The 71026-nt window shown below is 39.9% G+C and overlaps 11 protein-coding genes across 11 annotated transcripts; 2 read left to right on the forward strand and 9 right to left on the reverse strand.

Moving 5' to 3' along the window:
• Positions 1-4502: 4502 nt before the first annotated feature.
• LOC128368342 (GTPase IMAP family member 8-like) lies at positions 4503-10039 on the forward strand. Its single transcript, XM_053329132.1, has 4 exons — positions 4503-5250; positions 7258-8493; positions 8591-8655; positions 9522-10039. The coding sequence occupies exons 1-4, from the start codon at positions 4503-4505 to the stop codon at positions 9780-9782; spliced, it is 2310 nt and encodes a 769-aa protein (XP_053185107.1). The 3' UTR covers positions 9783-10039.
• Positions 10040-10737: 698 nt separating this feature from the next.
• LOC128368343 (olfactory receptor 11H6-like) lies at positions 10738-11952 on the reverse strand. Its single transcript, XM_053329134.1, has one exon. The coding sequence runs from the start codon at positions 11659-11661 to the stop codon at positions 10738-10740; it is 924 nt and encodes a 307-aa protein (XP_053185109.1). The 5' UTR covers positions 11662-11952.
• Positions 11953-12668: 716 nt separating this feature from the next.
• On the reverse strand, positions 12669-13613 carry LOC128368344 (olfactory receptor 14I1-like). The gene has a single exon (XM_053329135.1). It carries the CDS (start codon positions 13611-13613, stop codon positions 12669-12671), a length of 945 nt encoding a protein of 314 aa, XP_053185110.1.
• A 3538-nt stretch (positions 13614-17151) lies between these two features.
• Positions 17152-18087, reverse strand: LOC128368345 (olfactory receptor 51E1-like). Its single transcript, XM_053329136.1, has one exon. It carries the CDS (start codon positions 18085-18087, stop codon positions 17152-17154), a length of 936 nt encoding a protein of 311 aa, XP_053185111.1.
• Positions 18088-19909: 1822 nt separating this feature from the next.
• LOC128368346 (olfactory receptor 51E1-like) lies at positions 19910-20845 on the reverse strand. Its single transcript, XM_053329137.1, has one exon. The coding sequence runs from the start codon at positions 20843-20845 to the stop codon at positions 19910-19912; it is 936 nt and encodes a 311-aa protein (XP_053185112.1).
• Positions 20846-22663: 1818 nt separating this feature from the next.
• Positions 22664-27487, reverse strand: LOC128368347 (olfactory receptor 51E1-like). The gene is made up of 2 exons (XM_053329138.1): positions 27455-27487; positions 22664-23572 (listed from the first exon to the last, which is right to left on the reverse strand). The coding sequence occupies exons 1-2, from the start codon at positions 27485-27487 to the stop codon at positions 22664-22666; spliced, it is 942 nt and encodes a 313-aa protein (XP_053185113.1).
• A 5781-nt stretch (positions 27488-33268) lies between these two features.
• Positions 33269-34216, reverse strand: LOC128368348 (olfactory receptor 6N2-like). Its single transcript, XM_053329139.1, has one exon. The coding sequence runs from the start codon at positions 34214-34216 to the stop codon at positions 33269-33271; it is 948 nt and encodes a 315-aa protein (XP_053185114.1).
• Positions 34217-37176: 2960 nt separating this feature from the next.
• On the reverse strand, positions 37177-38124 carry LOC128368349 (olfactory receptor 6N2-like). Its single transcript, XM_053329140.1, has one exon. It carries the CDS (start codon positions 38122-38124, stop codon positions 37177-37179), a length of 948 nt encoding a protein of 315 aa, XP_053185115.1.
• A 2322-nt stretch (positions 38125-40446) lies between these two features.
• On the reverse strand, positions 40447-41394 carry LOC128368350 (olfactory receptor 6N2-like). Its single transcript, XM_053329142.1, is given in 1 exon segment — positions 40447-41394. A coding segment is annotated over 1 exon segment (948 nt).
• Positions 41395-43027: 1633 nt separating this feature from the next.
• Positions 43028-43981, reverse strand: LOC128368351 (olfactory receptor 6N1-like). The gene has a single exon (XM_053329143.1). It carries the CDS (start codon positions 43973-43975, stop codon positions 43028-43030), a length of 948 nt encoding a protein of 315 aa, XP_053185118.1. The 5' UTR covers positions 43976-43981.
• A 15742-nt stretch (positions 43982-59723) lies between these two features.
• LOC128368352 (olfactory receptor 1-like) lies at positions 59724-60650 on the forward strand. The gene has a single exon (XM_053329144.1). It carries the CDS (start codon positions 59724-59726, stop codon positions 60648-60650), a length of 927 nt encoding a protein of 308 aa, XP_053185119.1.
• Positions 60651-71026: the final 10376 nt, after the last annotated feature.

The raw sequence follows: 71026 nt of genomic DNA on the forward strand, positions 1-71026 counted from the left end.
TGTGTTACGATTCATTTTTAAGACATAAACGGACCATCTCTCACCCCCAAAAATCAACCAGCAATCCCAGTCCAAACACTGAAACAGTTCAACCCACCCATCATCCCTTTTGAACACCAGTCGTGACAGTTGAAGTGCAGCGCAGCCCATTCTGGTTGATGTGACTGTTCTGCTGCTGCCATTAAACGGTAGCGGACCCAGATTCCCAAAAAAGGTCGCCAACTGTCTTCATGTAGCCTCACACCTGTTAGCTTATTAGTTTGCTGTACAGATATAGACTGTAGTAGTGACGTTTTAACCTTTGCCTTAAATCAAGCTTGCTCAGGCAAGGGATTGCTTATTCGCCACCCCTTTAAAACGGCACCCGCCTGTTACCTCTGTTATGTTAAACTATTCATCCTCTTCTTCAAGTTAAAGCAGTGCATGGTGGAGTCACATGTGTTCATTTGGTTTGATCACCAAAGTGAATCATGACAACCTTTTTTTTTTTCTTTTTTTTTTTTAAATCTGTGAAATGGTAAATAGGAAGCGATTGGTTTAACTGTGAACAGCAACTCACCACTGTAGGTGAACTCGCAGTTTTGTACATCTCACTGTTTTAGAATTGGGTCAATCCAGAGTTGGTTGTTGTTTTTAACTCAAATTAAACGTTGGCTGCTGCAGTACATGAGTGGGTTTCTTCTAACATGACGAGCCACATTTCCTGGTCTAAATTGCAAATAATGGTAGCAAAGACATGGAGGGGATATACTTTGTGTCCTGCCCCCCACACCCCCTCCTGCCCCCCCCCTCCCCCACCTCCCGTGCCAGTTGTAGTACTAATCATGGATTTTGTTTTGTTGGTTCAGTTTTTTTGGATCATCACTCCTCAACAGTGACAATATTGTGTACTTCCTCCTTCTGTAGCGTTATCTAAACCCAGACAAATTTCATGCAAGCCTTAATAGACAGTGCTGCTTAATTTTTGTGTGAAAATGTAGATGCTAACTGAGCCCCTGTGGTAGTGAAGATTTGAAAATTGAAAAAAAAAAAAAAGTCCTCCGGATTAGTCGTCCAGGTGGCTTGTTCTACAATTTTACATTAAGAATTAAAGAGAAATGAAAGTGAATACATTCTGCTCTTGTGAGTTGAAAGAGCTCTTGTTTGTAACCAATTTTTTACAAGAAGACACTTTGAGTTGTGTTACCTCAAATATTTGTGAAAAGCTTTAGGATCTTGCTCTGTTTTTTCTCTCTCCTTTAATCCCAACATACTGCATCAGATAATACAGTCCAGCTCATCCTGTCATTCAGTAAAAAAAAAAAAAAAAAAAAAAAATCAAAAGCAGAAAGGATGGTGAGACATTAGAAAAAACGTTTTACACTGGATGTTTTTATTCAGTAAAGAAATATAACATGTGGTTGTTTTTTTTCTGAGATCTTGAATGGAATCAAATAAGAAAATCGACACAAATATTACTTTTTTAAATCTTGAAGATAAATCAATTAGTTGCACCTCTTACGCCAGCTTTTGTTTTCTAGGGCTATTTTTATGTTTTCTTCAATTACAACACTTAAGAATATTAAAGAATTTAATCACAAAGCAACTTTTACTCTTTTGACTTATTTGGATTTGTGTGACTTTCTCTGTTCAGACAGCAGTCCAGATAAAAAGGAATGTAGCACAGCAGGATACCAGGGGCACAAAAAGTGTTTTTGGCCATTTCCTTCTCCCATTTTTTCTCCTCCCGTCAGCTCAGCCATTTTCACAGAGGCACACTGACATCCATCCTTCATTCATCATTACACATCCACCAATCCTCCATTGAGATAGAGCATATTGTCACCTATGTGTGACAGTATGGAGAGACTGTGTTAAATGAAAATATGTACATAAAGTAAATGAAAAGAATGTCACTTACTTTTAGAAATTGTAGAGATGTACTTAGCCGTTCTTTTGCAATAGACCCTTTGAATGACCCAAAACCATTTTTTCCATCAGATGTCCCTGTGACATTTTGCATATATAGTCACAGTAAGTGTGGCTAAGATGTTGAGACTGTATAAACATGTACATAATGTAAATTATGAGTATGAAAGTTACTTTTAGAAATGGCAAAGACGCTCCTCTGTTCTTTTGCAATAGCTCTTTTGAATGACAGGCAATGCATTCAGGCTACAACCAAATGTACCACTGACACCAACAAGCGATGGAAAAGCTACAGCAGAAGATTTAAACTTTTCTGGCCTCCTCTGTGCAGATGACATAGTTATCTACAAAAGTTATTCTCAACAATGTCTCACCTTTCAGGATTGGAGCTGTAAATACCTTTGGTGATGCCTACATTGTAATTAAAGTCACAAACAGAAGGCTGTAGTCACAGATGATGCTTACAAAGCATTTTTCAAACTTTGTAATTAATCATGGTTTCTTACTGTAGTCGGTTACTTTTTGCATGATGTGCATTATTGCACAGTCACTGAATCGAGTTAATTCTGACTCAGGGACTCTTTTACAGGCAATGCGACAGCTGTGGCATTAACTCTGAATTTGAATCTGAATAAAAAGGCTTTCTGAGGAAGTTTAAAAGGTGTGATTCTTGCTTTTGTCAACGCTACACTTAATGTTCAGTTATTCTTGACTTATACTCTTCAAAGCCACTGAAAACTTGGTTTCAAATCTTATAGTTCAATACAACAAATATAGTATATAAAGATAACACAATAAGCAATCCAATTTTAGGATTAAAAAGAACATTTTGTATTATTTATTAAAAATTCCCATCAGACATGTTTTAAAAGGTATAAAGATAGTCTGACTTAAATAATAATTTGTGCCTGATAAGGGGTTTGCACAGTTGTTAAAGTGTTTAATCTATGTCCTCCACATTGAAAAATCCTGAATCTGCAAATATTTCAACGGCCGGATGCAAGAAGTATCTTACTTAAAACTACAGTATGCAAGTAAGTTGAATTTTTCCCTCCATACATGTTTGAAGACATAACAATATGATTTCAATAATATTTTGCTTTATATGTTTTTTCCACAAAGAAAGTTCAATTATCTCTTTCTTCTTCTTTAAATAGCATCTACTTCTTCTCCCTCATTAAATATCCAGAATCTATGTAAATATTTTTCATATCAAATGTTTAACTGTTGGATGCAGATGTTTCCTACTTTACTGTTAAATCTATTGCCAGTGTTTGTGCACTTGAGGCTTCGGGTTTCCACATCACACATGTAAGTTGAATATTGGATCAGGATTTGACTCCAAATCAGTAGGCCCACCCCTTAAAATCTGATTTTCAATGAGTACGGCAAAACTTTCCACTTTCAGTTGATGAATATATAATGAATATATAAAATAGCTTTCTCATGTCAAACTCTGTACATACATCATTCTGCACAGTGAAGCTGAAACATACAACTGAAAAACCTTAATTGAAAAGTCTATTCTAAAAGTCTATACTGGACCATGACTGACCTCCAAACTAGCGGTTATGTCACAAATCCAAAGTCTGATTAAAGGTGAACACAGTAACTTTCCACAATTAGCAGATACATGTGAATTCTTCCAACATGCACACAGTCATATTTCCATCACGTCAGAGGAAATTATATTGACGTCACGTCAATTATGAAGTAAGAAGCTGATTGAAAGCAATAACTTTACTAAGTTTAATTAATTAATTATTATTATCATCTAATTACATTACATTTTTATTATTTAAATTCTTTACTCTGTGACAGTTATAAATGATACCTAACCAAACAGCAAAGAGTTTTATGAGTGCTGTGGTTGGCTGGACTTTGACCTGTGTGGGAGAAAGTCGTGTCAAATGTTAAAGCAGGAATCAACACTGACAACCGAGAATTGAAAATGAAGAAGAATTCAGTGACCCACAGAGCGCAGAAACATAAAGGTATGTTGATGAATTACATTTGCACTCACACTTCAATCCAATATACAAACACTTTGAGTATAAACAGTGGCATTTATTTATGAATTCTAACATTTATATAACAGAATTAAAGCCTCCAGTTGTTTAGTTTTTGGTTGTCAAAGGAGGTTGATACTTAATACAATCTTACAATAAAGGTCTAAACTTCAACTTTTCTGATTGATTTATGGACTTATTGTCCATGTTTGTTTAAAAGTTTAGATTGAAAGTTGATTCTTAACCTTAAAAACAGCTTTTGACAAAATAATCACGTCGATTTAATAGCTCTTCTGGAACTTTTTATCACCATCTGTCTCTGTCAATTGTTTCAATGTCAAGAAAGAGTTTTTAAAGTTAAAGTGCCAACAATCCACTGGTTTCAGTTCCTCAAATGTGATGAATTTGTGCTTTTCTTTGTCATACATAGTAGTAAATTGAATATTGTTGTACTTTTGATTGTTGGTCAAATAAAACAAGACTTTTAAAGATGTCACCTTTGACTTGATGATTCAGTAAAATAGATTACAGCACAATTAACATTTACAACAACTGTGTTAGAGTTACACTATTATGCAATGACATATGATCAGTGTTGCTGATAAGTCTCATCTCCCAGCAGGGGGTAAACATTGTCCTCAGGAGTTTAGGATTATCCTCCTGGGTCATGACTGGCTGGAGAAGAATTTAACAGGTAATACCATCCTCGGTCGACAGATGTTTGATATCAGCAGAGATGTGAAGATGTGCGTCCGGAGACAGGGTGTTCTTGGCAATGGGTGTCAAGTCATTGTGGTCAGCACCCCTCAAAGGTGGATTCACTACTTTGTCCAAGACCCTGACCTAGTGAATGAAAACATGGCAACCTGCATGTCCATGTGCCCACCAGGACCTCATGCCTTTCTCACAGTCATACCCATGAGCTCTCACCAAGGCAAGCAGTGGACAGTTGAGGGACCTCTGGAACTGCTTAATGACACATTGTGGAGAAACACAATAGTAATATTCACCAGATCTGTGAGACAGAAAGGAGAGTCTGTGGAGGGATTCATTGCAAAACATGGGTTTATCAAGGCAGGTTTGGAAAAGTGTGGAAATAGGTACCTTGTTCTAGACACTTGGGAAAAAGGTGATGGCACCCAGGTTGCAGAGCTTTTGGAGAAGATCGATGCACTCGTGGCAGAAAACGCAAGGGCAGGAGGAGCTGGTTATGTGACTACAAATGAGGAAGTCTCAAGAGTAACTGAGAAGGAAAGGAAAGAGGCAGAAAAGAGGGTGACGTTGAGGCGAAACAATGTGCAGACAGCCAGAAAAACACTCAGATCTCTAATGGGTAAGCATCACTTAAAGCACCTTAGTGTGCTGTTTTCTTGTTTTGACTTCAACTTAAAGTCTGTGTAAAGTAATAATAAATATGTGTTCTGAGTTTGACATACCACAGAAAAGTGTGTTAACCACCCTGCCAAATTTGAATGATTAAGAAAAAAGAAAAAAAACGCAAATATATGAAATTAGGCTTCAAAGTTGTGTAAAAATCAGCCTCTTTCTCTGCTACCAAATGCTGTGGGAGTGCCCGGTCCGCCGAGTTCGCTGAAACCCTGCCTCCTACCAAATGTCACCTGTCAATCAAAGTCACCACCTCTACCCGAAACATGGACGCTCATAGACTGTATAAAAGAAATGGGCGTAACATCCGTGATGTCACCCATTGGTTTGTGGACTGCCACGCCCTAATGCATACCCTGCTTTATTGTCAAATATAAAATCAGGGAGGCCAAAATTTCACAAATGAACATCATACTGCATTGAAGAAGTCTTTAAACTAGTGATTGAGACCATAAAAACATTTTGAAAATGTTTACTGAGGTTAGAAATCAAGTGAGAAGTTGGTGAATTCTCGATTGACTTGTATTGAGACGGAAGTCCTTTTGACACCAAAACGGTCGCCCCCTGGTGGCCTTTTGCTAGAATGCAGTTCTAAGTTACTTCTGCGTTGGCCTAATTTCAGAGGACCGGAACTCCCCGCCTGTGGACGCTACGTCTGCTGCTAACTCAGCTGCTAGCTCGGCTCAGCTAACTGTAGACTGTAGTTGTAGTGTGCGGAATGTATTTATAGAGCTACAGCAGCAGGGGCGGGTTTATGCCAATCACCACCGCATTACCTAACGTAGCAGTGATTTTCAGACCCACCACTAAATCCTGAACACAGAAATCTTGAAAGTTTGTGAAGCCTAGCTCCAAATCTAAAATGGTTGAAATACTTTTTACACCTTTTTTAGAAATACATTTTTGACATATTTAATGTGTAGAAGAAGAAAAGTCTGAATTCCCTTTACACGGTTTTTAATTATGTTTTTGTTCAATCTCACAGCTGCACAGGCATCGATTTTCAGGAAGAAAAAAAAAATTAATGTCACTCAATATGAGGTCCTAATTACTAGCATTAAAAATTCTCCACTGATAGGAAGGGAGCCGGCCAATAAATAAACAGTTGGATAAAACTCTTCAGCTATTAAAAGCACCAAGACCCCTGGGATCCAAGCTCAATCAGAGGCCCAATACAAGAAAAAGTCCGAATAAGTCACCGTTCATACGCGGGCAGCAGCTCAGGAGCTGCTGCTCGGTCTTCTTCCCACTCCCTGCTGATCTGCGTCTCTTATTTCTTTTTCCGCCGTCTCGTCCCCGCACCTGTCTTAACTCAAGTGTCAATCATAGTAGCAGAGAAAGGGTTCGGCAAGTCAAATCACACATCCAGCAAATCAATGTCCAAATTAAGCAAAACAGCAAACAAAAAAACCCCAGCAATACATATCTAAATCAAAACACAGCATAACATGTACATTTGCACTATAGGTACTGGTACTTGTAATTATGACCGTAAAAAAAAGTGTTTTACATTTTGACATGTAGGCTACAACCTGCCCAGCACCAAACAGCAAACAGACAAAATTGATGAGTTGGTTCAGACCAAAAATAAAGTTAGGAGAGTGAATATTGGACTTTTAATTGCCAGATGGACAGAAACACTCCATAACTGCTAATAACCTCATCATATCAAATGAAAATATATGACAAACGTTATTTTCACAGCTCGTTTCCACTGCCCCCAAGTGGCCAACCAGTCATTGCAGGTTTAAATGGACATATTACACTATATTAACTGTTGTAGTTAAATAAAAATACCCTTAAATTACATACATTTTATGGTTCAAAACCAATTTAGGAAACAACCAATGTTTCTTAAAGCTTTCCCCCTCCTCTTTTTCTGCACCCAAACAAGATATTCTTCTCAGGCAAAAGTATATTCTTGTTTTAATGAAGACTTTTTTTTTTAATTCAGTGGAGTACCCTCCAATTTCTATGCTTCGCCTTCTGATTGTGGGACCAAAGCAGGTTGGGAAGAGCTCAGCTGGAAACATCATTCTTGACGATGAAGTCTTTCAAGCCGGACATCCAACGTCCCAGTGCATCGAGAGACAGGGTGACATTCACCAAAAGCGAGTCAGTGTGGTTGACACTCCTGGCTGGAATGGGAGATACTGCTCTGAAGACACTCCTCAGGAGGTGCAACAGCAGATTACCCACAGCACATCTATGCATGCTCCTCATGCTGTCCTGGTGGTTGTACGCAGCGACGAGACCTACACTGAAACAGACCGGCTGAAAGTGGATGAACACTTGAGCTTGCTGGGAGCATGGGTGTGGACTCGAGTCATTGTGCTGTTCACGTGGGGAGACAAACTGGGCAGCACTCCCATTGAGGAGCACATTGAGAGATGGCCTGCCCTGCAGAGGTTGGTTGACAAATGTGGGAACAGATACCATGTTTTTAATAATGTTGGAGATACTCAGGTGAGTGACCTCTTGGCGAAGGTTGAGGAAACAAAAGTGAGCAATGATACTGAATACTTACTGAGTATTTTCATGAAGGCAAAAGGAGAAAATGATCTCCTAAAGCAAACAGTTGAGGAGAAGGAGAGGATAATAGAGGAAATTATTAAGACAGATACAGAGAAAGATACACAGATTGAAGCTCTGAAGGTGACAGTAGAGATGGAGAGGCAGGCAGAAGCGAGGCAAAAGAAAGACCATGAAGAGGAGATTCGTATAAAATTATTGGAGGCTGGGAGGGAGAACAACCAGCTCAGAGAAGTCACCATAGAGAAAGATAAAATGATCACAAGCCTGAGTGAAAGATGTGCTGAGAAAGATGATGTGATAAAAGCAATGAAGCAAAGCAGTGAGGTGAAAGAAGCAGTGCCAAAGGAACCAGAGCAAGAGATCGCAGCCTCTAAGACACAACAAATGATGGCAGATCACAAAAGTGAAGCAAAAATGCTCAAAAAGACAATTGAAGAGGTGAAGAGACACAATGAAGATACAAAAAAGGTGTTGATAGAAACTATTGAAGGGATGCAGAGACTCGTACAGAAAAAAGAAACTGACACTGTGCACTTTGACAAAAGTGACAGCCCCACATTAATGACAAACCTCAAGACACTGGAGGACATCAGGAAAGAGCAGGAATGGGCGTTCACAGTACATTCGAGTCACCATGAAGACACCACCAAACCCAGTAAGTACTGATCCTGACAGACATGATCCAAAATCTGGTGTTGTTAAGTAAATGAAGGGTCTAATGCTGAATGACTGATGCCACTAACCTCTTTCAGTTACAGAGCCAGAACAGACAAAGCAGAAAGTGCAGGACACTGACGTCATGCTGCCACATGACAAGGTGAGGGAAAATTGACATTTCCATAATTTTTGGAAGATATTTGATAAGAAAATTTGATTAGGTGAGAAGTTCAAGACAAGTGACCTCTTTGCTCATTTCAGCTAGAGAAGTTAGTTTTGCTGCACCAGTTTGACCTGAAGTACATGATAACTAAACCATATTAATAAGACTCAGTTCTCTGTGGACTTTTTTCCTCTGTGATCACACACAGGAAAGTGGAGAATACTACAAATACACTCAGCCAATATCATGATAGACTTTTTAGGTATTTTAACATTCAATTGGAAATTGTAGCCTAGCAACCAAAATATGCCAAAAAAATGTTTTTAACTTTAGACCAAAACATCAAACAGCATTACCGTACATGCCTTGAGTCAGGCCACTTACATGGCTAACACTTTTTTTTTTAAAGTAAAGCATACAAATCTATGGATAAAAATGTAAGAACCGAGGGTGTTAACAACTCTTTGAGTCCAAGTTATATTTATTCTATTCCTGTCTACATAGGGTTGGTCTATCGTCATGTGTGTGCAAATATGTCTTTTGTCTTTAAAGGCGCAAGGAGAGTATCAGCTTTGAAGTGCAAAGAAATACATCTATTGGTGTTCTTTCTATATTTGGGTCTGCTCGGGTCAACAGCATTTTGAATCTGAAGTACAACTGTCTTAAATAGATAGAAAACCTTTGGGACTGTGTCTCTTTTTTGATTCATTTATTTTTTCTGGTAGTCTATGCATCCATCTTATATTGGGTCCAAAGTGTTGGGGAAACATCCTCCATGCAAACCCTTTGTCCAATTTTTTTTCTGAATGGTGGGACAGTAAACAGATATACCAATAAAGCAATTATGATCCTGATTTCCACAGAGAGAGACCACAAACAAAATGTGGCAACCTGAGGCCGACTGGACGTCATTCCTGAGGGCTGGAGGTACTGCACTTGGGGCTGCACTTGGGGCTGCATTTGGGGCGGTTGCTGGCTACTACAGAGTCAGTAGTAGTCAGTTGAGCACCCGGTCAGCTATCGGGGCTACAGGAGGGGCTCTGCTGGGGAACTTACTCACCCAGGGAGCCTGGCCCCAGCAGAGGAAAAAGGGGTCAGACACCTGCAGCGAGTCTCTACCATGAGGCATCTGAGACATGAAGCACATAAAATTCTTGATTACGACCACAATAAATGAACAGGGGAAATAGCATCTATACATGAATCTACCGAAATGATTGCTTATTCAGATTTTTATACAGCCTTTTACAAGTTTTAAGATACACATCTTCTTTGTAACTTTATTATCATAAGTCTTTCATCACCGTCCTTGTACTCACTGCAAGCAAGTACCCCCGCCCCTTTCTACTGTTTGTATTATTTTCTGTGCAGTGACATGAACAATTCTGTCTGAACAATCAATCAGGATCACATCGTAGACAAGAGATCTGATGAGTCAAATTAGATGAAAACGTCTGTCCTGGATTACTGTGGATGTAATAAGACTAAGGATTCTGTGATTTTGAAGTGTAAAGTTTCTTTGAGTGTAAATGTACTTCAATTAACTGTCAAACATTAAAAACAGTTTAAACCTCATGCAGAGTACTGGTCAGTAGGTCTAAAGCAGCTATGTCAAATGTAACAGCTGTACTAATGATATGCTATGATGTGAAAACTCAAACATGAGGCAAAAAGAAGAGCTCTAATGTGTAAAATAATTTAATTAATTTAATAAAAAAAGGATATTCATCCTATGTGTATACACTGCATGTGTGCACATGCCAGTGTGTAAAACAAGTGTGTGTGACTAATTGCACTTAATCCAAGAGCAGAATATAAACATCTCCATATATTCATACAAGTTGCAAAGACAAATCAGACATCAAATTAATGCAATTTAAAGGTTTACACACTCTATTAGTAAGCATATCTGGAGGCCTGCCTTCCTCATACATGTGGAACAGACTTGGACATATTGTGCAGACATCTTTAGGAAAACAGAGACATCGTAATATATCTTAAGGCAAATACATTGAACTGCAAATTGGCTTCAGTTAAACACCTTATATACATTACATCTGTAGCATTCTACATAGGTAATTATTTTTTAATGCCAACTAAACCGAGAATCCTATCTCGGATTTTGGTCAGTTTAAATCCATATATCAGAGGATTCATAACTGGTGGAATAAGGAGAAATTCTATAGTGATTAAGTTTTGGAGGCTTTGAGGTAAATCTTTGGAGCCAAATCTCATATACATCAAATCAAAAACAATTGCAACAAGGAATGTGATTAAAGAAGTTAAATGTGGCACACAGGTCTGCATAAACTTTACCCTGTCTTCTTTGGACCTCGCACATTTTTTAATAAGATGCATATAAGTCCAAATGATGAAGAGCCCATGAGACACATAAATAAAAATAGTTATATATGCAATCACACTGTTTGAAAAGGTGTCATTATCTGGACAGGCAAGTTTAACAATTACCCAGTTCACACAAAACAGCCTCTGAATCTTTGAACCACATAACTTGAGTCTTGAAGTCAGGAGTACGTTGATGGAAAAAACACAAAATGGTGTAAACCAGGAGAAACAGACCAGCTGAGAGAGCCTGCTCTTCGTCATGAAAGAGTGGTAGTGTAGAGGTCGACATATAGCCAGATATCTGTCATAGGCCATGACTGCTAGAATTGACAAATCACTGCAAGCATATGAGTACATGACAAAAGCCTGAAAAAGACATCCACCGTATGAGATTTCTTGATTAGACGACAGGAGATCCAAGAGGAATTTGGGATAGAAACCCATTGTCCCATAAAGCCCATTAATGCAAAAATTGCACAATAAGATGTACATAGGCTCATGTAGATTTTCATTTAAGATAATGATCATGACAAGAGAGATATTGGCAAACAAAATAACACAGTAATATAGAAGAGTGAATGTGAATAGAGTGACTCTGTAATTAATTGTCCCATTTATCCCAGATAGAGTAAAAACTACAACAGTAACATTTACCATTATCAGAGCACAAATCACACGTTCCTAATGTCACAGCTGAAGTGGTCACAGAGTAAGAGGTAGCCCTGCACTGTAGCTACATCCCTACCACTCTGTTGTCTCTCCACATCCACACGGTCTATTAATACCAGCAACACAACAATAACAACACAGCTGGGGGTTCAAACTCAGGGCCCAGATAAAAATGTTTACAATCTGACATCAGCCAAACAAACATCTTTCTCTAATCTTAAATACTTGTTTTAATCCATTCTTAAAAACAGTAACTGTAGATCAACAAATGACTGACATATAAATAATTTTTTAGCATAATAGTATCAACAAAACCTTGGAATCAAATTTAAAAAACACAAGAATTAATCAATCAGTCAGACTTTATTTGTATTGCATTTTTCAAACAAACAAAATGTAACACAAAGTGCTTCACACAATAAAGCAACTCACACTGTACACTGTGTGTGTTTCAGTCAAAGTAATTATACATCAGTGATTCAGCAATATTTTACAGGTAAACTGAACCAGTTAACTGCTGCAGTTGGTTAAAAAAGTTTTCGTGCTGAGGTTGAAGCTTTAAACAGATTCACAATGACAACTGCTCACTATGGATATTACAGAAAATACTACAGGACACTTATCAGAAGACAATATCACAGAAGACAATATTGTCTTAATGCAAATAAATAATTTTAGTGAAAGCAAAAGGTGTGTGCTGTACGTTCCATAATTAAAGAAAATAGATTTAAAATAAATAGCCTACTAGATCATGAAATGTGTTCAGGACTTTATCAGCAATGTGTTTTCAACAATATAAAGCTACACAATTAACTGAAGCTGTAGCACAATGATATGTGATAAGACAGTGATTTACTGATACTGACATGCAGTAGCCTACATATATGTGTTAAATACGATGTGACATATGATGTGATTGCATAAATAGACATCACTATGAAAAACACACACACAATATAAAATGATGCATAAAACGTATAAATGTCAACTTCTTTCTAATGATTCAATATTGTTGTTTTTTTCTTTACACACATGCATTGTATGATTCTGTTTCTTATTTGTGTCAATTTTAAACCATATATAAGAGGATTGAGGATTGGAGGAATGAGGAGAAATTCAATTGCCATAAAGTTCTGGACACTCTGTGATAACTGCTTAGAGCCAAATCGCATGTACAATAAATCAAAAAGCAAACACACAACAAAAATAATTAAACAGAACAGATGTGGCAGGCATGTCTGCATAAACTTGCTCCAGTTCTCTTTGGATGTTAGACATGTTCTGATCAGATATACATACGACCAAATAATTAAAACAAAATGACCAAAATAAAAAGTATAGTTAAATGCTGGTATAACAATGCTTGCTATTGATAGAGAACAAGCTACTTTACTAATTAACCAATTAACACAGTAAATCTTTGGTATGTGTGAGCCACATAACCTCGATCTAGAAGTTGTTATTGTGCCCACAAACACCAAAAAAAAGGGTATAAACCAAGCAAAAAACACAAACGCATACATTCTTTGTTTAGTCATCACAGAGTGGTACACCAGAGGGCGACATATAGCCACATATCTGTCATAGGCAATTAAAGCAAGAAAAGACAAATCAGCACAAGCATATGAATGTAGAACAAAACCCTGCACAAGACATCCGCTGTAAGAAATGACACGAGCAGCAGACAGGAGACCAATGAGAAAATGTGGGTAAAAGCCTGCTGTGCCATAAAGTCCATTGATGAAGAGATTACAGAGGAGGATATACATGGGTTCATGAAGGCTTTTATCCATAAGAATTGTCAAAATAATGGTCACATTTAGCAGCCAAATCACACAGTAACACAGCAAAGTGAGAGCAAAGAGAGTGACTCTGTAGTTTGCTGTGCCACCTAACCCTGACAGAGTGAACACAGTAATCACTGACATATTATCCATCATATAATTCTACTGGCAGTACATCAGATGTCATTTAAATGCTGCACAGATAGGAAACTGTCTGATTCGTGGCAGGAGAAGAGAAGGGTCCTGTTCTGTCTCTATTCACCCATCATCTAATGTTACCATTTGATTATATCCTCTCATGGCAGTAATATTCAATGACGTGGTTAACATGAGACTTCAAGCTGTCCAATCACTAAAGTTGCTGTTGTTGTGAAGAATTTGTCAGTCACTTGTCAGCAGGGGCGGCCTGCCTGGTTCATCAACCAAAATGTCAGATAAAGCGACACTGAGTGAATCATTAGCCTAGTTGTAGTAATAATGGCAAGCAGACAACATAAGGAGAGAAAGGTACGACGGCGTATTTGGACCATATATATGACACTGGAAAATCTAAAGCATCCATTGGTATCACTCTTGTCATGCTATCAAGTGGTGGAAGGAGCTAAATAAAGCTCCACATTTAACTCAAAGGTTTGAGGAAAATCTCTCAGTCTTCCATCTGAGTGTTGTTTGTTTCTCTGTCATTTGCGTGATGGGCTATGAGAAGACACTTATCCTCACATAGACTACAATCCTGGGGTTTGTTTGTATACAGCTTCATTATTATAAGGAATAAATTGAGCAGAGTTGTGCAATTAATTAGTTAATTGGTTTTGCGATGTGTCTTTGCTACAAATACCTTGTTTGGTATAATATTGGTATAATATTTGGTATAATATTATGAGGAGATATAAGGACAACCCTGATAGTGACTGTGTGTCCATGGCTGGGTCGTGGGCCTATTAGGGAGAAAGACCAGGGCTGTTTTTTATTCCCAGTCCGTCCCTGCTTGTCAGTGGAGAAAGTGCCCAGGAGCCCAGGAGGTCTTACTCTGAAAATGTTTATTGAAGCTTGGCCAAGGAGTATCAAAGTATTATCAATACACCCCTCTGATGCATGATTCCACCACGATTCTGTCACTGTCCTCTGTGGATCGTATTTAAGACTTCACAGACAGTGCCACAAATATTCTATGCCGTCATACTCAATGCATCAACAGTATGGGATTTGCCTTTTGGTTCATTATTCAACATACAAGAAGACAGTTACCCATCTGTGGGTTTAGGAAGTCAGACATTCATATCCTCTGACCTTGGTTGCCACAGCAATGCTGTGCCTACGTTATCAAAGTGACTCCCACTGACAGTTGCCTTCACTGTCTCAAGAAGAGAGACTGTCTCTCTGCCAAGATGATAGTGCTGCCTTTTCTGTGACCTCAGAGCCCATGCTTGACCCTAAATTGGGAAAATTCCCTAACAGCTGTCACAGCAGATGGTGCTGTAAGGTCTAGTAAAGGGCTCCTGCTATGCTTACAGAAAAAAACAATATTGTGACTTTTGTTCTCTCTCACACAGGCTCTGCCCTCCACTGGACTCTATGGGTACAGTAGACAGAGTCCAATGAATGTTTGCTGTGCCACGACATGCCGTCAGACTGCTTCACTGAGCCCGACTGGCTAAAGGTTTACCGCCGTGGCCCTTCTACTACTCTATAGTCCCTTTTGCTTAAAGAGGAGGTTGCAGGTTAGAGCCCCCATTGAATCAATGTTTAGAAAAATAATGTAGGAACTAGTTTTTCTTTAAAATATAATTATAAATACACTAATGAGGCTTTTGGAGTCATTTTTGTGAGAAAATGTAACTTCTGCATCTGAAAAAGCTGAACTGAAAGTGACGTAACAACAGGGAGAATGTATTGAACTGCAGTAAAACAATGGATCCTAGTACAAGCGCTGACGCAGAGGAGACTTTAAAGACCATGTAAAGTGAATTCAGACATTTTCTTCTAAACATTCATTCATTACATGTAAACACAATTTTCTTTCCATTAAAGTACATAGAGCAAAAACTGAGATTAAATTATGAATGTAGAACATTGAAACCACCCATCCTATCCCTTTTATTCACATTTTTATTTGATATTGGTGTTAAACATCCCTGGTTCAAGTCTGACTGATGACCTTTGTTTCCCCTCTCTCACTAATTTCCTGCCATCTTTTTTACTGGTGTTGTCTAATAAAGGAATGAAATGCCCCATTAGATAACAGAAGAAACAGTGCTACTGATTTGTTGAATGACAATCTTGATTTGGTATAATTCAGTTTAGTTTGAATATTCTGTGTATAGATTTTGTTGTACATGTAAACACCTTTGTAAACTATGTTTTGACAGTTGCTGGGAGGGGTAAGGCTTTACCAAACAATCATTTTATATAACAAAAACTAAATTATTTTGAGTCAGAGTCACTTCCCGATAGCTACAGTGTGTTCCACTTTGTAAAAACATCTACTGTACATAAGTCACTAAGCTGGCTAAGTGTCAACAAAACAGGAGGGAAATGGAGGCATATCAGTAACGCTGACGTAAAATTTATATAATTTTAAGAAAGCAACCTAACTCAATAAAAGCAGCTAATTGAGACAGTTTTTTATGGTGTGACTGCAAAGCTAGCCATAAGAATAACCCTTTGCTATAATTATCTGTACATTATTGACAAATAATAATACCACCCACATTACTCAGTGACATTAATATCACTCAGTAACTCAAACCAAAGAGGAAATAAAAGCTAATTAAATCAGGTGTAGTCCCTTTATATTCTAGAATAGCAATATTGATAACCACCTGGTTGTTTGATAAGATCTGGATCTCATAATAAGGAGACACTTTTCTCTTAATTATGATATTCTTGTAATTATGAACTAGTCTAATTATGGAATATGGAAGTCATAAAGACAAGATACATGTTGAATCTCAATTAGTTTATTTCAATGGTGAATGCATGTGTTTCCATAGTAGGCAGGTGAATAATTGGTCGGTTCTATACCAGTTGACAATTTTGGTGTCATCTCAGTAAGACTTCAGTAAAGGTCAATCAGCCTTAAAATCCTGCTGTAAAACACTATGACTTGTAAAAATTATACATGGTAACTTGCATTGTTTAACTGTTGTTTTGATTCACCACAGCCAGAGAAATGCAGGTCAGTTCTAACTTTATTTTCAGACAAGCAAGAAAATAGTTAACAGGCAGCATAACATGAATATGTTAAAGGTTAGGTTCACCATTTTTCAAGTCCTCATGTTCATACTTTAATTTTGAGCAAAATATTTAAAAGTTTATCTTAAGATAAAATGAGACTTAAGCTGTCTGATTTAGTCGATTCAATGGATATCTTCCACAGCTACAGTTTTAATAAACATGTCTCTCTTCGTGTCTTGACAGACTGTTTTCTTGTTTAGTTGCAGTGGAAGGATCGTAACAACAAGAGGAAATTTGACACTAAAAAGACTGGGAGCTGTGGGTTTTGTCCATGACTTACATTGAAAGTGCATTATGAAGGGATTACTTAAAGTCTAGTAAGAAACGTATGAATGACTGCAACACGAAAAACATCAATCAATGTGTATTTGGGCACGTGACTTTTATTTTGGGACAGACTGAAAAAATGCGAACCTATCCTTTAAATACAGTATTTAGTGACATTTTAAGAGGTTGTTTAAGACATAGTTTTTAACCATGAAAACATCCTGAAAATGTGCTTTCTAATTTCTGGTAACTTCAGGCCATACACAAGAGGGTTCAGAAGTGGAGGGATCATGACATACTCCAATGATAAAATTATAGCTAAAAAGGGGTTTAGCTTTTCATCATCAAGACGACTCAGGGCAACGTCACAAAACACAGTGAAAGAATAAGTGACAAATGAAATAGTGTGTGGCAAGCAGGTCTGAAACACCTTGTTCTTAAATTCAGATGAACTTTTCCTGCACACAAGCAAAATTCGAAAGTAAGTATATAAAACATAGGTCAGAGGTAGAAAGATTGTAGTTACAGCTACAAACATTCCCACAGTGTGATTTATATAGGTGGAAATACACGACAGTTTAACCACATTCCACGATGCACAGTAGACTTTTAAGATCTTGTTGCCACACAAAGGAAGCCTGATGGCTAAATAGAGACATGTTGTAATAGAGACAGCTGGACAGATCCAAGCTAAGGCTGACAAGCTGTACACTGTTCTAGCAGTCATCTTGTTGTGATAGTGTAAAGGATGACACACAGCAACATACCTATCATATGCCATAATGCCGAGGATTGTCATCTCATTGGAAGCATACGTATAAATAACAAAAATCTGAGTGAAACAAGAAGGACGTGAGATCAAATGAGTGTCAGACAGAAGGTCTGCAAGGAATCTGGGGAAGAAACCAGCTGAACCATACAGAGAGTTTACAGGCAAACAGGCAATAAACATATACATGGGCTCATGTAGCGTTCTCTCAAATGATATTATCAGTATTATAATAACATTAGCAGCAGCAATAAAGTAAAACAGCAGAAAGCACAGTACAAAGGCTGGATAGCGGTAGTAGCCCATGTTCACATACATGGCAAGGTCAAAGTGAAACATGATAGAGTCATTTTCCATTTCACAAACTCAGGTTGAATCACTTTAAACCCTTAAGATGGTGTCATAATGAAACCTGTCGGTGCAGCTTGTCTTTAAAGATATTTGATACCTGCCAACCTTCAGGAAAGTCTTCCACGCCTTTTGCTGGAGAATCCCTCACTCACTCAGTCCCCTCAAGACAAGTTTTATGGTGACATTGGTGATAGGAGATTGGCTGACTTCATTGCCACTGAGACGGACAAAGGCCAAATAATACTTTACATTTGCCAGGCAAAAGTTTACATATTCAAATGACTTTTTTTCAGCCACATTGTTTCACCAAACTTTGTCCACTTCTTTGTGTTGCATTCATATATAATGATGAGAAATGGTATTATTATATGGCATATAGCTAAAAGTCAACTGACTTAGTCCATGTCAGTGTGGATGTATTGAAAAAAAAGTCAAGTTATTTTGGCCTTTTGCAAGATACCCACAGCAGCTTGAATTACACCTGTTTCACCTGTGTTAACTGCTCAGTTTAAATCACCTAAAAAATAATCTGTTTATTATAGACTGACAGTGGGGGTTGGTTCAGTGGAAACCTTCAGGCTCTCTAAGCTGTATTGAATCTTTGTCTCTCAGCCAAAGTAAGGACATTCAAATTTACTTTGAGAATGAATTACACTACTTTGAGAAGTATTAATGGGGATAGCGCACTGGTTACTATTTTTTTCAGTGTAAGTGAGTAAAGTAAACTTGGACCTTCATCCTTAGCAGAATAACAACTGAAAATTAGGCCAGTTTGAACAAAAGCACATGCATTTGGTGAACAAATATACTTTCATAGTCGGCAGCTAAATAATTGGTCTCTTCTGTAAATACCAGTTATCAATTCTTGTGTCATCTCAGTAAAACTTCAGTAAAGGTCATTCAGCCTTGCAATCCTGTTGTAAAACAACATGACTTATAAAGCAATTAATATATTAGATGTAGTATATCAAAGTTTACTTATTAAAAGCATTTGCTAGTGTCTGAAGTATTTCAGTTTAGACTATAATATACATTGAACATGTACACTCACATTGATTCACTGTTGATTTGATTCACCACATCCAGAGAAATGCAGTTCAGTTCTAATTTTATTTTTGTTAAACCATAGTCAAACATTACAAAGAAAGTAGTTCACAGGCAGCATAATAAGAATATGTTAAAGGATGGGTTCACCATTTTTCAACTCTGTCTTAAAACAATAGTTAAGTGCTCAAATTACATTAAAACCGTTTTTTTTTTTTTTGCTGTGATTATTCCTCCTGTTCATACTGACTGTTTACAATGTGTTTACAATGAAAATGATGGGGGACCAAAACCACAGTCTCCATTTTGAGCAAAAATACTTAAAAGTTTATCTTAAGACCTGATTAAGTCAAATCAATGTATATCTTCCACAGGTACAGTTTTAATAAACATTTTTCTCTTTGTGTCTTGACAGACAGTGTTTTCCTTTTCAGCTGAAGTAGAAGGATCACAACAACAAGAGGACATTTTAGCACTAAAAAGACAGTCATTTTGAAAGATATTGAATATAGGTTATTAATTCACTGATCCAATTTGACTGATTAGCTTAAAATCAACTTTTAAATACATTTTTGCAGAGAGCTGTGTATTTTGACCCCCATCATTTTAACTGAAAGTGAATTATAAAAGGATCTCTTAATGTCTAGTATGAACAGGATGAATGATTAAAGCAAGAAAAACGTGTCAATGTGCATATGTGGACCTGACTGTTATTTTAGGACAGACTGAAAAAATGTGAACCTATCCTTTAAATACAGTATTTAGTGACATTTTAAGAGGTTGTTTAAGACATATTATTTAACCATGAAAACATCCTGAAAATGTGCTTTCTAATTTCTGGTAACTTCAGGCCATACACAAGAGGGTTCAGAAGTGGAGGGATCATGACATACTCCAATGATAAAATTGTAGCTAAAAAGGGGTTTAGCTTTTCATCATCAAGACGACTCAAGACAATATCAGAAAATACAGTGATAGAATAAGTGACAAATGAAATAGTGTGTGGCAAGCAGGTCTGAAACACCTTGTTCTTAAATTCAGATGAGCTTTTCCTGCACACAAGCAAAATTCGAAAGTAAGTATATAAAACATAGGTCAGAGGTAGAAAGACTGTAGTTACAGCTACACACATTCCCACAGTGTGATTTATATAAGTGGAAATACACGACAGTTTAACCACATTCCACGTTGCACAATAAACTTTTAAGATCTTGTTGCCACACAAAGGAAGCCTGATGGCTAAATAGAGACATGTTGCAATAGAGAAAGCTGGACAGATCCAAGCTAAGGCTGACAAGCTGTACACTGTTCTAGCAGTCATCCTGTTGTGATAGTGTAAAGGATGACACACAGCAACATACCTATCATATGCCATAATGCCGAGGATTGTCATCTCATTGGAAGCATACGTATAAATAACAAAAATCTGAGTGAAACAAGAAGGACGTGAGATCAAATGAGTGTCAGACAGAAGGTCTGCAAGGAATCTGGGGAAGAAACCAGCTGAACCATACAGAGAGTTTACAGACAAACAGGCAATAAACATATACATGGGCTCATGTAGCGTTCTCTCAAATGATATTATCAGTATTATAATAACATTAGCAGCAGCAATAAAGTAAAACAGCAGAAAGCACAGTACAAAGGCTGGATAGCGGTAGTAGCCCATGTTCACATACATGGCAAGGTCAAAGTGAAACATGATAGAGTCATTTTCCATTTCACAAACTCAGGTTGAATCACTTTAAACCCTTAAGATGGTGTCATAATGAAACCTGTCGGTGCAGCTTGTCTTTAAAGATATTTGATACCTGCCAACCTTCAGGAAAGTCTTCCACGCCTTTTGCTGGAGAATCCCTCACTCACTCAGTCCCCTCAAGACAAGTTTTATGGTGACATTGGTGATAGGAGATTGGCTGACTTCATTGCCACTGAGACGGACAAAGGCCAAATAATACTTTACATTTGCCAGGCAAAAGTTTACATATTCAAATGACTTTTTTTCAGCCACATTGTTTCACCAAACTTTGTCCACTTCTTTGTGTTGCATTCATATATAATGATGAGAAATGGTATTATTATATGGCATATAGCTAAAAGTCAACTGACTTAGTCCATGTCAGTGTGGATGTATTGAAAAAAAAGTCAAGTTATTTTGGCCTTTTGCAAGATACCCACAGCAGCTTGAATTACACCTGTTTCACCTGTGTTAACTGCTCAGTTTAAATCACCTAAAAAATAATCTGTTTATTATAGACTGACAGTGGGGGTTGGTTCAGTGGAAACCTTCAGGCTCTCTAAGCTGTATTGAATCTTTGTCTCTCAGCCAAAGTAAGGACATTCAAATTTACTTTGAGAATGAATTACACTACTTTGAGAAGTATTAATGGGGATAGCGCACTGGTTACTATTTTTTTCAGTGTAAGTGAGTAAAGTAAACTTGGACCTTCATCCTTAGCAGAATAACAACTGAAAATTAGGCCAGTTTGAACAAAAGCACATGCATTTGGTGAACAAATATACTTTCATAGTCGGCAGCTAAATAATTGGTCTCTTCTGTAAATACCAGTTATCAATTCTTGTGTCATCTCAGTAAAACTTCAGTAAAGGTCATTCAGCCTTGCAATCCTGTTGTAAAACAACATGACTTATAAAGCAATTAATATATTAGATGTAGTATATCAAAGTTTACTTATTAAAAGCATTTGCTAGTGTCTGAAGTATTTCAGTTTAGACTATAATATACATTGAACATGTACACTCACATTGATTCACTGTTGATTTGATTCACCACATCCAGAGAAATGCAGTTCAGTTCTAATTTTATTTTTGTTAAACCATAGTCAAACATTACAAAGAAAGTAGTTCACAGGCAGCATAATAAGAATATGTTAAAGGATGGGTTCACCATTTTTCAATTCTGTCTTAAAACAATAGTTAAGTGCTCAAATTACATTAAAACCGTTTTTTTTTTTTTTGCTGTGATTATTCCTCCTGTTCATACTGACTGTTTACAATGTGTTTACAATGAAAATGATGGGGGACCAAAACCACAGTCTCCATTTTGAGCAAAAATACTTAAAAGTTTATCTTAAGACCTGATTAAGTCAAATCAATGTATATCTTCCACAGGTACAGTTTTAATAAACATTTTTCTCTTTGTGTCTTGACAGACAGTGTTTTCCTTTTCAGCTGAAGTAGAAGGATCACAACAACAAGAGGACATTTTAGCACTAAAAAGAAAGTAATTTTGAAAGGTACTGAATATAGTTGATTAATTAACTGATCCAATTTGACTGATTAAAATCAACTTTTAAATACATTTTTGCAGAGAGCTGTGTATTTTGACCCCCATCATTTTAACTGAAAGTGAATTATAAAAGGATCTCTTAATGTCTAGTATGAACAGGATGAATGATTAAAGCAAGAAAAACGTGTCAATGTGCATATGTGGACCTGACTGTTATTTTAGGACAGACTGAAAAAAATGCGAACCTATCCTTTAAATACAGTATTTAGTGACATTTTAAGAGGTTGTTTAAGACATAGTTTTTAACCATGAAAACATCCTGAAAATGTGCTTTCTAATTTCTGGTAACTTCAGGCCATACACAAGAGGGTTCAGAAGTGGAGGGATCATGACATACTCCAATGATAAAATTGTAGCTAAAAAGGGGTTTAGCTTTTCATCATCAAGACGACTCAAGACAATATCAGAAAATACAGTGATAGAATAAGTGACAAATGAAATAGTGTGTGGCAAGCAGGTCTGAAACACCTTGTTCTTAAATTCAGATGAACTTTTCCTGCACACAAGCAAAATTCGAAAGTAAGTGTATAAAACATAGGTCAGAGGTAGAAAGACTGTAGTTACAGCTACAAACATTCCCACAGTGTGATTTATATAAGTGGAAATACACGACAGTTTAACCACATTCCACGTTGCACAATAAACTTTTAGGATCTTGTTGCCACATAAAGGAAGCCTGATAGCCAAATAGAGACCTGTTGCAATAGAGAAAGCTGGACAGATCCAAGCTAAGGCTGACAAGCTGTACACTGTTCTAGCAGTCATCTTGTTGTGATAGTGTAAAGGATGACACACAGCAACATACCTATCATATGCCATAATGCCGAGGATTGTCATCTCATTGGAAGCATACGTATAAATAACAAAAATCTGAGTGAAACAAGAAGGACGTGAGATCAAATGAGTGTCAGACAGAAGGTCTGCAAGGAATCTGGGGAAGAAACCAGCTGAACCATACAGAGAGTTTACAGACAAACAGGCAATAAACATATACATGGGCTCATGTAGCGTTCTCTCAAATGATATTATCAGTATTATAATAACATTAGCAGCGACAATAAAGTAAAACAGCAGAAAGCACAGTACAAAGGCTGGATAGCGGTAATAGCCAATGTTCACATACATGGCAAGGTCAAAGTGAAACATGATAGAGTCATTTTCCATTTCACAAACTCAGGTTAAATCACTTTAAACCCTTAAGATGGTCTCATAATGAAACCTGTCGGTGCAGCTTGTCTTTAAAGATATTTGATACCTGCCAACCTTCAGGAAAGTCTTCCACGCCTTTTGCTGGAGAATCCCTCACTCACTCAGTCCCCTCAAGACAAGTGTTAAGTCTTCATGTGTTATGGTGACGTTGGTGATAGGAGATTGGCTGACTTCATTGCCACTGAGACGGACAAAGGCCAAATAACACTTTATGTTTGCCAGGCAAAAGTTTACATATTCAAATGACTTTTTTTCAGCCACATTGTTTCACCAAACTTTGTCCACTTCTTTGTATTGCATCCATATATAATGATGAGAAATGGTATTATTATATGGCATATAGCTAAAAGTCAACTGACTTGTTGCCACCATGTCAGTGTGGATGTATTGATGAAAAACATTATTTTGACCTTTTGCAAGGACCCACAGCAGCTTGAATTATACCAGTTCCATTCATCATATTAACTGTTCAATTGAAATGACCTAAAAATAATGTGTTTATTATAGACAGTGGGGGTTGGTTGAGTGGGCGCCTGTAGGCTGTCTGAGCTGTATCGAGTCTCTGTCTCTGTCTAACCCAGAATAACAACTGAAAATTAGGTCAGTTTGTACAAAACATGAAAAATATGAGTTATAGTATAGTTATATTTGAGTCATAGGGCATGTGACAGCAAATTTTATTTCCAACAGAGAATGTTTAATCCAATTTGTTGCTCAATGTATGTACAGTTTGTGAATAAATGACAGAAAGATCATAAAGTATCATGTAACTTAAGCTGCTTTTGGACAGTGAGCTGTTGCTGCAGTCCAATATCAACTTTCTGTGGTTTAATGGATGACAGCAGGGTGCAACGCCACTATCACAGCTCCTAAATACATCCAATCCTACAGTCCTGTATACCAGGCTGCTGATATGCCCCCAGTATAATCTCAACTCATAGCTAAATAGAGCGGTTTAAAAGTTAAAATAGCAAGTTTTTTTATAACAAGTAAAATATGTTGTTTATTGTCAGAGACTGGATCATCAGACGTTGAAGCCGTTTCAGTAGAATTTCTTTTCATTCATCTTTCAGATTCAGGACACTGAAATACACATCAAATCTGCTTCTGTGCCGCAGGCCTATCTCTTCCCATGGTTTCTGTGGTTGCCATGGTTACATGGAGAGCTGTGGTGGAAAGCTGAAAAGGTTGAACCACCATAAACTCTGAAAGCAGCAGCAGCAAAGAGCTGTGCACATTTATGATCTTCCCTCTCCCATACAGTCGGAGCAATTTTTTACAATTTTCATGAATGAGGTTACACATTTTAAGGGAAAGTGAAATCCGTCTGCATTCAGTTTATAAAGCTATTACATCATGTCCTAAATCTTAATTATACAAGCTAAATGCTGCTAATGCCCATACTTAAATACAAAAATTCCCAATCACTGTTTTAGGAATTCATTATGAATAATAATGTAAAGCTAGTTGGATAGAGCAAAGCAAATAATGTCAGAATAAAGACAGTTTTAGAGGTCATCTTTCTGTGGTAGTCCAAAGGATGACATACAGCAACATCCAAGACGTGACCTCCAGAGACAATACCACAGCTGTAACCAGCAAAGCACAACAGCGTCTTCATCTACTCCGGAGGCTGAAGAGAACAGGCCTCTCCAAGTCAGCCCTGACTGTGTTCTACTGCGGGACCATCGAGAGCATCCTCACCTACTGTATCACTTCCTGGTACGAGAACATCAGAGCAGAAGAGAGACAGCGACTGAGAAGAGTGATTAAAACAGCAAAGAGGATGATCAGTGTCCCGCTGTTACCATTGCTTGAAATCTACAATTAGAGATGCACACGCATGCATCATCCAGGACTTCTTTCATCCCTCTCACAGACACTTTTCTCTGCTGCAGTCAGGAAGGAGATACAGGAGCATTTCGGACAAGAACTTCTCGATTACATAACGGATGGTTACATGGTAACCTAGGTTCTCTGAGTGGAGAGACTATCTCTCCACCCTACATAATCCATATGTACGGGAACTGACCCCACAGGGGCAGCTGTTGTGGATTACTGTTTAAGACACATCATCTGTGGTGGCCACACTGATTAGCAACTTGGGGCTATATAAGCACCACACCTGTGTGGCCACTCTGTGCGGCTAATAGCTGGAGAGATATTCTCTCCACTCAGAGAACCTAGGTTACCATGTAACCATCCATTCTCTATCGTGTCAAGACTATCTCTCCACCCTACATATTCCATATGTACGGGGACTCTGTAAGACACACCGCGTGGAAACCAAGCAGACGACAATTCAAATGAGACGTCACCGCTACCAGAACCACCCACGTGATCAAACCAAGGATCCAGCGCAAGACGCCACCAAGGCCCAGCTGGTCCTGCCAGACACTAAGGCCAGCCGCAAATGGGTGGAAGGTCACCTAGCCTGCCGGGCTAGCCCAGACAGAAAAGAAAACGACATCACTCCGACCCAAAGTACTCTTTAAGAGCTATGGCACTGGAGGCATGGTATGTTCGGCCATGTCCTTGCCCAGCACACGCTCAGTGAACAGGATGCCAGCTGCCACATTCATGCAGTAAAACCTTATAAAAGGTGGACGGGCTCGACCGAGAGGCTGCCGTACAAATCTCAGACAGGGGGGCACCTCTCCACAAGGCCCAGGAGGTAGGGCGGCCCCATGTAGAATGTGCATGCACCCTGTGGGACAGCCTAGCCTTTGAGTCTGGCCGCCCAAGAGTGTTAGTCCTGTAGCAGACAAAGAGTTGGTCCTTAGCCTTGTGGGCATGAGTCCGCTGAATATACAGCGTTAAGGCTACGGGACACAACAGTGATCCCCCAGTCGACCCAACTCCACCATCCTGAGGAGGGCGGACAGGGTGCAGCTCAAGACTCTGGTTGGCGTGGGACTCAGACCAGACCTTAGGGTGGAATGCAGGATTAGGGCGCAGCAGCACCCCAGCATTCCCAGGCAAGAAGCGGCAGTACTCTTCATGCACAGAAAGGGCATGTAGCTCACCCACCCTTTTTGTTGACACAATAGCCACCAAGAATGTTGTCTTGAGACAAAACCATCTCCAAATCCCATGGGGGGACACCCGGCAACCCTACAAGCCCCCCTAAGGAACTGAGCAATAAGGTCACAACAACCCTGTGCCAGTCTACAAGGCCCAACACGGGCTACCTTTATGGCTGCAACCATCCCCCTCAACGTTGAGGGAGACTTGGCTGCCTCCAACAGCTCCTGAAGGAACTGAAGGATATCAGGGGCCATACAGGAGAGGGGATCCACCTGTCGTGAGATACACCATGATTGAAACATCCCCCAATGATAGGAATAAGCAGCCCTGGTTGAGGGATCCCGGGCACCCTGCAACGTGCCTACCACAGACTGAGGTAATCCCATAGCTAGAAATTCGGCCCTCTCAGGGGCCAGGCCCAAAGCCTGAGGCCCTGGGGAAAAGGGTGAAAAGAGTTCCCTCTGCCTGGGACAGGAGGTCCCGGCAAATGGGAAGCTCCCACGGTTGACCTTGAAGAAGGGGCGGAATCTCCGCAAACCAAATCATCTGGGGCCAATTCGGGGCCACCAGGATGAGGCTCACCTCCTCTACCTGGACTCTCTGTAGGAGTTGGTGTAGGAGGATGAAGGGAGGGAAGGCATACAGGAGCCAATCTGCAGCAAGGTTCTCCCGACACGGCATGTATGTGGCCCTCAGGGACTTGAACTGGGGATGAGCCCACTCCAATATTGTCAGAGCCAATCTGCATAGGCAAAGGGAACCTAGAGCCCCTTGCTTGTTGATATATGCCGCCGCTACTGTACTGTCTGTTCTCATCAGCACATGGCGGTCTGGCAGGAAGTGCAGAAGAGCCAGATGGATAGCCTGCAGCTCCAACACATTTATGTGCTGCGCTAATCAGGGTCCGTGCCAAAGGCTGCTGACGCCCTTGCCTTCATGGACAGCCCCCCAGCCTACTAGGGATGCGTCTGATGACACCACCTGGTAACACAGGTCCCAGTGCCATCCCATGTGCCAAGTTGGTCAGCCGCTGCCACCAACAGAGAGCCACACACAGTCTGCGCATCACCAATACACTGGTCTGCAGATTCCTCTGTGAGCAAAGTCCAAGGCACAAGAGGCAGTGCTGCACCGGCCGCATGTTCAGAAGAGCTAGAGGCCTGACATGCACTGTGGCTGCCATTAACCCCAAGAGGCAGAGACATAGCCTCCAGGTTACCCTGGCCCCAAGCCGGAACTGGGACAAGCAAGCCCTGAGGGTGGCCTGTCTCACAGGAGTCAAGGAAAGAGTCCCAGCCCTGGCATCCAAACACATGCCTAGGAACTCCGTGGACTGTGAGGGCTGGAGCCTGCTCTTCTTCCTGTTGAGGTGCAGGCCTAGGTACTCTAAGTGCTGCAGGAGACGAGTCACGTCTCCGCGGCACTGCCCCTCCGAGCGAGCACACACCAGCCAGTCGTCCAGGTAATTGAGGATGCGAATACCCTCCCGACGCAAGGGTCCCAGTACAGCGTCCATGCACCTTGTGAACGCGCGGGGGACAAGTGATATGCCAAATGGGAGGACACAGAACTCGAAGGTTTTGCCATTGAAGGCGCACCTGAGATAACGTCTGTGCCCTTCCCATATCGGGATCTGAAAATACGCATCCTCCAGGTCTATCGTGGCAAACCAGTCGCCTTGGAGGATGGCCTGTCGAACCCGTGGTACAGACAACATCTTGCAACGTAGGGGCCTCAAAAACTTGTTCAACCCCCTCAAATCCAAAATTGGCCTCAGTCTCCCATCCTTCTTGGGAATGAGGAAGTAACGTGAATAAAACCCAGCCTGGGGATTGTACAGCATCAGTTCCATGATGGCTCTCTTCGCTAAGAGCGTGCAGACCTCTGCTGCAAGCACCTCCCTGCACTGAGGATCTGCCACCAGTGTAAAGGTGGCTGACCGAGTCAGAGGGGGTGGGTGCAGAAATTGCAGTCGATAGCCCTGAGTCATGGTGGAAACCACCCAGGGGTCTGCCCCAAGAGTCTCCCAGGGCAGTTTACACTGGCCTAGAAGATGGCATGGGGAGACAGGGTGCTGATAATTAATGAAAATAAATAAAAAATAATTAAATAAGAAGTGGATGGCTTGGGGGGCCCCGGCCCTGCCTACTCCGCTGACCGCGTCTAGCTCTACCACGTTGGCTGGCCTCCAAACGGACCCATAGATCACTGGAAGCAGCAGAACCTAATTGAGGTGGTCTTGGCTGTGGGGCTGGAGAAAACCGCTGGTCATGGTCCCGTCGGTGCATACCAGACATCTCTTTAGCACATTGGCAGGCTTCTTGAGCCTGCTGAAGCATCGCCTTGGCATCTGGTCCAAACATAACAGACGGGACCACAGGCAGCCTTCGTAGACAGGCCCGGTCTTCCCCCTGTAGCCGTGACTGAGACAGCCAGAGATGGCGTCTCACTATACAAAGCGAGGCCAAGGCCTTACCGGTCACCACCGCCTGCTCCTTCATCAACTTGGCCAGAAGAGATGACTCCTGCTGCACCTCTGCAGTTATGTCAGAGTCTCCCACTAACTGGGCGGCCAGCAGGCGTTGGTACAAGGCTAGAATAGCCCCAGTGTTCACCAACCTTCCCTGTATGGCCATAGCTCCATGCAGCTTATTAAGCATGGCATCCATCATCTTGGTGTTCCTGCTCGGGCAACTCGGTATCCCCAAAACTGACTTAGTGGGGGACATCAAGGGCCCCAAAGCCTGATCCATGGGAGGAGGAGGTCCACAGCCAATCATCTCTTAACCATGCATACCTGCCAGCCTTCTGCACAGACCCGACCAACGATGGGCTTCAGATGCCGTAGTAAACTATTTCAATACCAGATCCTCCACATCAGGTATAGTGGCATTGAAAAAGACTGTGACTGAGTTGGAGTCACGTCATCAAACTGGGAGGCCCTCTGTCCTTGGTCTGCTGGCATGTCAACCCCCAATGCCACCGCAGCCCGAGCAAGAAGCTGGTGATAGAGAGGAGAGGTAATGTCCTGCTCGCCCACTAAATGCCGAGACTCCACCCCCTCTTGAACAGGGAGGAGGGCTTCGTCCTCAGGGTCAATGCCCAAGATGTCAATGTCCCTTTCATCAGACGCATCTGACATGGGGGAGACCAGGCGTAGCTCCTCTTGCTGGACAGTAGGCGGGGCTGCAACCGTAGCTGCAGGAGGGGGCATCGGCACTCGTGCCCTGACACCCCCTCAAGAGGGATGAGGTGATTGTGCCACTGGGTCATGCAAAACCACCCTTCTTGGCCGTTTTGTAGTCACAGTGAGAGTGGCTGGACGTGTGACAGAAAACACTCGAGCCCTAGCCTCCCTCACTCTAGCTGGCAGGATTAAACAATTCATGCATAGGTTAATATACATTTTAACCGACTGGAACCTGCTGCTCGGGTTTGGCACTAACTCCCTGCTTACTGCGTGATCAAAAAAGAGGGTGCTGATGATGGGGTCAGCTCTATGTTCCCACATTACTTAGACTTTTACTTTTTTTTCAAAATATAGGGCCCTATGTTCCTACGTTTCTAACTGTCTTTTCAAAATTAGGCCCTATCTTCCCACAGGGTTAGGGTTATATTTTACAACTGCATCCATTACATTCACCCTGTCACTACCCGATGTGAGTCACACATAAGCAGTCGCGTCCCCCATCTTGGACAGCTACTTATGGCAACACCACTTGGACAAACTACTGTTATACGTTGGATAGATGTATTTCATACACATTTCAGTAGTTGGATGCGAGTCCGCACAAAGTATAGAAACAATAGAAGTTCAACACAAGTTTGTACATCTGTATGTAACCGGGGAAGTATTACAGTTTTTCTCAGTCGCTTTGGTACATTTCTCGAATCATCCTCGACATTTGCAAAACAGTAAGTGCATTTCTCAAAACAATTCGTACAAATAGCAAAACACCATGGATTACCTGCAAAAGCCAGTCTCTTGCTCAAAATCCTTAGTTCATCTCTCAAAAGTGAATTGTGAACTGTGTCAATGAACATGTCAGTGCCATCAGAATGACAAGTTCTTGTGTCATTGTGTACGGATAAGACAGTCAAATTGCTTAGTCATGTTGTTAATATAACAGTGTACTCTGGAGGGATGTTCTGATGTAAACTACGGCTAAAGTTTTGAAGACAATTATTGTAAATTGTAAGTTATATCTTAGCGTATGTGGGAGATTGATTGCAAGAGACTGGACAAGATTCACATTCACATTTTACTGTTCGTATTGTAATTTGTTGACAGACCATGTCATTGCGATACAGAAAGGGAAATACAGCACTGCATAGCACAAAGAAAAAAACAAAAGTAGAAATGTGAACATAGGACTCCTTTGGGAAAACTGTACATGCAGTGCAGTCTTCCTACACCTCCTGACGTTCCTGTCTGTTGGGGCACAAATTCTCATCCACATCACAACAAATATCTTCTCTTGCGATGCAGTGTGGAAACAATCTTTTAGTGTCTTAACCAACCTCTGCAGGCATCTGCTGTGATGTCATCACACGCTGCATCCATGGCAGCCAGAAGGGTCATCTGTGTATGTGGCTGGCTATCATGTACTTTCCATCTCCATGCTGAGAAAAATTCCTCAATGGGGTTAAGGAATGGGGAGTAGGGTGAGAGGAACTCCATCAGCATCCTATTGTGGGTCGCAAACCATTGCCTGATGTTGGATGGAAACTGACATTGTCCCAAACTATCACGTACTGTGGCAAATCATTGCCAATCTGACCCCTCTCTGGTTCAGGGATGAGATCCCTGTAGAGAGTGTCTAAAAAGGTGACCAGATGCTCTGTATTGTATGGCCCAATGATGGGAATATGCGTTAGCACACCATTCTCAGAGATAGCAGCACCTATAGTTATGCTCACACTCCGTTGGCCTGGCACATCAACTGTAGCTCTGTGGCCGATGATATTTCAACCACACCTTCTGTGTTTCGTTAGGTTGAAGCCAGCCTCATCCATGTAGATGAAGTTGTGCGGTGGTTCACTTGCTTCCAGTTCCATTATACGCTATATCCAGAAGACACAAAATGAGTTTTATGAATTACATGCATTTTCATTTTGGACAAGATACAGTTACATCAAATGTATACAGCACATATTGCATCTTCTTTTCTACAGCCATAGCAAATGTGTAAAGGTCACACTTACTGTACTGTATATCACTATACGATGTTGTACTGTTTACTGTGAGGTACAGTTACTGCATGCTCATACATGTTTTACCTGTACATACTGGTAGCCTTCACTCTTTCACCATTTCTTTCAAATGGAACAGTGTACAGCTGCTTCATATTCATTTGGTGTCTTTTCAGCGCCCTGTCAAGGGTTGAGATGCTGACTGTTTGGATGTTTTCAAAGATGTTGTTGTCCTCTATAATGGCACTCTTTATCTCCCTTAGTCTTATGGCATTGTTTTCTACAACCATGGTGCTTCCTGTTCAGGTGTGAAAAGGCGCTCTCTGCCACCCTTGTGAAGTTGTTTTGCAGACCTATGTCGAAAAAATATAGTAGTGCAAAACACAAAATTGTGTAAGATAAAATGTCACTGTATAAAGTATACTTACTGTATATTGTAAAATGCCAATGGAATACTGTAATATTGTATGAAGCATTATAGAAAGTATACAGTACAGTGCCTATTGTTAGATTACATACCTGTTCTGTCGACGAAAAGTTTGAATGATTTAGGACACAGTTGTTCTCCCAACATTTGGCTGCACCCTTTGACCAGCTCGGCCATTGTAAGCCCATGATTGAGAACGTGGTCCACAAGTGTGGCAATTTATTTAATGACAGATTTAGAAAAAAAGTCTAATGGACATGTATAGAAATATGCTTGACATATTATGACAACTTGTTCAACCATTTTGCATGTAAAGACTTATGTGATGAACTAATGCCTAAATATTGTGGGGGGTGAGACTATTCAACAGAGACCTATTATAATACATTTTGATCAACATGACATAAGCAATTGATAATGTAGGAAAGAGCAGAGAATTGCATGTAATCATTTGCATTGGATGTAGCAATGCATTTGCAACTTGTTCAAAGAAATGAGAAACTGAATGTTGATCTTGATGTGCACAAGTGACACAATGATGTGAAGATTGAACAAGTAGTTTTGAGAATTTCAATTCTGATCTGAGAAAAACTGTAATATGCGAATTGCATAAAAAATGTAAAGGCCACTCTTCTATTCTTTCAAACTTAGTTTTATTCCTTTGTTTACATTTTAACTGAAAAAAGCTTTTAACCCAAAACTAATGTGGTTCAACATATGTGGAATCACTATCCACACTATCCACTATGCACAAGCAGATATAATACATTTGGAAAAGCTCTATTAACATGGATTAATCACACAACGCAATCTACAACTCACAGAACAGAATAGTTGTGATTTATATGTTTTCTGTACACAGGCTTCATCATGCATTTCATGTCTAAAACTGGCTGTCTTAATAATAATAATATAAACAGAATGGAGGGTAGAAACTACTTATCAGTATGTTTGTCTAACAGCACAGTATGTTCATTTTATAACTTACACATCAATTTGAAGCTCTGGCATGCCGCCATACACAAGGCTGTCATTCTGTATCGAATTTTAGTCAGGATCAGCCCATAAATAACAGGATTGAGAATAGGTGGTATCATGAGAAACTGTATTGCCATGAAATTCTTTACACTCTGTGGCACAGATGCTGATCCATACCTTGAGTACATAAGGTCAAAAAGCAAAGCTACTGTGACATTAAGCAAACACAATAAATGTGGCACACATGTCTGCATAAACTTTCTCCTGCCTTCTTTAGACTTTAAAGCTGATTTCACCAGCCACACATATGAATACACAATGAAGAGGACATGCCCACAATAGAAGGAAATATTAATCAATCCAACAATGTTGTTAGCTGTTGTTGTACTACAGGCAAGTTTAACAATTGACCAGTTCTCACAGTAAAGTTTCTGTATGTTGGAGCCACATAATTTCAATGTAGATGTCAAACTTACAACCATAACCATACAGCAGAGAGGAACAAACCAAGACAGACTAACAAACACAGCAGTCTTTTCCACAGACATAACAGTGTGATACTCCAGTGGTCGACATATAGCTACATATCTGTCATAGGCCATCAAAGCAAGAATAGAGAAATCCGTTGCTGCATAGGAGTATATAACAAAGACCTGCAAAAGGCATCCTGCATATGATATAATATGAATATCAGACATGATATCAGAGACAAATTTGGGGTAAAATCCTGACGTCCCATAAAGTTCATTGATGCACAGACTACACACATAGATGTACATGGGTTCATGTAAATTTTGGTCCAAGATTATGGTTAAAATGAGAGACACATTTACCAACAAAATAACACAATAACATAATAAAGTGAGAGAGAAAAGTGTGACTCTGTAGTTGACTATGGCATTGAAGCCAGACAATGAAAATACAATTGTACTTGATGCGTTGGTCATTCTGTATCCACACCTCCAAAAACAAACTCTTACAGTGATAAAACAATATTTAGAAGATGCTGTGGAAAGGTTAAAATATTTATCGTAAATCAGGAGCTTGTCCCACATATGTCGGTCAGTGTGGGCTGACCAGTGTGTTTGTGTTGCACATAAGTTAGGGATTTATGTCTGAAGGAGACGCCCTCCTCTCTTCCACAGGTGTGTCATTGGCTAGCAGCTTAGGGGTAAAAACAACAAAAAAACAAAATGAAATCAGTGTTTGTTACGCTGTTCAATATTTTCTTGTTTGAAGAATATTGATGGAGACAAAACAGTATACAGATAATTATCTTATTCTTAGGTAGAAGTAAATTTCTTTAAGAATTGTCAATACACAATAACATAAATGCAAAGCTGAAATGATCAAGGGAAAATATTCAAACTCGGGCTGTCAGCGTTAACGCCTTAATCGCGATTCGATTAATGCAATCCATAATGCGTTCTTTTTTTTAAATCACATTTTAATTTTGCAAGCCTTTTTGTCCCTTCTACTCACCCGTAGACGGCTCCTCTAGCTGTAGTGCTATGCTTTGAAGTGGCCTCCTGCACTAAACCTACCGCGGTGATGGAAAATAAGAGAGCTACTGGACTTTTGAACGGCTTGTTTAACTTTAAAAAACTTCGAGAAGTTTCAGTTGACAAGTCAAAAGTAAAATGCAACCTGTGTCAAACGGAGTTTAACTACCACCGGAGTACGTCGAGTTTGAGTTAGCACCTCCATGCTAAACACCCAGGTGCAGCCAAGCGAGCCTCAGCTCCACCAAAGTACCATTTTGGAGTGTGGGAGTCGCAGCAGAGCCGTGATTGATTCCCAGTTAAGACACTCTGGTAAGAAATGCTTTACATTACAGGCTTAAAACTGCCTTGAAATGTAAAATAACAGGATTTTAAACATGCAATTCAAAACGTGATTAATTGTGATTAACTATGGAAAATCTGCGATTAATTGCGATTAAAAAAAATTATCGTTTGACAGCCCTAATTCAAACCTTAATTTATTGAACCAGACCATGTTGACATTTAAATGCTTTCATATCTCATGACTCTTCTTAGCAAGAGACACTGGCCGCAGCAACATAATGGATGCCAATCACAGTGGTCAACTGTATACAGGAAGTTATGTGAGAATTAAAGGCTGATTTATGTTTCTGCGTCGGACCGACAGCGTAGCTACGTGTAGCCCTCTGCGTTGACGCGGACCCGTACGCCATAGCCTGACGTGCACCTAAATAAATCCTAACTACGCGCCACGGCAACGCAGACCGCAAGGGCTGTAATTGGTGCGGTCAAAGCGTCAGTTCCTCCGGCAGTTGCTTTATTTGTTAATAGTGAACAGAAGGTATGTGTTTTCTGTTATTAGCGCACATAGCCCACTGTTCTGTGACCGGAAGATAAACAAGGAGATAGAGACAGATAGAGACTCCTCTGAAACCACACACACACACACACACATACACAGTCACACCCCCTAGCAACACGTTCCCTCAACGCAGAACTTTGAAAGGACAATGACGGCGTCAGAACGACGGCGTAGCAATGGCGTCGCTTCGACGCAGAAGCATAAATCAGCCTATAAGAGGAAATGGTTCATTGTCTTGGTATTTACAAAGGAAAAGAAGGCAAAATGGTGGTACCAATTAATTGAATATAACTAGGGATGTCCAATATTATCGTCCCTCCGATATTATCTGCCGATATTTACTTAAAAATTTAATATCGGAAAGGATCGGTATCAAGTTTTTATAACCGATGTTTGTTCTGTAGGCTTCTGCATTTCCAAGCCTCCATGAACGCAGCATGGGACGTTTATCAGTGCGCTTGATGACATATAACAACAACAACACGCTAGACTCGTGGGTTGCTAACCGTGGCTAACAAGTTCATAGCGTCCACCGCCATATACACAAACCAGAAAAGAGGTTTACCTCCTCATTGTCATTTTTTCTGTTATGCTTTTGGCGAGTCGCCTCTGTGACGTCAGAGTCAGGTGGGTCCTATCTGGGTCCTACTCTGCTGGAGACACAACAGCTAAGAGGAGCGAGTTTCCTGTAAAGGTCCCGCCTCCCGAAACGGGTCTTATGTCTGTGGTTTAGAACTATTTCAAAGTGTGTCCTACGGATAGTAAATGTGCAATTTGCAATGACTGCAAAGCAGCATAATAAATATGGCAGTGCCATATTGGCTAATCATTTTGTCATACTGTTTTCCATAATGTGTAATTTGTCTCTCTTAGTCTATTCAGTAAACACATTGCATGGCTGTACAAAAAAGATTTGGATTTTAAGTCCTTTATGTTCCACGTGTGAGACACTTCTATTCTTGGCAACAACAAACTATTAACATGGATTAATCACACAACACAGTCTATAGTAACTTTGAGCCAATGAATCTCATGTTCAGAAAGTAATTTTAAAAATGTGCACTGAAATATAGCTGTTTCTATGATATGCAGTATGTTATATATTCAGATATTACATTCTATTGGTAGTAGTTTTGAAAAATTACATTATTTTTATCCACTTTTTTTGCCCCCAATTCCACCAATTTTACCACAAAAAGAGCACATAAATCATTGCAAATTGCATTTCAAGGCCACTCTTCTATACTTTCAAACTTAGTTTTATTCCTTTTTTTACACTTTACCTTAAAAAAGTTTTTAACTCAAAACTAATGTGGTTCAGGATATGTGGAATCACTATCCATATCTAAATAGCATTACGAAGCACAAGCAGATATAATACATTTGGAAAGGCTCTATTAACATGGATTAATCACACAACGCAATCTACAACTCACAGAAAAGAATAGTTGTGATTTCCATGTTTCCTGTACACAGGCTTCATCATGCATTTCATGTCTAAAACTGGCTGTCTTAATAATAAAATAAATAAACAGCAAATTAACAGCACAGTATGTTCATTTTATAACTTACACGTCAACTTAAAGCTCTGGCATGCCACCACACACAAGGCTGTCATTCTGTATCGAATTTTAGTCAGGATCAGCCCATAAATAACAGGATTGAGAATAGGTGGTATCATGAGAAACTGTATTGCCATGAAATTCTTTACACTCTGTGGCACAGATGCTGATCCATACCTCGAATACATGATGTCAAAAAGCAAAGCAGTGATGAGATTAAGTAAACACAATAAATGTGGCACACATGTCTGCATGAACTTTCTCCTGCCTTCTTTAGACTTTAAAGCTGATTTCACCAGCCACACATATGAATACACAATGAAGAGGACATGCCCACAATAGAAGGAAATACTAATCAATCCAACAATGTTGTTAGCTGTTGTTGTACTACAGGCAAGTTTAACAATTGACCAGTTCTCACAGTAAAGTTTCTGTATGTTGGAGCCACATAATTTCAATGTAGATGTCAAACTTACAACCATAACCATACAGCAGAGAGGAACAAACCAAGACAGACTAACAAACACAGCAGTCTTTTCCACAGACATAACAATGTGATACTCCAGTGGTCGACATATAGCTACATATCTGTCATAGGCCATCAAAGCAAGAATAGAGAAATCCGTTGCTGCATAGGAGTATATAACAAATACCTGCAAAAGGCATCCTGCATATGATATAATATGAATATCAGACATGATATCAGAGACAAATTTGGGGTAAAATCCTGACGTCCCATAAAGTTCATTGATGCACAGACTACACAAAAAAATGTACATGGACTCATGTAAAGTTTGGTCCAAGATTATGGTTAAAATGAGAGACACATTTACCAACAAAATAAGAAAGTAACATAGCAAAGCAAGAGAGAAAAGTGTGACTCTGTAGTTGACTATGGCATTGAAGCCAGACAATGAAAATACAATTGTACTTGATGCGTTGGTCATTCTGTATCCAAACCTCCAAAAACAAACTCTTACAGCGATAAAACAGTATTTAGAAGATGCTGTGGAAAGGTTAAAATATTTATCGTAAATCAAGAGCATGTCCCACATATGTCGGTCAGTGTGGGCTGACCAGTGTGTTTGTGTTGCACAAAAGTTAGGGATTTATGTCTGAAGGAGAAGCCCTCCCCTCTGCCACAGGTGTGTCATTGGCTAGCAGCTTAGGGGCAAAAACAACAAAAAAACTAAATGAAATCAGTGTTTGTTACACTGTTCAATATTTTCTTGTTTGAAGAATATTGATGGAGACAAAACAGTATACAGATAATTATCTTATTCTTAGGTAGAAGTACATTTCTTTCAGAATTGTTAATAAACAATAACATAAATGAGAAGCTGAAATGATTAAGAGAAAAAAATTCAAACCTTAATTTATTGAGCCAGATCATGTTGACATTTAAATGCTTTCATGTCTCATGACTCTTCTTAGCAAGAGACACTGGCCGCAGCAACATAATGGATGCCAATCACAGTGGTCAACTGTATACAGGAAGTTATGTGACAATTAAAGGCAGATTTATGCTTCTGCGTTGGACCGACAGCGTAGCTACGTGTAGCACTCTGCGTCGACGCGGACCCCTACGTCATAGCCTGACGTGCACCTAAAAAAATCCTAACTACGCGTCACGGCAACGCAGACCGCAAGGACTGTAATTGGTGAGGTCAAAGCGCCAGTTCCTCCGGCAGTTGCTTTATTTTTTAATAGTGAACAGAAGGTATGTGTTTTTTGTTATTAGCGCACATAGCCCAATGCTACTGTGACCGGAATATAAACAAGGATACAGATAGAGACTCTTCTGAAACCATACACACACACACACACAAACAGTCGCACCCCCTAGCGACAACGACGGCGTCAGAGCGACGGCGTAGCAATGGCGTCGCTCCGACGCAGAAGCATAAATCAGTCTATAAGAGGAAATGGTTCATTGTCTTGGTATTTACAAAGGAAAAGAAGGCAAAATGGTGGTACCAATTAATTGAATATAACTAGGGATGTCCAATATTATCGTCCCTCCGATATTATCTGCCGATACTTACTTAAAAATGTAATATCGGGAAGGATCAGTATCAAGTTTTTATAACCGATGTTTGTTCTGTACGCTTCTGCATTTCCAAGCCTCCATGAACGCGGCATGGGACGTTTATCAATGCGCTTGATGACATATAACAACAAAAACACGCTACACTCGTGGGTTGCTAACCGTGGCTAACAAGTTCATAGCGTCCACCGCCATGTACACAAACCAGAAACGAGGTTTACCTCCTCATTGTCATTTTCTCTGTTATGCTTTTGGCGAGTCGCCTCTGTGACGTCAGAGTCAGGTGGGTCCTATCTGGGTCCTACTCTGCTGGAGACACAACAGCTAAGAGGAGCGAGTTTCCTGTAAAGGTCCCGCCTCCAGAAACGGGGCTTATGTCTGTGGTTTAGAACTATTTCAAAGTGTGTCCTACGGATAGTAAATGTGCATTTTGCAATGACTGCAAAGCAGCATAATAAATATGGCAGTGCCATGTTGGCTAATCATTTTGTTGTACTGTTTTCCATAATGTATTTCTAAAATTTGTCTCTCTTAGTCTATTCAGTAAACACATTGCATGGCTCTACAAAAAAGGTTTGGATTTAAAGTCCTTTAAGTTCCACATGTGAGACACTTCTATTCTTGGCAACAACAAACTATTAACATGGATTAATCACAAACACAGTCTATAGTAACTTTGAGCCAATGAATCTCATGTTCAGAAAGTAATTTAAAAAATGTGCACTGAAATATAGCTGTTTCTATGATATGCAGTATGTTATATATTCAGATATTACATTCTATTGGTAGTAGTTTTGAAAAATTACATTATTTTCATCCACTTTTTTTGCCCCCAATTCCACCAATTTTACCACAAAAAGAGCACATAAATCATTGCAAATTGCATTTCAAGGCCACTCTTCTATTCTTTCAAACTTAGTTTTATTCCTTTTTTTACATTTTAACAGAAAAAAGCTTTTAACTCAAAACTAATGTGCTTCAGGATATGTGGAATCACTATCCATATCTAAATAGCATTACGAAGCACAAGCAGATGTAATACATTTGGAAAAGCTCTATTAACATGGATTAATCACACAACGCAATCTACAACTCACAGAACACAGTAGTTGTGATTTCCATGTTTCCTGTACACTGGCTTCATCATGCATTTCATGTCTAAAACTGGCTGTCTTAATAATAAAATAAATAAACAGCAAATTAACAGCACAGTATGTTCATTTTATAACTTACACGTCAACTTAAAGCTCTGGCATGCCACCACACACAAGGCTGTCATTCTGTATCGAATTTTAGTCAGGATCAGCCCATAAATAACAGGGTTGAGAATAGGTGGTATCATGAGAAACTGTATTGCCATGAAATTCTTTACACTCTGTGGCACAGATGCTGATCCATACCTCGAGTACATAGTGTCAAAAAGCAAAGCAGTGATGAGATTAAGTAAACACAATAAATGTGGCACACATGTCTGCATGAACTTTCTCCTGCCTTCTTTAGACTTTAAAGCTGATTTCACCAGCCACACATATGACTATACAATGAAGAGGACATGCCCACAATAGAAGGAAATACTAATCAATCCAACAATGTTGTTAGCTGTTGTCGTACTACAGGCAAGTTTAACAATTGACCAGTTCTCACAGTAAAGTTTCTGTATTTGGGAGCCACATAATTTCAATGTAGATGTCAAACTTACAATGATAACAATACAGGAGAGAGGAACAAACCAAGACAGACTAACAAACACAGCAGTCTTTTCCACAGACATAACAGTGTGATACTCCAGTGGTCGACATATAGCTACATATCTGTCATAGGCCATCAAAGCAAGAATAGAGAAATCTGTTGCTGCATAGGAGTATATAACAAAGACCTGCAAAAGGCATCCTGCATGTGATATAATATGAATATCAGACATGATATCAGAGACAAATTTGGGGTAAAATCCTGACGTCCCATAAAGTTCATTGATGCACAGAGTACACACACAGATGTACATGGGTTCATGTAAATTTTGGTCCAAGATTATGGTTAAAATGAGAGACACATTTACCAACAAAATAACACAATAACATAATAAAGTGAGAGAGAAAAGTGTGACTCTGTAGTTGACTATGGCATTAAAGCCAGACAATGAAAATACAATGGTACTTGATGCGTTGGTCATTCTGTATCCAAACCTCCAAAAACAAACTCTTACAGTGATAAAACAGTATTTAGAAGATGCTGTGGAAAGGTTAAAATATTTATTGTAAGTCAGGAGCATGTCCCACATATGTCGGTCAGTGTGGGCTGACCAGTGTGTTTGTGTTGCACAAAAGTTAGGGATTTATGTCTGAAGGAGACGCCCTCCTCTCTGCCACAGGTGTGTCATTGGCTAGCAGCTTAGGGGCAAAAACAACCCCAAAGTAGAGTCAGTGTACAGTGTTACAATGTTCAATATTTCCTTGTTTGAATAATATTGATGGAGAAAAAAAAGTATACAGATAATTCTTAGGTAGAAGTACATTTCTTTCAGAATTGTTAATAAACAATAACATAAATGCGGAGCTGAATTGATTAAGAGAAAATATTCAAACCTTAATTTATTGAACCAGACCATGTTGACATTTAAATGCTTTCATATCTCATGACTCTTCTTAGCAAGAGACACTGGCCGCAGCAACATAATGGATGCCAATCACAGTGGTCAACTGTATACAGGAAGTTATGTGACAATATAAAAGGAAATGGTTCATCGTCTTGGTATTTACAAAGGAGAAGAAGACAAAATGGTGGTGAATAAAACTTCATCTTGATAAAACGTAATGTTACCAGCTAAGGCTCCCTCCCAGGTCTTATGGGTAACCTGAGTATGTGATGGACAGCCAGGTGCTTATCTTCATTAGATAGACTTTTCTAAGCTTGACTAATCATTTTGTCATCCTGTTTTCCATGGTGTATTTCTAAAATTTGCCTCTCTTAGTCTATTCAGTAAACACATCTATTGCATGACTGTCTGTACTTGGAGAGGGATCTGTCCTCTATTGCTCTTCCTGAGGTTTCTTCCATTTTTTCCCTGTCAAAGGGGGTTTTAGGGAGCTTTTCCATTATCTGAATCAAGGGTCTTAGGACAGAGGATGCTGTATTCCTCGTCGTATCGTAAAATCGTAAAACCCCCAAGACAAATTCATTTGTGATACTGGCTATACGAAGAAAACTGGCTTGACTTGACTAAGTCAAACACGATGACTCGTCTTTCATACAAAATGTGTCATTTAAGTTAACCATATCCAGATAAATCCACATGCAACTTTATACATTGTCATTATATTAGCTACATATATGCATTTCCACTATTTCTGCTGGGAGCCTTCAATGCCCATGTGTGTTTTGTTGTGTGAGAGTAACATAACAGCTCAGCGATATTTATCATCAGCAGCCTGACAGAGAAAAGCTTAAAGTCTGTAGATACACAAGCAACCCCGTGTTCAGTCATAAGAGTTTGATTTAATTTTAATACATAAGCAGGCCAATAAAATTGTGCTGTACAAAAAAGGTTTGGATTTAAAGTCCTGTAAGCTCCACACATGAGACACTTCTATCCTTGGCAACAACAAACTATTAACATGGATTAATGACACAACAGTCTATAGCTCACAGAACAGAACAGTTGTGATTTCTGTGCACAGGCTGTAAGCTTCATATATGATATCTTGCATTTTGTAACTAAAACTGGCAGTCTGAATAATAAAATAAACAGAATGGAGGGTAAAAACTGCTTATCAGTATGTTGTTTTTAACAGAACAGTAAGTTGATTTCATAAATTACACGTCAACTTAAAGCTCTGACATGCCATCATACACAAGGCTGTCATTCTGTATCGTATTTTAGTCAGGATCAGCCCATAAATAACAGGGTTGAGAATAGGTGGTATCATAAGAAACTGTATGCCCATGAAATTCCTTAAACTCTGTGGCATGGATGCTGATCCATACCTCGAGTACATAGTGTCAAAAAGCAAAGCAGCTGTGACATTAAGCAAACACAATAAATGTGGCACACATGTCCGCATAAACTTTCTCCTGCCCTCTTTAGACTTTAAAGCTGATTTCACCAGCCACACATATGAATACACAATGAAGAGGACATGCCCACAATAGAAGGAAATGATAATCAGTCCAATAATGTTGTTAGCTGTTGTCGTACTACAGGCAAGTTTAACAATTGACCAGTTCTCACAGTAAAGTTTCTGTATTCGGGAGCCACATAATTTCAATGTAGAAGCCAAAGATATCACCAACACCTCTGCACACAGAGGTACCAGCCAAGACAGACTAACAAACACAGCAGTCTTTTCCACAGACATAACAGTGTGATACTCCAGTGGTCGACATATAGCTACATATCTGTCATAGGCCATCAAAGCAAGAATAGAGAAATCAATTGTTGCGTAGGAGTAAATCACAAAGACTTGCAAAAGACATCCTGAATATGATATAACATGAATATCAGACAGAAGATCAAAAGCAAATCTAGGATAAAAAGCTGCAGTCCCATAAAGTCCATTGATGCACAGAGTACATACACAGATGTACATGGGTTCATGTAAATTTCGGTTCAAGATTATGGTTAAGATGAGAGACACATTTACCAACAAAATAACACAATAACATAATAAAGTGAGAGAGAAAAGTGTGACTCTATAGTTGACTGTGGCACTGAAGCCAGACAGTGAAAATACAACTATATTGGATGTATTAGTCATTCTATACTCTAATCAACCAAACACAAAACTGTCAACATGATAAACTTGTGCCCTGTGCTTGTTTTAGTGAGCTGGGAATTTAAAGCCAGCAGAGTATTCTCCCTCCTCTTTCTGACCAGTCATTGGCAGGGAGATTACATATAACATCTACACACCTTCTCAAACTCTCCGATCCTCCTCTGCCAAGCAGCTCTTCGCTCCATCTGCCAACTTAACCACCATGGGGTCAAGAGCTTTCAGCCAATCAGCCCCCCGCCTATGGAACACTCTCCCACCTGACATTCGTACTTCAGACTCTGTCTCCACCTTCAAATCCCGCCTGAAAACGCACCTATTCAGAGTGGCCTACTCTGTCTCCCATCAACTATGCAATCTTCATTCTTGTTTATTTATTATATTAATGCACTTTGAAGTCACGTTCATATTTTTTATACTTTATCTTTGCACTAAATGTCACCTGATTTGTATCGTTTGATGTACTGTTGTTGTGTTATATGTGCCTTGTAAGGTGACCTTGAGTGCTTTGAAAGGCACCTTTAAATAAAATGCATTATTATTATTATTATTATTATTATAAAAAAAATGTCATGCAAGTAAGTTTTCTAAGCATTTGTCATAAGTTTGAATTATATTGAACAATAGTTTCATTTACTCAAAGACCCACGGGGGTGACATTACTGTCTTGGAGAGATTGTAGCGGGCTCAATTTAAAAGCTTAAGTGAAGATATTGGTATCATATGAAACTGGATGGCCTAATGCATCAATTAGTACTTATTCTCTCATGCTAACTAGTTGTAAAAGGGGGCTAAATAACACTCAAAGTTAGGATACATTTTGGCAAGGGAAAAACTGGCATGATCTTTCTCGAAGGGGTCCCTTGACCTCTCACCTCAAGATATATGAATTAAACGGGTTCTATGGATACCAACGAGTCTGTTTTTGCATGCACCTATCACCTATTCAAAAAATGGTGTAATTTAATAATATTGCATGCTGGGGTCCCTAAACAGTCTTGGAATTACATAAATTTGGTATGACAGAAAAACTGAGACTCTTGTGGATTCTATTAGCTTAACTGTATTTGTATGTGATGATGTCCCCATAGTATCCATTTCATTGAAGTAAGACATATTTTTTAAAAACCTGACCTCACTGTTTATGAGACGTTATGAGGGCGTTGGTGAGCAATTTCCAGAACAGAAGTGCTTGCCATCCAATTACAGAAATATGCAATTACAGAAATCTCTTCCAGAAATCTCCAAATGTCAGTTTTTGATACCAACTCACAGCCCCCTATGTCTATGGGGTTCTTCAAGCGATATATTATAATATAATACAATATAATTTAAAATCAATAATAAAAAAGATGTTTTGTGTTATAGGCTAAATCTTTTCCTCGAGTAATATAGATTTAGGAACATTTTTCCATTAATCTGCTTATATTTGTGTGATATTCAGATAGACATACTCAAGTCAGTGGGGATTCAAGTCATAGACTGTATTTAAACAAGGATGTAGCAAGGTGTGACGTCACCCATTGGTTTGCATTGAAGCCCAGAGTTGCTGCTTATGATTGGTACCATCTGCTCTGTTTTGTGCCAGGACCTTCCAGATAAATGGTGTGAGGTGTGTTTCCTGTCACACTCGAGAAGCACAACCCGCTACCTTAGACTGAAGTAGGGATGTCACGATTACCCGTTTTCACGATTAATTGCGATATTAAACTTTACGATTAGTTAATCATAACGTGTCCTAAATACTGTCAATTTCCAGAAAATATTATGCTGGAACTATATTGGTACATCAGCGCAACTCGCCCGGAACGAGGGTTAGGGTTAGGGTTAGAGTTAACCCCGTCACATAGTAGTGCAGTAGTAGTTTCGCTGTTTGTATGGAAACATGATTGACACAGTATGAGGTCAATTCCTTTTAAGTCATCAAACAGTTTCAGTGTCACTGTGCAATGGCCTGTATAAGAAGGGTTGGGGGGTAACGGATTACATGTAACGGTGTTACGTATTTAAAATACAAAATACGAGTGACTGTATTCCGTTATAGTTACAGTTTAAATTGGTGTATTCAGAATACACTTACTTTCTTAAAAAAGATTACTACCCCGCTGGCGGGGGAAACAATCCCTTTTATAGCCCCCTATAAATTAAAATTCAAGACCTATGAGGAGTTTTCATGTGATTTTACTTATTCATGGTAGTGTGAAATTATTAATGCAAAAATAATCATGATAATCGTAATATCGTGATTATTTCTTTGACAATAATCGTACCAAGAAAATCTGTAATCGTGACATCCCTAGACTGAAGCAAAAGCAGAATTGGGGAGAGAAGCAGGTGAGCCAACTGACAATCACAGGTGTCAGTCAATGCCCACACAGCAGACACCATAGCTACTCTAAGTCTTCAAATACAAGCAAAAACTTCCAAAATAATCAGCAGCACATTTATTAGGGGGCCTGAATTTGGCAAGACCATAATGACTTGTTGAAGAAAAATATTGACTTAGTATTTCTACAGAGATGTTTTGAATGGGAGTCTAGTGGCCACCTGTTACGTTGTACTTTAAAGTACCTCCACACTGGCTTCAGCCTCAAGCTGTGGACACAGGAAACATCTTGCAAGAGAGTGAAATTAAAATAGCCATAAATGTGAACGGTAATGGAAAGTAGTTGCAGTATCTCTTTCAAAGGGGCATAAATGTGTTTCTAGTGCTTAAATCACTTCAAAATTGGAGGATCAACTTATTCTTTAAAGCTGTACTATAAAGTATTCTCAATCTAAATCTAAACAATAGGTCAAATAACTACATTTTGAAATGTCGAAGGAGTTGAATTACATGTGCAGATAATAATAATGATGGCTGAATCCCATTTAGTTGTAAATTCATGATTCTGATAGAGCATGATAGTTCACCAGTATGGCTTTCTTGGACACTGGGACTGAGCCACCATTATGTGTATTTCCTGCTATGATAGTCCAAATGTCTCCCATGAAAGAGGTCTAGTAGCACTGTGGCTCAACTGATTATCTAAACTCAACAAGTACAGCTTTAACCTGGTGTTTACAATGAAATTGTGTTTTTAAGGCAATAATTCAACTTTAACCTGCTAATTTTCTCGGCTTGGTAAACAGTAAAGAGGTCTTAGGAGAGGTCTTAGGCCTGTCACTTTATTAAAATATGAGATGTTTTATTTATATATATTATTATATAATTATGCTAAATTACGGAGCCCCTCTGGTGACATTTGAAAAAAATTAAATTACGCGTGGCCATGAGATACTAATGCGTGGCCACGAGTTAATAATTGTTGTCATTTCCATGAAGATTCTGTTGATTGTTGTTGAGGCTCCGTAAACATGGACAAATTTTAATTGATTTCCTTTTATTTTTATACGGGAATGAATTACAATGACATACTCAAGTCACTTGCGGTTAGACATGGAGTAGTTCTTAGCAAGAGACACTTAATTCGGCTGCTCAAAATGCATCGGCTTAAACGCAAAGAATATGCTGATCTAGGGGATGTCATAGCTTTCATCATTCACCAGCTGGACCATAACAAATAGGTCCCTAACACATATACGTTTACATTCACCCAACACACTACAAATATTAACCATTGTTAAGAGGGACTTGTACCAGAAATGGAGTTTTTCAGTGAAAGACGAAATGAGACAAACTTCATTGGTCAGGCTAATGATTGAATGAATAAGGGTGTCCTTTAATGTTGCTCAAAGCAATACGCACCCTCTGATGGATCTCTAAGGTATTACACTCGCATGCAGCCATGCAGTTTACCACTAATGAGCATAGCATCAACAATAAATTGATGTCTTGGGGATTCAGGAATATAGTGGACTAATGACCCTGAGGTTTAATCATCATGTTTACTCTGTGTGTCGGTGCCTCTGTGAAATGGCATCACAATGGACAGACATTACATCAGGTAGTCTCATAGGAAAAAGTGTTGGTTGATGTCCTCAGTGTCTCAGGCCACTGTTTAGCCAAATTAAACTTTCATCAAAGTTTTTGTGTGTCACATAAACACTGCACTGAATAAAGAGTGATCCATACAGTGTGGCATGTTTGTATTATATATTTTCTAATATCTATATTCTAGTATTTAATTAATTAAAAAGCTGTTTCAGTGAAATTACTGATCAGAGATTCAAAATTCAAGTCAGAATCACAAATTCTAACATAACTTAAGAAAAAAAAACCCAAAAAAACAGCCAAAATATAAAACTATACTTAACTGTCAATCATTTGTAAATGTAGGTATAATAGTATTGTATTATATATGCAGAAAGTTTAGAATTCCTTCAATAACATTGAGAGGAAACTATCTGATTATGCTAACCAACAGATGGTATGTGGTAATTTGGTCAAATGTTACTGGCATATCGTTTTTTGTAATTGGAATGTGTGTTCAGACTGTGAAATGTAAAGTGTCGGGCTAGGTACCGCATACCATATGACTGCCTTTACTGTTCAATTTAAATAAGTCAGATATTAGCAAGCTAACATCAGCTTTGTCAGCTGGTTCATTTGGCTAGCTTACGTTCCAGATGACGGGTAGTAGGTGTAAATAATTAGTAAGAACTCATCTGTACATAAAAAAATTGTGTGGTACAATCAGGTTTGATTTAGTGATGTGTACATTTCTACTTAGAAAAGAGTGGGAAAGTGACAGAATCTCACTCAGACATATTCCAATTCCATCAGTCACAGAAAAAACTTTGACTAAAATATGCTGGTTCCATTAGAACAACAATCAGAGAACTGAAAGGACTGTTGACAGCTGTGGACAAGTCAGGACTACCAGGAAAATTCAAAGCCGGGATATACCAGCACCAAGGGCACTATGCCCCCTGCTGGTATATGAATTCTATCCACTGTGGGCTTGACCATGAATGGAAAAACTCAATGGGTCTTTTCTGCAAATAAAGCAACTGTTCTCTTTGGTTCAGATTTCCATTCAGAAGAGCTTTTATACTCTATAGATCTCCCACTCTGTCCTTGAACTCTTCAGATGGCTCTTCTGCTCTCACAGATGTTTTCAGATACCCATGAAGTGACTCTTCCATGGTGCTTTCTGCAGATGTGTTATATCTACACATCAGCTTCTGTTGAGTTTTGCAGTTTGGCAGCCATGGCCTATGACAGATACGTCTCTATCTGTTACCGTTTAGCACTTAATAATGAAATTAGCATGTTCAGGTACAATACTCAACAACATGTCTGATGTATTTTTTACTTTTGTGCTGTCGTTCTTCCATTCAGTCTCATTTCAGTCTCTTTTTAATGTAAGAGACTGAAATGAGAAACAAACTATCAAAATCTTTAATGTGATTTTGATAGTTTGTATGAAAACGTCTAAAGAAAACAAACAAAAAGCCATCACCATCTGCACACCTCAGATTGTTTCAGTCTCAAACTTGTTTGTTGGCTGCATTTTCCACTTTGTTGATGTCAAGTTGGATGTGGCTCGTGTGTCAGCTAAAGTACGTGTTAATTTGCCTTTATATATCCTCATTTGCCAACCAATGGTCACCCCCTTTATGTATGGATTTAACCTACCGAAGATAAGACAGTCATGTAAAAGACATTTGTTTGATAGAAAATAAATGTTGTTCTGCACATTGTATGAGTCTGTTTAGAGTGAGGAGGTGTCTCTCTGCTTTGAGTAACATGATGTTGTCTTTGTAGTTTAACATCTGCATTCAAGAAGAGTCAACACAGTTTATTCCTGTATTATAATTTCATTGCCTGAAATTCATCCAAATCCACACCAACAGCCAACAGGCTAATTTCTCAAATTTATCCAAATTCTCAAATTACATTAAAGGTCACAAGATGTCTTGCATGCTTTAATAAAAGTCTTAAAGTTTGGACAGTCATACAGTATAGGCCTATTTCAACTCTTGATATCTGAAACGTAGAGTTTCAGGTACTTTGGAGAATTGGGGCTCAGTATACGGTAATTCTTTATTTATCAACAGGTCATTTAATGTTATACTATTTTAAGTAATTTGCAGCTATTTTAGGACATTTTACAGAGGCGGTGATGCAAATATGGCACAAATTATCAGAAAAGTACAGAAAAAAGTGTCAAGTTGGTTTAGTTGGCTACAATTACCTATATTTGATTTAATTTGTAGTTGTTAATAATCAATTAGGTAATAATTCTTTAACTAAAAGAAAATACTTTGTACTCAGCATGGAGCATTGTGTGTAAAATTAGCATATTACTATAAAAACTAATTATGCTAAATGTATAACATATTAGAAAAAATCATCAACTCCACAGTGAATATAGAGAGCCTCTTTTTCATCAAGTATCTAACATTAATGTAGAGGGACCTTGCACAAAGTTGCATGTCTGACTACTGGTCCCAGGGCATAGCATCACAAAAACAAAACATAAATTAATGTCTTGGGGATTCAGCGATATAGTGGACTAATGACCCTGAAGTTTAATCATCATGTTTACTCTGTGTATCTGTGTGCCTCTATGAAATGGCATCACAATGGACAGGCATTACATCAGCTAATTATCTGTTTTTATCAACAACAAGAAAATTGTCTCATAAGAATGTTGGTTGATGTCCCCAGTGTCTCAGGCCACTCATTGTTTAGCCAAGTTTAACTTTGATACTGTAAGTAGTGCAGTACTAACGTGGCACTTGAGTTTAATAAAAACAGATAATTTGTAGAGGTCAGGTCGGAAACTTTCCGGAAATTTACCGGAAACTTTCTGGAAATTTACCGGAAACTTTCCACCCCTTTGCAACCCTAAGGAAGACACACCTCCTCCACCATCATTCTTAACACTGTTGATCCTCAGGTCTGTGTTTTGAGCCCCTTGCTTTACTCCCTAAACATGCATGACTTTGTAGCAACTTTTGACTCCAACACCATCGCCAAGTTTGCGACACAGTTATGGTGGGCCTGATCATAGATATCAATAAAGGGAGTGCCTGAAGAGAGTAGAGGACCTGCCCCACTGGTGTCAGGACAACAACATATTCCTGAGCATCTGAAAAACTTCGAGAGATGATAGTGGAATTTGGGAAGAAGCAGGGAAGGAACTACACCTTCCTTAATATCAATGGGTCCTCAGAGGAGAAGATAGATAGATAGCTTAAAGTTCCTTTCTTTCTTAAAGTACTTTCCTTTCTGTCATTTCTACTTCTGCATGTCACAGAAACAGCACCAAAGAGAACCACAATGTCCGGCAAAGAGTTGTTAGTTGAACTGAACGTACAATAGGTAGTGCTCTACTCTGCCTTAAGGATACTTACACCAAGCACTTCAAGGATAAAGCCTGATTTATGCTTCTGCGTCGGAACGACTGCGTAGCTACGGCATACCTACGCAAGAGCTCTCTGTGTCAACACGGACCCCTACGCCTGACGTGCACCTCCAAAAAATCCTAACTACACGTCACGGCAACGCCGACCGCAAGGGCTGTGATTGGTCCGCTCAAAACGTCAGTTCCTCCAGCAGTTGCTTTTTCCGGTCTTTCTTCCTGCAACAACGCCATTATTATTAATAATGAACAAAAGGTATGTGTTTTCAGTTATTAGCGCACATAGCGCAATGCTACATGCTACTATGACCGGAAGATAAACAAGGATATGGATATGACTCCTCTGAAACCACACACACACACACGCACACAGACACAATCACACCCCCTAGTGGCATGGCTGTAAATTGCAGAGCAACGCGTTCCCTCGACGCAGAACTTCAAAAGGTCAACGACGTCGTCTGAGAAGCGTAAATCAGGCTTAAGGCTGAGAGAATCATTAAAGTTCAAGTATGTAACTCTGACACCAAGCGTTTAGAAATGGTACTGCAGCCCACGTTCAAAACACTGGAGAGAGCTGTCAGTCCTCGCTGTAAACATCATCGAAATATCGCACGATCACTGAAACCCTGTGTGGTCTCGCGAGACACCCGCACAGCACATCTAAAGATCTGTGCGTGGTCGCGCGATATTTTGACCATGTTTACAGCTTTAGCAGTAGCAGCAGAGTAAAAGCCATCAGGTAAGTGTTTATTTTAATAAACTCCTGGTGTACTTACAAACTTTCCAATGGGTTCGATTTATGAGTAAAGACCCTATTTGTACTACTGTAGAAGTTTGATAACAATCCAGGCATTATTAGTGGGGTAATTTACGAGGGGTAATTTACACTGGTGGTCCCGTCAGCGCCTGTACTAAGCCATTCGGCTGATGGCTCTAACTCCACTATTTCTCAAAGGAGTATCACTGAGCCAATCTATCTAACTTTCATGATTTCGTTCCGGTATGGGCAGCGCCATGTAAAGACGTGGTTTTGTTGGGCTCCTCACGGGACTACAAAAAATCTCTCTATCGTTTTAAACCACTATCTACGACCTTACGCGCACCTATAAACCAGTTAAGTTAACAAGATTTTTCGACTGCGGAGAGGAAAATGCCAAGAAATCGCCAAGGAAACAAGACGGAGTCGGAGGCTAACGCTAATGCTAATGTTGGTGCTAGCGAAGACGACGCAAATGAGGACAGCCAGCAGGTGGTGTTGCTGGCTATTCAGTCCTTAAGACAAGATGTGATGGCGAAAATAGAAGAAAAGGCGACAGCTCAGTTGGCAGTACTCCAGAGCCAGATCGGCCAGATTAAGACTGAACTACTATGTGCGGTGGAAAAAGTTGATAAAAGAGTTGAGGCGACCGAGAGCCGAGTGTCGGAGCTGGAGGAGGAAGTCAGCGGGCGCTCGGACTCGTTTGCCGCGATGGAAGCAGATGTCAGCGGTATGAAAAAAGAACTGGCCACACTGAGAGACCGCTGCGAGGATTTGGAGGCCAGATCGCGGCGCTGCAATGTACGCATAACGGGGGTGAAGGAAGGCCGTGAACATGGGAAACATCCGTCTCAGTTTGTAGCTGACATGCTAAAAGAAGCTCTGGATCTTGAGAAGCCCCCGACCATAGACCGGGCACACCGCACCCTCCGTAGTAAACCGACGCAGGATAACATCCCACCCCGGGCGTTTGTGGTGAAATGCCATTACTTCTCCGAAAAAGAGTCGCTTCTGAAGAAAGCCATCGAAATGAAGTCAGTGACCACCGCAGACGGCGACCACATCCGAATCTTGCCGGATTTCACCCAGACCGTGAGTAAACAGCGGGCAGCCTTCACCGAGGTGCGGGGGCTGCTTCGGGGCTGTGAGGGAGTCCGCTACGGCCTGAGATACCCCGCGATATTGAGAATAACCACGGCGGATGGTCAAGAGGCAAGTTTCAAAGATCCGAAGCTGGCTAAGGAGTTTGTGTTAAAGAGAGTGGTGCACAAGGCTTCATAATGTTTGTGTTTGGGTAAGTGGACACTGACTGAAGTACCCGTTTTATTAAGCTGGGAGATGGAGGCAAGACACATTAAAGACAGTTTACTTTTACTTTGAAAAATCCCGGGGTGCCTTTTTGTCCCACCCGAAGCGGTCTTGGTGTCTCCGCTGTCAGCAATTGAATATGCACACTCGTGTGGAGGAGAGCTATGGCTTCTATTATGTTGCTCCACGTTCAGGACTGCTTAATTCTGTCCACTCAAGCTCAAAGAAGAGTCAAAATGTGGAGACAAGTTTGAATCTCTCATGAGGATTCAGTTATGTGGGACATCATCTTTTATTTTATGGGACTTTACGTTTAGGTCTTCCTACTTGAAGTATTTTGATACCTTGAGTGGAAAAAGAATAATTTTGTGCTACACCAAGGACAATATGTGTCAAGAGGAATGGGTCAACTTTTGTTTGGTCAACTTACTACATTATCAGCAATATATTGAAAGAGTTAAGAAATCTATTGAATTCTATATTTGTTCCTGTGGGGAGCTCACATGGTAAGCAACCTTAGGAGAAGAGGATAACTGGAAGAGCAGGCAGTCTCTATGCAAGAGACAAGCGATGCCGTGTTCATGTTCATGTTTCTGTTTGCAATGTGTAAGAGTGTTAGAGTTACATATTGCCTAATGTTTTATGGATGTGTGTTGTTTAGAATGTGTTCTGGTACCCCCCATGCTTCCCCCTTTTTTTTTTTTTTTTTTTTTTTTTTTTTTTTTTTTTTTTTTTTTTTTTTACCCCTCTCCTCTCTATCTTCTTCTCTCTCTTTTTCTTTGGCTACCTATCATCAAGCTCAGGGAACCCCAATTGCAGTTTCTTCAGAACCACCAACAACAGGTCACAGGAATGAGGCAGTGGCATTATGTGAAAGGTCAACTGGATGGCGTGGGATAAAGGTACAGACAGGGCTGACACCATGTTGGTGAGTTGGAATGTAAGGGGATTGAATCATCCGGCTAAACGAAGTAGGGTATTCTCTCAATTAAACAAATTAAAAGCCGAAATAGTATATCTGCAGGAAACCAACTTGTTAAATAAGGATCAAGCAAAACTCCGCAGAGGAGGATTCACGCAAATTTTCCACTCTGAATTTGGTCACAAAAGTAGGGGGGCAGCTATTCTCCTGCACCAAAATGTGCAGTTTGAAGAGTCTAGCATCATAAAGGACAAAAATGGTCGCTATGTAATCATTCAAGGGAAACTGTTCAATAGGCCGGTGGTGCTGGCGAATGTCTATGCTCCCAATTGGGATAATGTTGACTTCTTTAGAAATCTCTTTTCACTTTTACCGGGTCTAGATTCACATGATTTAATACTGGGGGGAGATCTCAACTGCGTTTTGGACCCGAAGCAGGACCGCTCCAGTACAAAGGTTACTTCACTTAGCAAATCGGCGCGATGCATAAATACTTTTCTTCAAGCATATGGAATCATTGACCCTTGGAGATTCAAGTATCCAACATCCAAACAGTTCTCTTTTTTCTCCCCAGTACATCAAACCTACTCCAGAATTGATTATTTTTTGATAGACCAAAAATTAATACCCATGATTACTCAAGTAGAATACGACAGTATAGTCATTTCGGACCATTGTCCAGTACTATTGAAGCTTCGGTTTCCAGAAAACATACTTCCTAAACGTACATGGCGTCTTAATTCACGACTACTTGCTGATAAAAAATTTGTTGATTTCATAAACACACAAATAGACTTATTCCTAGAAACTAATGAATCCCCCGAGATAAGTTATTGCACACTGTGGGAAACCATGAAAGCGTATGTAAGGGGACAAGTGATATCTTACACTGCTGGTGAAAATAAAAAGAAATCTAAAAGGGTTACAGAGTTGGTCGACAGGATTAAAGTGGTGGATCAATTACATTCAACATCACCCTCCGAGAACCTTTACAGAGAGAGAATTTTACTTCAGACGGAATTCGACTCACTGACCAACGATAATGCTGTGGATCTTTATTTAAAAGCTCGTCATAATCTATATGAATACGGGGAGCGCGCCAGTAAACTGTTGAGCCATCAACTCAAACAGTCAGCAACGGCTGGTTTTATATCTGCGATAAAGGACGGGGAAGGTAATATCGTTACAGACCAAAGGGACATTAATGCCCAATTCAAGTCTTTTTATGAAAATTTGTATACTTCAGAGGCAGGGGACGGGGAGTTAGTAGAGAATTTCTTCAGTAAACTGGAAATGCCCTCCCTGGATGAATCAGACAAATCAGAATTGGAAAGAAGTATAACCCAAATGGAGATCAATAGTGCAATTAAAAAAATGAAACCCGGAAAAGCACCCGGCCCTGACGGGTTTCCAATAGAATTTTTTAAAACATTTGGCCCTAAATTAATACCATTGCTATCAAATGTATTTAGAGAGGTTCTGGTTAAAAAAACTCTTCCCCCAACTATGACCCAAGCTTCTATCTCTTTATTATTAAAAAAGAATAAAGATCCACTATTATGTGAGTCCTACCGTCCGGTCAGCTTATTGTGTTGCGACTATAAAATTCTAACCAAGGTATTGGCTGGTAGACTTGAGAAAATTATGCCTAAACTGATCCACCCTGATCAGACAGGTTTTATCGCAGGCAGACAACTATCAAGCAACCTTCGCCGAGTATTCAACATTATATACCAACCTAATAATGTTGAGCCAGAGCTAATACTGTCCTTAGATGCGCAAAAAGCGTTTGACAGAATTGAATATAACTACCTGCTCACCGCGCTAGATAGATTTGGCTTTGGTCCTACTTTCTGTTCATGGATTAAAATTCTCTATACGGCACCTCATGCCTCCGTGAGAACGAACAAGATAATATCAGATTATTTCCCTCTCTCCCGAGGGACAAGACAAGGGTGTCCCTTGAGCCCCCAGATATTTGATATTGCCATCGAGCCCCTGGCAATAATGTTAAGGAAGACCACTAACCTGGTTGGAATACAAAGGTCAGGGCATTCACATAAAGTATCTCTTTATGCGGATGACCTTATCCTCTTTCTCTCGGACCCATGTACTACTATCCCTATGGCTCTTGAGCTTATCACTATATTTGGTCAAGTTTCAGGTTATAAGTTAAATTTAACTAAAAGCGTTTTATTTCCCATAAATGACAAAGCACGCCAGATGTCATTCCAGGACTTCCCTTTCTCTGTCAATAAGGATAGTTTTACTTACCTGGGGGTTTGTGTCACTCAAAAGTATAGGGATCTATTTGACAGCAATTTCAAAACAGTGTTTAACAAAGCTAAACAGGACATGGAGAGATGGTCAACCCTCCCTTTGTCACTTGCCGGAAGGATTAACTCAGTAAAAATGACTATCATGCCCAGATTTTTATTTCTGTTCCAAGCAATACCAGTCTTTATACCTAAATCCTTTTTTAAGGACTTAAATAAGCTCATATCAACTTTTATTTGGAATAAAAAAGTACCCAGAATACGGAAGGAATATTTGGAAAGACAGAAGGGAGATGGTGGGCTGTCCCTACCCAATTTTCTGTATTATTACTGGGCGGCCAATATCCACAAATTTATATTCTGGGTCTCTGATACATCAGATGATGAGTCTCCAGTATGGTGTCAAATGGAACAGCATTCGAGTAATCCAGTTTCGCTCCGCTCTTTAATTTGTTCCCCACTACCTATAAATAAACGTTGTTGGACGAACAACCCAATAATTTCTGGCTGCCTGAGGATATGGTCGCAGTTTAGGATTCATTTTAAGCATAAACAAGCTCTTGTCACTTCCCCTATTCTAGCGAACATCAATTTTGCCCCATCTCTCACAGATCCATCTTTTCAATTGTGGCATAGGAGAGGGATTAAATGTGTGATGGACCTTTTTAAGGAAGGGCACTTCATTTCCTTTGAACAGCTAAAGAAAGACTTCAGCATCCCTCAGTCACATTTCTTTAGATATCTACAGGTGCGGAGTTATGTTAAAAAACACTTCTCTTTGACAACCCCTCAGAGGACATGGATAGATGAATGTCTGACCATAGATCCAGTTGACAGAGGTCTGGTGTCTGTGTTGTATGATAATATCCAGAGGGTTGCAGTCGTATCACTTAACCGTTTAGCAAGGCAGTGGGAGGTGGAATTAGGAACCACCATTTCAGACGTAAACTGGCAGGCAGCAATTACATTGATACACTCTTCCTCAATTTGTATCCGGCATGGGCTGCTGCAATTTAAGGTTCTGCACAGGCTACATTTATCTGCGAGTAAGCTAGCCAAACTCTACCCTGGCTTAGACCCAACTTGCATCAGATGCAGGCAAGACCCAGCTAGCCTCAGTCATATGTTTTGGTTTTGCCCGAAACTAGATCTATTTTGGACAAATATATTTGGTACATTTTCATACATGTGTAATAAAGTTATCAGTCCCAACCCATTGACTGCATTATTTGGGGTCGTCCCTCAGGAGACACCAATACCTAGGCACCAGGCTGAGGCTATAGCATTCTCCACTCTGCTAGCTCGACGTCTGATACTCCTTAGTTGGAAGAAGGTCATGCCCCCCTCTCATAGGCGTTGGGTGGAGGACGTGATGTCCCACCTCAAACTTGAACAACTTAAATACACTGCCCGGGGCACTACACATAGATATTATAAAGTCTGGCAACCATTCCTATCGTACTTTGAAGATGAATTCCCCTTAACATAGTGTAGCCACCCCCCCCCCCCCCCCCCTTTTTATTTATTTATTTATTTTTATGTTTCTGTGTCTATACATTACTCTGTAGTTATGTGTATGCACACATATATATGCGTGTTTATTTGACTACTTTGTTGATACTGAGTAACGTCTGTTTATTCTCCTGATTTTTCATTTATTTTTCAATTATCAGTATTACTATGAATATTGCATTATTGTTATTTACATACTTCATTTCATTTATTTATTTAATTTTTGCTTTCCCTCTTGTCTGGGGTATTGAGTTCTACTGGGAGTGTATAATGTGAAAATCAATAAAAATATCTGAATAATAACTTTCATGATTTCCAATTGAACAGAAAATCAGTGATGCAAACTTCATGCATTGTTTGCAGTGTTGTCATTTACTCAAAAAATACAATATATTACACATTACTCGTTACTTTACTTAATTACTCCCTGTGGAAAGTAATCAATTACACATTACATTACTTTTCCGTTACTCCTTAGCAAAGTCTGCAATGCTGTGTAAAAATAATATATCAAATAATATGAGTTTTGACCATCATAACACAATTTTGTACAAATAATAACTGCCTCAAAATAATATATAGACAACATCTTCCTCCTGGGAGACAGCACAAGACTGGCCAGGCTGAAGAGCCTCTACACGGGCGCACTAGATGGCGTTTCCATCCTGACATGACACTACACAAGATAGCTCACCAAAGTTTTCTTGTCTGATGACGGCTGTCCATTCACTGTTATCGGTAATTTGCAGAGTTTGTTTCTGAAAGACAGAGATTCCATTTCACAAACACAAGCTTTGGCTGCTTAGTTGGGGTCTGCATGCGCTCACCTTGAGCATCACTAGCTTTGTGTTAGCATGAGAGGTCAGGCAGTTGTTGTTCAAGTGTGCATGAAAATCATCTTTGATTATTATACATAGTAATTGAAAAATGTATGTAATGCAAGTAATGACATGTTTGTTTAGTAACTTTAATGTGATTACTGAATGCAGCATTACATTACTGCATTACAAATCAATGTAATGTGATTACATTGACTATCTAAAGTACCAAATGCCACTTGGTTTGTTCTTAAACAAATGATGTAAGTTGTTTTTTCTGAGGCTGTCAAGTAGCCCAACTGTATATAAGGTTCAGAGGATGTGTCTGCCTTGCTTAGTTTGGGAGAGGGCAGACTTTCACTTTCCTGAGATATCTGTGGTCATATGTGTAAAATGTGTGTATTAACTGATATCCAAATAATGTACACTTAATAATGTTCTTTAATTGCTGGCATCCGTGTTTTGATATTTTTTCCACAGGTGACATCAAACACACTCAGAGAAAAAATACGATTTCACCATCTACAATGATTTTTGCTTATTTAAAAAAAAAACATCTGTCTGCATTGCAATCTATTGTTCAATTAGTATTGTTGTATTCCTTTATGACCATAATTCATTTATTCATTCATTTCACAGTTATAATTCAGGTCATTGAGGTTAAAGTGTGATAATTTGTTTCCATACATTTGCTTTCCTGTTGTACAGCAGGATTATTTAAAAAGTTGTATTATTTATTATATTTTATAAGACTAATACTGAGCTAGTTTTGCTGGGAATATCTGTATTTCATGGTGTGGCATCTGCATCATATTAGAAAAGAAATGCAGAACTCAACTGAGATTGTGTCTTTTGTGCTGGGTGCCTATGGTAACATTGGACACTTAAAGTACTTATATTTCAGCATAATGTTGTTATGGTACCTTTCCATATGTGTGGCCAACATGGTTGTAATTGTGGTTATATATGTGGACCGAAGGCTGCATGAGCCAATGTATATATTACTTTGTAATTTATTTGTGAATGAAATAAGTGGAAGCACATCACTGTATCCTCTTCTGCTCTCACAGATGTTTTCAGATACCCATGAAGTGACTCTTCCATGGTGCTTTCTGCAGATGTGTTATATCTACACATCAGCTTCTGTTGAGTTTTGCAGTTTGGCAGCCATGGCCTATGACAGATACGTCTCTATCTGTTACCCTTTGCACTACAGTGCCATTATGAACACAGGAAGAGTGGCAATAATCATTCTGTTTATATGGATCTATTCATTTGTTAATTTCATATTCTCACTTCCATTCCTTGTCAGTTTAAAATTTTGTGGAAATGTCATTGACAAAGTGTTTTGTGACCCCCACTTAATAATGAAATTAGCATGTTCAGTTACAATACTCAACAACATATCTGACCTAGTGTTTGCCTTTGTGACAGTTGTTCTTCCATTCAGTCTCATTTCAGTCTCTTACGTGAAGATTTTGGCAGTTTGTTTAAAAACGTCTAAAGAAAACAAACAAAAAGCCATCACCACCTGCACACCTCAGATTTTTTCAGTGTCAAACATGTTTGTCGGCACCATGTTTCACTTTGTTGATTCCAGATTTGATGAGGGTTATATACCGACAAAAGTACGCATTATTTTATCTGTGTATCTCCTCATTGGCCAACCAATGTTCACCCCCTTTATGTATGGATTTAAACTCCCGAAGATAAGACAGTCATGTAAACGATATTTGTTTGATAGAAAATGAATGTTGTTCTGCACATTGCAATAGTCTGTTTAGAGTGAGGAGTGGTCTCTCTGCTCTGTGGAAAAGTAACATGATTCTTTTTTTTGTAGTTTTACATTTTGTAGACAAAAACACTATACATTTTCACACATTATGTACATCATGTGCACAAGGTTTTTTTTTCATGGACTGAAATTCATTCACTAATATACACCAATCAGTTTTACTTTAATGTGTGGAATAATCTCAACTCTAATCTCAAAACTGAGGATATTTTTCTGTCAGTTATTACAGTCAAACACAGACCAACGTGAATAAATGATAATATGTTTACAAGTAAAGAAACACTGTAGGAAAGCAAATATCCTGCAAATCTATTACACATTTAATGACATTCGGTGAAATTTCATGAGGTCAGAACCAGTCAATAGGCCCATTTCTCAACATGATCTAAACCCTTAAATGACCCTTAAAATTGTCACCAGATTTCTTGTATGCGTTAATAAAACTCTGAAAGTTTGGACTTGATATATGAAATTCAAAGTTTCAGGTACTGTGGAGAATTATGGATCAATAAATGGTAATGCTTTAATTTACTGGGGAAGTGTAAGATTATGCTTTTTACCTCTTTCATCTTCACTTCTTCCTCCTCATCTTCCTTTTGATTTTCCTTTTGCTTGTTGTTTCAGTATTCTATGTAAATCTATCTATCTGTCTATGTAAATGTAAATGCTTTCAGCAAGTTTTGGCTACAACGACTGTTATCATTAGTTTCTAATTTAACCCTACATTTTAGTATTTCCAGTAAGTTATGAAAAAAGAGACACAACAAAATGACAAACGCTAACTCCTAGTTTGCAAAAAAAGAAAAGAAAAGGAAACTATCCATTAAAGCTTGCTGCTGGTGGTCTGTGGCTGGTGGACACAGTGGAGCATTTAGCAGATAAAGAGACAGTTACTTTCTCAATAAGCTGATGGAAACCAAAACAGAGCTAGAAGGTAACTGAGTATTGGACTTATATGTGTCAGGTCACCAGAAACACAACTGCATGCTAATGTTGCTCTTTATCTGCTGGATGTGTAAGCAGGCCATCACATGTTGCGAACACATGAAAAATAACAACTCTGTAAGGTTGTAATATGAGTGAGTGATTTTCAGCTTGAAGTGAATTTCTGACCCCAAGTGACCAGAAATTCAAAAATAAATAAATCAACTAATACCACTTTAAAGGTTGTTTTTCTCTGTTAGGACTAGGCTAGAAGAACTAGTCGAAGGCGTGGATCTCTCTGTTAGCTCTGTTAAATGTATGGTCTTTTTATTTATTTGTACAATATTACTCATAGTTTTTGTGACTCGTATTTGACAATGATAACGTGTAACTACGAATCACTCATCAGGAAAGGGAAACGGTCAGCTCATCACTTTGTAAACTCTCTTCTTGCCCACTTACCTACCTCGCCTGTTGAGGTTTTCAAATGTAATCATCAGAGTAAACTTAAAGGAAAAGGCTGAGACAAATAAACAACTTAAGCTATGATCTCGACCACACAGACAAGCAAGAACATCTCTGTATCATCTTTGCATCCATCTAAACATCTGAGGAAAAACACTAAAGTAAATGTGGGGGGATTAAATACTGGCTACCGGCTTAATAAATCGACCACTGATTCTAAGTTAGAACTACTAACTTCTCGCCTATAAACATCTTAAAACTACACAGGGGTAGACAATAAGGAAAATTTGAAGATCACTGGCCCGACTATTGTAACCACTGGCCCAGGTCAACGTCAGGTATAGATCCCAATAATCACGAAAAAGAACAATTTGCTTTAACAGCATTTATTTTTATTTATTTTTTATGGCATGTTTGAGCCAGTCCTGCTGTTAAGCTCCACAAGGTCAGGAAAGTCAGTAAATGGCTTTTCTTTCTTCAGCACATAATAGGCTGTGTGGAACATGTTTTCCATTTGTTTTTTGAACCCTGCTGCCATTTCACTATTGACATGCACACAAGCTAACACAGGAGATGTTACATTCTCTGCCTTCTTTTTAAAGCAGTTTTGGTGTGCGATGCTCTTTTCATGAGGGTCAAAGCCAGTAGCCCGCTCTGCTACATGGCCCTTGTAGAGTGGAGAACTCCTCAAATAAACAAGCAAGAAATAAAAAAATAATTTTTACTGCTCATCCTTTGTAAATATATAAAACTAGCCACTCTACATTTCTATAAAGCAAGTGTCTATCGTTAATTGCCTGTTAAAATAATTGCATCACAATAATCCATGATACAAAAATAGAATTTTTATTTGAAACACCGATGTAAACAAATGGGACACGTGTGCTTGCACGTCTGCGTTTTCAAGCGAGTCCGTCGTTATGAGGACGTTATTTTCTCCGTACTTACACAGCAATGCGTATGCATTATCACGTTATGTTCAAACCGTAGGGTACCTTTTCTCTAACTTACTTGTCTGCATATGAGGGCATTGATCTGCACAGCTCACAGTAGACCTCATTTTTTTTGGCATCGTACCCCAGCCAGTTCCAGCGGTCTCGCCACTGGGGCTGAAACTTTCTCTCCCTTTTCCTTTCGTTTTCCCTCAACTCCTCAGACGACTTTCTCTTTATGGTTTTCTCTTTTTTCCCCGGTGTTTGGCCGGGTACTGGGGGTTTTAGAAACATAATAGCTAGCTTAATAGGCACGAAATACACAGTATCAGCAGCTGCACTGAGCGGCCGCGCGCGTTCTGCGGGAGCGAGCGAGGTGTGTTTACGTCCCACGGAGAGCACAGTCTGGTTGCATTGACGGCTGTCTTTGATCGGGATCACGTAAAGTATTAGCGGTATAGTTACCGAGACGATTTAACAGAAATCATCGCAAAACATTGGAACCACGGGGAATTAATGTGAAGTTAGATTTTTTTTACTTGTTTTTCTTTTGTTTGTTTTTTTTAATCAAGGGCATTATTTTTACTGGCCCCATCGGGCCAGTGGTTGGAGCGTTCTGGTGGCCCTGACGGTTTTAAAAGTACGCCGGGCCACCGGGCCATTTATATTGTCGACCCCTGCTACACTCCAGAGTTTTTCTCCTCTGCCATTGTTTCTAATGTGTTTCAAAACTAGTCATCATCAAGAGCCATGGAGCAGAGAAGGATCAGCCAATGAGTGTGCGGGTCCAACCCACTGGCAAAAATTAATTCTGCTGAAAAACGGCATTATGAAATAAACTTTTATGCAATAAACTATGTTATTATGAAGATAAGGAAGATTAAATTATCATAAGATTATATTTCATAATAATGGATACATATTTCATGATCATGGATACATATTTAATAATGATGAACTTAAGGTTGAGTATGGAGAATGAGCAGAACACCGCCATCTAGTGTCTCAAGATCGTAGTCGCAACAACCAAAAATAATTCCAGCAGTCGGGTTGCCAGGTTCGTTGCCGAGTGTGTCATAGATCAGCCTGTGCCATGTCAAGTGATGAATCATACAGGGTAACGACTAATTTCGACCAATGAATTTTACAACAGTATTTAACATTAGCCAGTCTTCAACTGGAAGTCTTTCTCTGAGTGGTGTGTAATCGATTAGCTAGCTAGTTCTCAACTCAAAATGATTCCTCGTTTCTGTAGCCTGATCAGCGTGAGCAGACCAGCAGCTTCCACAGCAGTGACAGTGAGGCTGAAGGCAGATGGAGACAGGGAGAGACTGAGGTTTGCACAAAGATAGCTGTCAGGCAGTGGTGTGGTGATAATGAATATAGAGATGGGTAAACTGATATATATACTGGCAAAATATAGTATGGTCATATAGCGGAACTAACATTGCCAAAGTTAGTTGTAACGGTTACATTGTAACGGCAGTGGGAGTAGCAGTTAAACCTGTTAAACTCCAAGGTCCCCCCCAATTGGGGGACCCTGAGACTCTCCGCAGCAAAAGGCATAAAACGCTGCCCTAATTATGTAGCAATACAGTCATACTGCACATCAAATTAAACAGGAGAAACTCCGCTACAAGCACATAAGTCATTTTTACACACACCAAACACAACTCAAACACCAAGCATATTGATGATCAAATATCCACTCTCCACATTTCCATTGCTACCGTTTTGATACTTCATGGTACACAAACAAATAGCATCTCATATGAAAGCTAAGACCCTGCCAAGTTCAACAGTACCACTATTATTGCGCTACGACAAAAACTCAGTGACCAGTCAAAGAATACAAAGGTAAATAATCACTTATTTACAGCGACTAACAGATATTCTGTCTTACCTTTGAAGTTTTGTGATGAAAAGTTGTACTTGAGAGCAAAAAACGCTGGTTTTAGTGAGTCCAACATGGCTGTGTTTGTTAACAATTCCATTTCACCCAGTGCCAGCCTACAGTAACTGCGCCGGAACAACAGACAACCCTGGCAACCCGCAATTCCGACGTAAACAGAACGTGACAGCATATCTGACCTAGTGTTTGCCTTTGTGACAGTCGTTCTTCCATTCAGTCTCATTTCAGTCTCTTACGGGAAGATTTTGGCAAAAATTGAAAAAAATGACAGGGCCGGTAGTGTCGAAAAAGTCAAAAATAGGGAAGGGTGGGGGATTGTCCCAAAACTTGCTACAAGGGGCCAGCAAGGCATTGTGTGAAAATTGTGAAGGACTTTCCAAAGCGGGCAAAAATTGAAAAAAATGACAGGGCCGGTAGTGTCGAAAAAGTCAAAAATAGGGAAGGGTGGGGGATTGTCCCCAAACTTGCTACAAGGGGCCAGAGGGGCGGGCTGAATGAAAAATGTGTAAAATCAAGCACCATGAAGGCATTGTGTGAAAATTGTGAAGGATTTTCCAAAGCGGGCAAAAATTGAAAAAAATGACAGGGCCGGTAGTGTCGAAAAAGTCAAAAATGGGAAGGGTGGGGGATTGTCCCAAAACTTGCTACAAGGGGCCAGAGGGGCGGGCTGAATGAAAAATGTGTAAAATCAAGCACCGTGAAGGCATTGTGTGAAAATTGTGAAGGATTTTCCAAAGCGGGCAAAAATTGAAAAAAATGACAGGGCCGGTAGTGTCGAAAAAGTCAAAAATGGGAAGGGTGGGGGATTGTCCCCAAACTTGCTACAAGGGGCCAGAGGGGCGGGCTGAATGAAAAATGTGTAAAATCAAGCACCGTGAAGGCATTGTTTGAAAATTGTCAAGGATTTTCCAAAGCGGGCAAAAATTGAAAAAAATGACAGGGTCGGTAGTGTCAAAAAAGTCAAAAATGGGAAGGGTGGGGGATTGTCCCAAAACTTGCTACAAGGGGCCAGAGGGGCGGGCTGAATGAAAAATGTGTAAAATCAAGCACCGTGAAGGCATTGTGTGAAAATTGTGAAGGACTTTCCAAAGCGGGCAAAAATTGAAAAAAATGACAGGGCCGGTAGTGTCGAAAAAGTCAAAAATAGGGAAGGGTGGGGGATTGTCCCCAAACTTGCTACAAGGGGCCAGAGGGGCGGGCTGAATGAAAAATGTGTAAAATCAAGCACCATGAAGGCATTGTGTGAAAATTGTGAAGGATTTTCCAAAGCGGGCAAAAATTGAAAAAAATGACAGGGTCGGTAGTGTCGAAAAAGTCAAAAATGGGAAGGGTGGGGGATTGTCCCAAAACTTGCTACAAGGGGCCAGAGGGGCGGGCTGAATGAAAAATGTGTAAAATCAAGCACCGTGAAGGCATTGTGTGAAAATTGTGAAGGATTTTCCAAAGCGGGCAAAAATTGAAAAAAAATGACAGGGCCGGTAGTGTCGAAAAAGTCAAAAATGGGAAGGGTGGGGGATTGTCCCCAAACTTGCTACAAGGGGCCAGAGGGGCGGGCTGAATGAAAAATGTGTAAAATCAAGCACCGTGAAGGCATTGTGTGAAAATTGTGAAGGATTTTCCAAAGCGGGCAAAAATTGAAAAAAATTGAAAAAAATGACAGGGCCGGTAGTGTCGAAAAAGTCAAAAATGGGAAGGGTGGGGGATTGTCCCAAAACTTGCTACAAGGGGCCAGAGGGGCGGGCTGAATGAAAAATGTGTAAAATCAAGTACCATGAAGGCATTGTGTGAAAATTGTGAAGGATTTTCCAAAGCGGGCAAAAATTGAAAAAAATGACAGGGCCGGTAGTGTCGAAAAAGTCAAAAATGGGAAGGGTGGGGGATTGTCCCAAAACTTGCTACAAGGGGCCAGAGGGGCGGGCTGAATGAAAAATGTGTAAAATCAAGCACCGTGAAGGCATTGTGTGACAATTGTGAAGGATTTTCCAAATCGGGCAAAAATTGAAAAAAATGACAGGGCCGGTAGTGTCGAAAAAGTCAAAAATGGGAAGGGTGGGGGATTGTCCCCAAACTTGCTACAAGGGGCCAGAGGGGCGGGCTAAATGAAAAATGTGTAAAATCAAGCACCGTGAAGGCATTGTGTGAAAATTGTGAAGGATTTTCCAAAGCGGGCAAAAATTGAAAAAAAATGACAGGGCCGGTAGTGTCGAAAAAGTCAAAAATGGGAAGGGTGGGGGATTGTCCCAAAACTTGCTATAAGGGGCCAGAGGGGCGGGCTGAATGAAAAATGTGTAAAATCAAGCACCGTGAAGGCATTGTGTGACAATTGTGAAGGATTTTCCAAAGCGGGCAAAAATTGAAAAAAATGACAGGGCTGGTAGTGTCGAAAAAGTCAAAAATGGGAAGGGTGGGGGATTGTCCCAAAACTTGCTACAAGGGGCCAGAGGGGCGGGCTGAATGAAAAATGTGTAAAATCAAGCACCGTGAAGGCATTGTGTGAAAATTGTGAAGGATTTTCCAAAGCGGGCAAAAATTGAAAAAAATGACAGGGCCGGTAGTGTCGAAAAAGTCAAAAATGGGAAGGGTGGGGGATTGTCCCCAAACTTGCTACAAGGGGCCAGAGGGGCGGGCTAAATGAAAAATGTGTAAAATCAAGCACCGTGAAGGCATTGTGTGAAAATTGTGAAGGATTTTCCAAAGCGGGCAAAAATTGAAAAAAATGACAGGGCCGATAGTGTCGAAAAAGTCAAAAATGGGGGGTTGAGCATAGCTCAGCGGGTAGAGCACCCGCCCCATGTGTTGAGGCTATAGTCCTCGTTGCAGGTGACCCCGTTTCGAATCCCGAGCCGAGCGGTCTTATCCTGCGTGTCATTCCCCCTCTCTCTGCCTCCTTTTTCCTGTCTATCTCTACTGTCCTGTACATTAAAGGCAAAAAAGCCCGAAAAAATATACTTAAAAAAAAAAAAAAAAAGGAAAAGTCAAAAATGGGAAGGGTGGGGGATTGTCCCAAAACTTGCTACAAGGGGCCAGAGGGGCGGGCTGAATGAAAAATGTGTCAAATCAAGCACCGTGAAGGCATTGTGTGAAAATTGTGAAGGATTTTCCAAAGCGGGCAAAAATTGAAAAAAATGACAGGGCCGGTAGTGTCGAAAAAGTCAAAAATGGGAAGGGTGGGGGATTGTCCCCAAACTTGCTACAAGGGGCCAGAGGGGCGGGCTGAATGAAAAATGTGTAAAATCAAGCACCGTGAAGGCATTGTGTGAAAATTGTGAAGGATTTTCCTAAGCGGGCAAAAATTGAAAAAAATGACAAGGCCGGTAGTGTCGAAAAAGTAAAAAATGGGAAGGGTGGGGGATTGTCCCCAAACTTGCTACAAGGGGCCAGAGGGGCGGGCTGAATGAAAAATGTGTAAAATCAAGCACCGTGAAGGCATTGTGTGAAAATTGTGAAGGATTTTCCAAAGCGGGCAAAAATTGAAAAAAATGACAGGGCCGGTAGTGTCGAAAAAGTCAAAAATGGGAAGGGTGGGGGATTGTCCCCAAACTTGCTACAAGGGGCCAGAGGGGCGGGCTGAATGAAAAATGTGTAAAATCAAGCACCGTGAAGGCATTGTGTGAAAATTGTGAAGGATTTTCCTAAGCGGGCAAAAATTGAAAAAAATGACAAGGCCGGTAGTGTCGAAAAAGTAAAAAATGGGAAGGGTGGGGGATTGTCCCCAAACTTGCTACAAGGGGCCAGAGGGGCGGGCTGAATGAAAAATGTGTAAAATCAAGCACCGTGAAGGCATTGTGTGAAAATTGTGAAGGATTTTCCAAAGCGGGCAAAAATTGAAAAAAATGACAGGGCCGGTAGTGTCGAAAAAGTCAAAAATGGGAAGGGTGGGGGATTGTCCCAAAACTTGCTACAAGGGGCCATAGGGGCGGGCTGAATGAAAAATGTGTAAAATCAAGCACCGTGAAGGCATTGTGTGAAAATTGTGAAGGATTTTCCAAAGCGGGCAAAAATTGAAAAAAATGACAGGGCCGGTAGTGTCGAAAAAGTCAAAAATGGGAAGGGTGGGGGATTGTCCCCAAACTTGCTACAAGGGGCCAGAGGGGCGGGCTGAATGAAAAATGTGTAAAATCAAGCACCGTGAAGGCATTGTGTGAAAATTGTGAAGGATTTTCCAAAGCGGGCAAAAATTGAAAAAAATGACAGGGCCGGTAGTGTCGAAAAAGTCAAAAATGTTAAGGGTTGGGGATTGTCCCAAAACTTGCTACAAGGGGCCATAGGGGCGGGCTGAATGAAAAATGTGTAAAATCAAGCACCGTGAAGGCATTGTGTGAAAATTGTGAAGGATTTTCCAAAGCGGGCAAAAATTGAAAAAAATGACAGGGCCGGTATTGTCGAAAAAGTAAAAAATGTGAAGGGTGGGGGATTGTCCCCAAACTTGCTACAAGGGGCCAGAGGGGCGGGCTGAATGAAAAATGTGTAAAATCAAGCACCGTGAAGGCATTGTGTGAAAATTGTGAAGGATTTTCCAAAGCGGGCAAAAATTGAAAAAAATGACAGGGCCGGTAGTGTCGAAAAAGTCAAAAATGGGAAGGGTGGGGGATTGTCCCAAAACTTGCTACAAGGGGCCAGAGGGGCGGGCTGAATCAAAAATGTGTAAAATCAAGCACCGTGAAGGCATTGTGTGAAAATTGTGAAGGATTTTCCAAAGCGGGCAAAAATTGAAAAAAATGACAGGGCCGGTAGTGTCGAAAAAGTCAAAAATGGGAAGGGTGGGGGATTGTCCCCAAACTTGCTACAAGGGGCCAGAAGGGCGGGCTGAATGAAAAATGTGTAAAATCAAGCACCGTGAAGGCATTGTGTGAAAATTGTGAAGGATTTTCCAAAGCGGGCAAAAATTGAAAAAAATGACAGGGCCGGTAGTGTCGAAAAAGTCAAAAATGGGAAGGGTGGGGGATTGTCCCAAAACTTGCTACAAGGGGCCAGAGGGGCGGGCTGAATGAAAAATGTGTAAAATCAAGCACCGTGAAGGCATTGTGTGAAAATTGTGAAGGATTTTCCAAAGCGGGCAAAAATTGAAAAAAATGACAGGGCCGGTAGTGTCGAAAAAGTCAAAAATGGGAAGGGTGGGGGATTGTCCCAAAACTTGCTATAAGGGGCCAGAGGGGCGGGCTGAATGAAAAATGTGTAAAATCAAGCACCGTGAAGGCATTGTGTGACAATTGTGAAGGATTTTCCAAAGCGGGCAAAAATTGAAAAAAATGACAGGGCCGGTAGTGTCGAAAAAGTCAAAAATGGGAAGGGTGGGGGATTGTCCCAAAACTTGCTACAAGGGGCCAGAGGGGCGGGCTGAATGAAAAATGTGTCAAATCAAGCACCGTGAAGGCATTGTGTGAAAATTGTGAAGGATTTTCCAAAGCGGGCAAAAATTGAAAAAAATGACAGGGCCGGTAGTGTCGAAAAAGTCAAAAATGGGAAGGGTGGGGGATTGTCCCAAAACTTGCTACAAGGGGCCAGAGGGGCGGGCTGAATGAAAAATGTGTAAAATCAAGCACCGTGAAGGCATTGTGTGAAAATTGTGAAGGATTTTCCAAAGCGGGCAAAAATTGAAAAAAATGACAGGGCCGGTAGTGTCGAAAAAGTCAAAAATGGGAAGGGTGGGGGATTGTCCCCAAACTTGCTACAAGGGGCCAGAAGGGCGGGCTGAATGAAAAATGTGTAAAATCAAGCACCGTGAAGGCATTGTGTGAAAATTGTGAAGGATTTTCCAAAGCGGGCAAAAATTGAAAAAAATGACAGGGCCGGTAGTGTCGAAAAAGTCAAAAATGGGAAGGGTGGGGGATTGTCCCAAAACTTGCTACAAGGGGCCAGAGGGGCGGGCTGAATGAAAAATGTGTCAAATCAAGCACCGTGAAGGCATTGTGTGAAAATTGTGAAGGATTTTCCAAAGCGGGCAAAAATTGAAAAAAATGACAGGGCCGGTAGTGTCGAAAAAGTCAAAAATGGGAAGGGTGGGGGATTGTCCCAAAACTTGCTACAAGGGGCCAGAGGGGCGGGCTGAATGAAAAATGTGTAAAATCAAGCACCGTGAAGGCATTGTGTGAAAATTGT

Source organism: Scomber japonicus, chromosome 11 (assembly GCF_027409825.1).
Source record: "Scomber japonicus isolate fScoJap1 chromosome 11, fScoJap1.pri, whole genome shotgun sequence".
Classification (NCBI taxonomy): domain Eukaryota; kingdom Metazoa; phylum Chordata; class Actinopteri; order Scombriformes; family Scombridae; genus Scomber; species Scomber japonicus.

What these genes read in the sequence shown, in the direction of transcription:
- LOC128368342 (XM_053329132.1), top strand. Translation starts at nt 4,503, where the DNA reads ATGATCAGTGTTGCTGATAAGTCTCATCTCCCAGCAGGGGGTAAACAT. An exon ending in AACACTCAGATCTCTAATGG is followed by an intron (nt 5,251 to 7,257) that starts GTAAGCATCACT and finishes TTTTTAATTCAG; the next exon opens with TGGAGTACCCTCCAATTTCT. An exon ending in TGAAGACACCACCAAACCCA is followed by an intron (nt 8,494 to 8,590) that starts GTAAGTACTGAT and finishes AACCTCTTTCAG; the next exon opens with TTACAGAGCCAGAACAGACA.
- LOC128368343 (XM_053329134.1), bottom strand. Translation starts at nt 11,661, where the DNA reads ATGGTAAATGTTACTGTTGTAGTTTTTACTCTATCTGGGATAAATGGG.
- LOC128368344 (XM_053329135.1), bottom strand. Translation starts at nt 13,613, where the DNA reads ATGATGGATAATATGTCAGTGATTACTGTGTTCACTCTGTCAGGGTTA.
- LOC128368345 (XM_053329136.1), bottom strand. Translation starts at nt 18,087, where the DNA reads ATGGAAAATGACTCTATCATGTTTCACTTTGACCTTGCCATGTATGTG.
- LOC128368346 (XM_053329137.1), bottom strand. Translation starts at nt 20,845, where the DNA reads ATGGAAAATGACTCTATCATGTTTCACTTTGACCTTGCCATGTATGTG.
- LOC128368347 (XM_053329138.1), bottom strand. Translation starts at nt 27,487, where the DNA reads ATGAGAACAGACAGTACAGTAGCGGCGGCATAT. An exon ending in GTACAGTAGCGGCGGCATAT is followed by an intron (nt 23,573 to 27,454) that starts ATCAACAAGCAA and finishes ATCATGTTTCAC; the next exon opens with TTTGACCTTGCCATGTATGT.
- LOC128368348 (XM_053329139.1), bottom strand. Translation starts at nt 34,216, where the DNA reads ATGACCAACGCATCAAGTACAATTGTATTTTCATTGTCTGGCTTCAAT.
- LOC128368349 (XM_053329140.1), bottom strand. Translation starts at nt 38,124, where the DNA reads ATGACCAACGCATCAAGTACAATTGTATTTTCATTGTCTGGCTTCAAT.
- LOC128368351 (XM_053329143.1), bottom strand. Translation starts at nt 43,975, where the DNA reads ATGACTAATACATCCAATATAGTTGTATTTTCACTGTCTGGCTTCAGT.
- LOC128368352 (XM_053329144.1), top strand. Translation starts at nt 59,724, where the DNA reads ATGCAGAACTCAACTGAGATTGTGTCTTTTGTGCTGGGTGCCTATGGT.